This window comes from Pogona vitticeps, chromosome 9 (assembly GCF_051106095.1).
Source record: "Pogona vitticeps strain Pit_001003342236 chromosome 9, PviZW2.1, whole genome shotgun sequence".
NCBI classification, from domain to species: domain Eukaryota; kingdom Metazoa; phylum Chordata; class Lepidosauria; order Squamata; family Agamidae; genus Pogona; species Pogona vitticeps.
The window spans coordinates 4178430-4250518 of NC_135791.1; the positions used below are offsets into that span (position 1 = coordinate 4178430).

Sequence of the window (72089 nt, forward strand, 5' to 3'; positions counted from 1 at the left end):
AACCATCCCAGTAATAGGATTATCAAATTTGCAGATGATACTACACTAGTAGGACTTATCTCTGGCGATGATGAGTCTGCGTATCGGGACGAGGTATTACAGCTATCCCGCTGGTGCAAAAAAAATAATCTTTTATTTAACATCCAAAAAACCAAGGAATTCATAGTGGACTATAGGAAAAAAAGAGCAGACATTCAGCCACTGTATATAGATGAAGTTTGTGTGGAACAGGTGGTTGAATGTAAGTTTCTTGGGACTATCATAACAAATGACCTGACTTGGAGTGCAAACACCGCTGCGTTAATCAGGAAGGCACAACAACGGTTGTATTTTCTAAGGATTCTTAGAAAGCAAAAATTGACTGAGAGTTTGTTAATCACCTTCTATCGGAGTTCAATTGAGAGTATATTATCCTACTGTCTCTGTGTATGGTTCACGAGCTGCACAGTGGCAGAGAAAAAGGCAATTCAAGGGGTGATCAAGACGGCCCAAAACATCATTGGCTGTTCACTCCCCTCTTTGGAAGAATTGTATAAGAACAGATGTAAGAGGAAGATATCTAACATACTGAAAGACTCCTCTCATCCGGGATATCAGCTCTTTAAACTATTACCATCAGGAAGGAGATTCAGGGTATTGAAAGCAAGGACAAGCAGATTCAAGAACAGTTTTTACCCAAGTGCAGTATTGAGTTTAAATGCGGGGCCATAAGTTTTTGGTGGACTTTTTAATTGCTGAGAGAAAACGGGGTATCTATATTTGGATGGTGAAAGTTGTGTATATTTTAACTTTTTTTTTGTAGTGTTGTCCAGTTTTACCTTGGGGAAGAGCACCTCATTTCGTTGCACCCACTTGTGAGCGCAATGACAAATAAATTTCTTATGTCTTATGTCTTATAAGTCTGTGAATGTGTGATTTTTCTTTCTCATGTATGGCTGTTGCCCACTTTTGGAGTGAATGATTGTCTGTTGCCTTGCCCCTGCCTTTTTTAAAAAAAACTAGTTTTGTGCAAAACCAGTTCAAAAACCAGAGTTCTCTGGGGCTTAATTGGCTGTAGTGCCAGAAACCCGAATCAGAAAACAAAAGAGAAAGAACCCAAAAGTTTTGGGTACTTTGAGGTTTACCAAAGGACCTCAACCCGAAAGAACACAAAACTGAAAGAAGACCCACCCCCCAAATGACCCCCTGAAATGAAAGCAATCCAAATGTTTTTCCTCTGCAGATCCCCAATACCTATGTTAGCTTATGGTACCTTCAAGTGGAATTTGATGGTGACCGTTTTTGGAAACATCTGAAGGTGGTATGAGTTAGAAGTCCATGAACATTTGGCCCAAGTTAACACTTGTTGCTATTAAAGGCGCTGCAAGATACTTGGCTTTTATCAGTTACCATCATTGTTGACATCTGCTAAACAAACATACAAAATGTTTACTCAGAGGTAAACCTACAACATGCAGTGACATTTCCTCCCCAGTTACTAAGGCTTGGTCAGCAAAGTACAGGATTGCCATGTAAACCCGTCATCTTCATTGGTTTGAGAGAAAGCACTATAAATACATGGAAGAGGAAATGCTTTGCATGAGAGGATTGAGGTTCATCCTCTGTAATCTCCAGGCAGGGCTGGAAAGGACGACAGTCTGAAATCTTGGAGATCCACCGCTTGTTAGTCTAGACAACACTGATGAATGGGGTGAACCCGTGGCTAGATAAACCAACAACCTGACTCAGCATAAGGATGATTCTGTATGTGCCTTTCAAATGTATTGGCCTATCGTTCTCTCGCATAGCAGCTTCCAAGTTTATTCCCAGCACCTCCAGATATACAGCTAAGATATATACCTGTTCCAGAAATCCAAGAGACCTACTGCCAGTGTAGAGAACATTAATCAAGATGGAACCATGGTCAGGCTCAATAAAACCACTTTCCTTCCTCTTTCACCTTCTGTTGTTTGTGGAAAAATGGTCATATATATTTTTCTTGTTTCTAAAAAAAATAAAGATGCCAGGGAGTCTTGGTACAAGACAGACAATCATTTATCCTTTGAGAAAGCCTTTTTGATGACTGAGGCCTCTTCCAGATGAAGTTTTATATTGTGATTTGTTCTACTGGTGTCTTCACACAGACGGTCCTCCTATATTACCAAATTATTCTCCCGGGTTTCTGGGCTTTTTGAACAAGAGTGAAATAAAGGTGGTTTATTATTATTATTTTTGTCTCACTCCCCTTCAAGAGGATGTGAGATGGAAATGTCCCCCACCACACCTGGGCATGAAATATTCTACCCAATTTGATTTTATCTGAACATGCTGACAGTTCCAAAGCTAAGGTGGTCATATATGATCGTGCACTGCAATGCACTTCCAATAGCTCAGATGCTATTGGACCAGTGCATCTGTGTCAGTCCCCTCTTAGAATCTCATCCCATACCTTCTTTCATTGTCCAAAATATGCAATAACTAGATCCTTCAGTAAATGGGTATCAGAATATTCAACCTTCTTGGCTACCTCAAGATGAAGATGCCTCTTGAGCAGTTGTTGGGCAAATTTCTGTTCTAACGTATTTTTAAACTCTAAAACGCGACATGGTGTATGGCGGATAGGGCACTAAACCTAAATAAACTTGAAACTTTTTGTCTCACTTCACCGGTGGCAGGAATATGGTCCCGAGAATGTCTGTGTGAATGCATGATGAGGAGAAGGAGGCAACGATTTATGCAGTTGAGAGAAGCACGCATGAACTACACTGAACAACAGCGCTGGACAACTGGGCAAGGCATGTATAGCAGATGTCCAGTGATGAAATGGAGAAGCGTTTCAGTTCTAGACTGCTCACCATCAGGATATAACTCCCAGGAAATCTCCCATCTGTCAACAAGGAACAGAAAAAGGAAGTAAAAGATGGAGATACAAATGCTCTGTCTGGACTTGCTCCAGGAAAGTAAGAAAGTAGGTCAGCACGATGCAGCTTCCCAAAATGTCAAAGGTTGCGCAGGTTCATAACGAGAGGTGGTTGAAGGGAAATGTGCCACCTAATTAACAGCAGTTGCCCCATCACTAACACTTAATTAAGTGGTGGAGGACGTCACAGCAGGGTGTGGTGGATTTACCATCGCTTGCAGGTTTCAGCCACACATGAAGCGATAGCTGCGTTTTGGCTCCACAAGACAACCGAGACTCAGACAAGAAATGACCTGATGGAACTTAAACTCCAAATATTGGGCAAGACCTGAGTGAATGATGACGACGTCTTCTGCCTCGTTTCACACTCAGGCTCTTTCTTCTTTACTAAGAAGTAGAAGCAAAATGAAGAAAGGAAGGCTGTAGGTCATTGGTAGAACATAGGGTGAAAGAGTTTGCTTTCTATCCAGGAGGTCCCAGGATCACAACATCCCCTGATATTGCTTAGAAAGAGTCCCTTGAAAATCCTGGACCATTGAGGCCAGACAATTGTCAATTAGAGCCTAGGAAGTTTTGGGCTGCTAAATGTTTTGGACTTCAACTCCAAGAGCCCTCAACCATCATGGCCAACAGAAAGGAATTCTATGTGTTGTGTTCCAAAAATCAGATGAGCCAAAGCCTCCCTACGCTTTGGGTAGACAAAACTCAGCTAGAGGGATCAACGGTCAGTCATGATATAAGGAGGCTTCCTACATTCTTAACATGTGATTGTTGAGAACCAACATAAATGTCTTCTTTATGCCCAAGATCAGAGTTTGGAGGAGCTGCTTTTGTGGACAATAGGAATCTGAAGGTTCTGGGAACTGTAGTCCTTATAAACAACAAATAGTTTTGAACCCTGACCTAGGTGATGCTTGAACACCTCATTGCAAAGCAACCTGGGCTCAATCTGTCATGCAGCTTAAAGTGCTTTGTGGTGGGCAGCCAAGAATCCGAGGAACCTTCTAACGATCAACTGCTGGATAGCTCAGTAATATGAAGGTTGAGAGTTCAGTTCCCCACTGTGCCTCTTTGACAGGGGCTAGACCTGATGATCCGTAGGGCCCCTTCCACCTCTGCAGTGCTAAGATGATGATTTTGCTTGGCCATTTCCTTATCTCAAGTGAACATGCATTTTTCAATGCATGAATCACAGTGCTGAATTGAGCCAGACGTCCACCCCAGCACTGCCTCGCCCTTCATCGGTCAAATGTTTTCAAGTGTTTTTATTCATATCTTGGCAAAATGTTCTCCTTGGTGACCATATCAGTGGCTGGAGAGCTTTGAAAACTCATCAGGCCAAACAACCATACTGGAAGATGCTTTATCACTGGAGAGAACCAAATGGGACAGGGTGCTATGGTATTTTATTGTGCTGAGCACCTTTTGAAATTTTAACATTCAATTCTCAGGGGTCTTTAACATCCTCTCGCCAGTCCAGATATAAACAGATGCATATTCAAGATGACAACTGCATAAAGAACATTTAGAGGTACATAAAAACAGTATCCAACCCATTTCTTTATAAGAAAACCTGCTTATTTGAAACTAAATTGGACGCAATATTTCTTTGTTCCTTCGTTTCTTTAGTTCTAAGCAAGACACAGCATGTTTACCAATAGACAATTTAGATGGATTTTAACTGGAGGAAAAAAAAACAGAACAACTGGACATGGCTATTTAACAATTTTCCTTTTATTTCCAAGAGTAACAATGTTTATCTAGTCCAGATAGCACCATTCACAAGGAGCAGCAGGCTTTCTGAATCCCCATGATCTGCAATGAGATGCAAACAAACTTGTGGGAAAATAAAAGCGAGCAGGAGAGAGGTGGGGAGGAAATCCCAAAACTGCCCCCTGTAAACCGATTTGTTCAGTCGCCATAGGAAGCTAACCAAATGTTCCGAGGGGTGGACAGAAAACCGCACAGAAAGAAAAGGTAATATCCTGGCAGAGGAAGTGACTGCCTGGCTGTAAATCCTAAGTATGAGCAAAGAGTCCACGCGATCACACTTTGTTGAGGTCCCACTCACGGTGTCCTTAAATTAAATATGGGCCCTGGGAAACCCTAAAACCTGAGATATTCACAGAATCATAGAAGACCTGAGTTGGAAGGGGCCTATAAGGCCATTGAGTCCAACCCCCAGCTCAATGCCTTAATGGCTGACATAGGTCACTAGAGCCAGGGTGAAACACTGGACTAGTAATCTGTTTTCCCTGCTGATTTACCCCCTTTCCATCCCATTCACATCCTCCCTGTAGCAGATACAAGGTGTTGACAGGGGATGAAGGTCATTCTGATCCTGCCTTACAGCCTCTGTCCACCCCATTGGAGAAGCTACCCTAGCTTTTCCTGCTTGGATGGCTCTGGTTCATCACATTCAGTGACATTGATGAGGGGTGAGGTGTATGGCTTGTAATCTGTCCCTCGGAAGACCTGAGGACCCACTTCAACTCTGTCCTGTTTGCTGAGAGGGTCTTTTCTGAGGGAGAATACCTCACCGTCATGTCTACTGTGACTTTCGCTTCTGACCTGAAGGTTCTCCTTACACCTCTTTCCAACAAGGTAGAAGGCTTCGGCGAGGCTTAGGAGAATGCAGATACAGGCTGTTATGATCATGAAAAGGGTAAACATGTTCTTCTCCGTTGGCCTAGCGATGTAGCAGTCAACCATGTTCGGACAAGGGGGCAGGCCGCATTTCACCAGAGTGGGGAGCCTGTAGTCTGGGTACACTCGGTAGAAGATGTAGAGGAAAATAATGTCCACGAAAGCTTTGGTAAGGAGACTGATGAAATAGGTCCACCATAAGCCCCCACGCTTCTTGCCTGGGGGATAGCGTGGCCTAGCATCGTGGCCAACTTTCTCCAAATGTTTCCTCAGCTTGGCCTCCCGGTAGGCGACGTGCATGACAACCATCAAAGAAGGACAAGTCACAAGGATGAGTTGCAAAGCCCAGAGACGGATGTGGGAGATGGGGAAGTAGAGATCGTAGCAGACATTGGGGCAGCCGGGCTGCTGTGTGTTGCAGTCAAAGTCCTTGGAGTCATCTCCCCAGACCTTCTCAGCAGCCACTAAGTAGACCAGCAACCGGAAGATGAAGACTACGGAGAGCCAGATACGTCCAAAGGCGGTGGAGTATTTGTTCACTCCACCCAGGAGGTCTTCAAAGCCAGACCAGTTCATGGTTTCTGGTTTCTTCTCTTAAACGGTTCTGGAAAGACATCAACAGGAAATTGTAACTCAGGCTTTCTTATGTACTAGCTGGAGGTCGAGAAAGTTGTATGGCAGCACATCCGAAGGCTAAAAACTAATCTTACTGTATCTAAAACAGATAGAACAATACGATGTAGTTTTTCAAAAACATCTCATTTCTAGAGCTCTAAAACAGATAGTCCCCTTACCCCATCAAAATGCTTGCTTTAACTGGCTTTCTCTTAAGTGGCAGTCATGTGAATGGCTACCAAAATTCATCAGCACGACTTTTAAGGATGATTGGAGTGCCCCCCCAAAATAAATAGCCTGGGAGAACTGCAAATTCATGATTCCCACCTCCTGATTGAAATTTTCCTGGGTAGGATGTCCCTGTGCAGACACAAAGTAGAAATGATCAATCTATCAAAGAACTAGGAAACCTGGGCAGGGATTCAAATTTTGTGCAGAGTTTTCTAAACCATCCACCAGTCCTGCTTTGTCACGATGGCTCTCACCCAGACAACTGCCTGTGTAGGATTAAACCTGGCAACAGGCCTATGCCGAGACCAGGAAATAGCCTACGTACATTTCTTAATTATGTATGTGTGTGTGTATAAAAGATTCTGGAAAGTGATCCTAGACAGGAAGAGAGTGGTTGTTGCAAATTCGCAAGACTTTCCTCATTTATTTCCTCCTTGAGATCTTGAGGCATCATATGTCATGAAATCGTGATAACTGTTGGGATAAACAGAAGTATGAAAATACAGGTGAGCCCGTAGATAGAGACATCTGTCTCAGTGGGTTGAATCCCAGCTCTTCTCTGGAAGTAATCTACTGATGTCGTTGATGACAAGTGATCTATCATTGCTACCACCTCTGACTTTCTATGTCCAAGCATGTCTCCCAAACTGTAGTCTAACACTCCGTCCAGAAGACCAGTGGTTCCCAACCTTAGGTCCCTAGACGTTCTTGGACTGCAAGTCCCAGGTGCCTTCACCACTAGCCATGGTGGCAAAGTCCAAGAACATCTGGGGACCTAAGGTTGGGGACCACTGCACTGGACCACACTGGCTCTTAACTAGACATCAACAGATGCAATTTAATGCAACTTGATATTCTCTTATGCCTTCTATGATGATGATGCACGCCTGTTTTTGTTTTGGTGATGCAGAGGAGGCTATCTCTACATCTACCGTCCAGAACCCCAGTCTTGCTACTCTTCTTTTTCAGCTCTCTGTTTGATTTCTCTGGGTAAAATGGAAGAAGAAGAGACAGCGTAACAGCCTTGAGCTGCTTTGCCTTCTGTGTTTTTTTTTTAATCCCCAGCACTTGTGTAGGCTGGGCCCAAAGAGAGGGGGCAAGCTCATGGCCTACAGAGCAGGACCCATGAAGAGCAAGTGTGTCTACGAAAGGTAGGCCTCCCCCCCCCAATCTTCCAAGAGCTGCTTGCCCTGTCTTTTCTCAATGGCCAATGACAAAAAAAATCCACAGCTGGTTTTAACCAATGCATGCCTAGCCATGGAGAAAGGACTAGAAACATGGGCAGCCTTTAGAGTTTCCAATGGTTAGTGCTGCATTTCTGGAGAGACAGGTCTTCCCTGAAGAATTGCAGTGGACAACTCTTGTTCTTTGAAGTTGCCAAGGCACGTCCCCACTGGAGAAGATGCACTGCAGTTAGTAGGGGGAAAAAAGAAGGCCTTTAGGTGGAATGGGGGGTTCAACTGGGACATGACAGGAGCCTTTGAAAAGCCAGACGGGGAGAAGCAACCGAAGGCTAATTAGGGTTTAGAAGAGCATCGCTGAGCTGTCTGAAGCTCCCTTCTCCCCTCAAGGATCTCTGCAAGCAAAGCAAAGAGCAGGCGAGGCTGCAGCGAAAACAGCATTCATTGCAGAAATGCCAGAAGCCTTCGGGAAAGACGCAAAGGTGATTCATCTTTAATCTGGATAACCAGCCAAGATTTACTAATTCATTGCAGACCAAGCACTAAGAACTAAAAACAAGAATTTCCATGTTGGCTCACATGGGGTTTCCACCTCATCCAGAAAGTTGATTCCAACCACAGGTGACTTTGTGGTCTTAGATCCTCTCAAAGTAGACATAAATGCCACGAAGCATATGCAGACCTCTCGTTTATGAATTTTTCTAATCCTCCCCCCCACACCTTTTAATTGCAAGTCTTGGGAAACAAGTGGCAAACTATCTTTGCATCCTGAACACACCTTCATAATTGTGTCTGCTTTCGGAAACTAGGCAGGGTGAGTCCCGATCTTTTCTTGACTGGAGGACCACCAAGTAAGTGGTTTTATCCAGGTAAGGCTAGGTAACCGTTCTTCCTGAAATGCTTAAATGCTTCTGGTAGAAGCCAGAGTGGACAATACGAGGTTTGATGGAGCAAACGTCTGACTCATAGACAAGGCATTGACTGTGGGTGCAGTCCAAGACCCGAGCCACACATTCACTCGTTTTGTGTTGTTCATGACTTACTGCGGAGGACCTGCAGAGATTCCAGTAAGAAATTCAAGAAGATGAAATCATAAGACACGTCAAAATGGAAAAAAGATGGTCATTGCGTTTGGGCCCAGAAAAAAAGACAGGACTTTAGGGCAAAACTTTATATTTTATGTACTCAGTGCTCACCAGAAACCAACTGGAGAAATCCGAGATCCGAAAGATGTTTGGAATCTCGGTCCGAAAGGAGGGGGCTTATTTTAGTTTAGAGGGCTTCTGTTGTAGTTGTTGATGGTTTGAGTTATTAATTTGTTTGTTCTGTAGTTTTGTTAAATAATAATAAAAAAAGATGGTCACTGCATAGTTGAGCCGAATCTTGTATACAATTGCAGCTGTTTTTACAGGTAACCTACTCTCCATCAGGGGAGGGTGAATGAGAGGAAAAGGAAAGGATATAAGACCCCCGATGCATACACACACACACACACACACACACACGCAGCACCCCCCAAAAAAACTTATGTGTTCATTTCATATAGACTAGGGTGGACAATGTGGTCTTCAGATGCTTTTCTACAACTCTTACCTTTATTAGTTGCTATATTGGCTAGAGCTGATGGTAGCCATATCATATTTGCAGGGCTTGCTGCTGCTGTAGACAGTACAGTGGTGCCTTGCTAGACGATGATAATCCATTCCACTGAAATTGCTGTCTAGCGAAATCATTGTCTAGCGAAAAGCAAATCGTCGTCTAGCAAAAATCGGTTTGTGAAGCAGGGACCAAACATTGTCCAGAGAAATTCCCCCATAGGAATCACTGTTTTGCAAATCACTACAGCGATCGCAAAAAGTCAATGTCTAGCAAAAAAAACCTGTCATGCGGGGTAACTGTCTAGCGAGGCACCACTGTACTGAGTGAAATGCAGAGCTTGACAAAGTTACTATCTTTGGGTTGTAACTTGGGATGAATCCTCCCTCCTGACTCATCCAGATGGCCGCTGGACATGTCAAGTGGGGGCCCTTGGGAACTGGAATCTGGGGAACCATTTCTCCAAGCTTTGACTGTCCGGGCTAGTGGCCTGAACATGAACTGCTGGATAACCCCGTGATTTAGGTCTCTGGTTCCAGAGCCATAGGCTAAGAGTTCAATTCCTCGCTGTGCCTCCTGGACTCAATGATCCACAGGGTCCGCAGTTCTAAGATGTCGATGATTCAGCCTGAACTAGCCTCTGACCACTAATCTTCAGACATGAACGAATAAGGCAGGGCAATCTGTCCAATCTTTTAAAGGAGGAAACAAACAGGAGGGGTGGAAAACAGAAAAACAGCCAAGAAGCCACTGGTGGCGAGGCAACCAGGGGGGAAAAAGTTATTGTATTGTTAGGAACTGCTGCTGTTCACCTCTCTCTGTGATCCCCTGATTCATCCTTGCTGTTATTTAATGTTTATAAAGCACCTACATTTATGCATGTAAATCTATGCATTTATTTCTTAAGCACCTCCATTATTACCTCTTTTATATTTCAATCATTGTTGCTGACACATCTCCCCTCTTCTCTGTTCTGTGTAATTAGTTTCAGGTCACCCGAGCCCCCCCCCCCCCCAACGCTTTTATCCTCTCTAATTTGCTTTATGTAGTTTTAACGATGCTTACAACACTTCACTGCCTCCTCTTCACATGATGGATGTCGGGCGTCCCCTTCCCAGTTACTTGTCATTTCTTCATCTGCTCTGCTCCCTTTTGTCTCCCACTTAACAACTTCTCTGAGAGCCCACACCGCTTTGCCATTGGTATGAGAGGACCTCCGCTTGTGGGGAGGGAGAAGAAAGCCATGCGTCATGCCTATTGTATTGGGGTTCTTAATAATAAGCACAAACCGTCAAGGCGATTCCAGTGTATGATGATTCTTTTCAGGGTCTTCCAGGTAGAGAAAATACTCAGAAGTGATTTTTACCCTTCTTTTCATCTTGGGGCAGTTCTGTGACTGTGCAGCTTGCCCAAGGCTACACAGGCTGTCTCTTCTGAGATGCACAGTAGGGAATTCCCAACCCTTGGCTCAGCAGCCAGATATCTAAACCACTGAGCTATCCAGCCAACTTTGGGGGATCTTAGGTAAAGGTTCCCCTTGACAGTTAGTCCAGTTGTGTCCGACTCTAGGGAGCGGTGCTCATCCCCGTCTCCAAGCCGTAGAGCCAGCGTTTGGCCGAAGACAGTTTCCGTGGTCATGTGGCCAGCGCTATTAGACACGGAACGCCGTGACCTTCCCACCGAGGTGGTCCCTATTTATCTACTTGCATTTACATATTCCTTCAAGATTGTCCCTCTAGATATAAGATCTTTCAGTGGCACATGCCTGAGACGTAAGACATACAAATAAACCTGTGCTCTCTCCCAGCTGCTCACCTACAAAACAAGAGCAAGCTAAGGGGCCAAATGCAAGTTAGATGGAAGCTCGTGTTAGAACAGCAGACTTTATTTTCCTGTTTAAGGAGCACTGCTTCTCCATGTGGAATCAGTATTTAGTCCAGAAAAGTTCCCTGTTGGAAATGAAAAGCCATCATGCATATAAAAATAACCAGTGTTTGGTGTGGAGCAGAGACAGAGAGAAAACCCAATAGACCTAGGCATCTTAAGCAAACATTTGGCCAGATGCAAATTGCTATAATTCCTTGTTCTTCTCGGAAGCCAATTGTCTGTCACCTTTTCTGCCATTTGTTAGATGGCAATAGTTAGTTGCACATATGACATCACTTCCACATGAATGAAAGAAAATTATAGGGGCTTCCATAACTGAGTCTAGGGTTTTCTCTCCTGCTCTATTTCTGAACAATAAATGCCCTTCCTCTCTCTCCCCCCTCCCCCTGGTATTACTGAACTACAAGGTCTAATCTAATTACTCTTTCTTAATAGCTGAAACTTCACACGCCTCTCGTACTGTACTCTGCTGGTGAAAACACCAGGTACACTGGACATCGGATGCTCAACCTTCTGGCCATTCTCCCTCCATCTGGATCTTAGGCTTACATTCCCTTTGGATACAAATAGCTTTACTGAACATGGTGGAGCAGTTGCCTGGTGCAGCTTAGTACAAACATCGAACAGAAAACAAGGCGGCGGGAAGCATGAATCACAAGCTGCCTTTGCTGTGCCTGCTTTCCTTCCCATTGCTTGGAGGGCTTCCACAAGCGATAAATCAACTGGATCAAAATTGCTCTCCAGACAAGTACCCCTTTTATGTACATCTCGGTGCCCCTTCCCGAGCCAGGAAGCAAAATTACGAAGGATAACATATTAACACCCGCAAAGGAGCATGCGTTGCAAGGAACAGCAGGCTGGGGGGGGCGGGGAAGGGAGGGAAGCAGCAGGAAGAAGCTGGTTTATAAGGTGCTGCGATCACGTCCCGGGATCGGGCAAAGGAATGTTGCAGGACTTGGAGACGGTGTTCCTAACAAATGGGATGCTCCTGCATTTTGCAATAACCCTCAATTAAGCCTTGCCTGGCTCAAAGGGAAGAGGAGGAGGGAGTGGTTGCTTAATCCAGAGTCACTCCCAGATTGGAAGATGCAAACAAGAGGGATTCGAAAAGGAAATCTGTGAACATGCCAGATGGTTTGCTGGGCAGGTGCACCGAGGTTTTAGCTGGACAGGCCTCAACTCCTGCTCCCCAAGGAGAAGCGTTTGCATGGAAATTATTGTTGGTAGTTTTTTTTTCCTGCATTTTTCGGAGAAGATATGGAATGCAAAGTTGGTCCGTCAATGAAACCAGAGGCCCCCAACCCCCGGTCTGCGGCCCTGTGCCGGTCCGTGGCATGAGCTGGATCGGGCCATGGAGAGAGACCTCCCCCCCATTCACGCACTCCTCCCCACATCCTGTTTACACCTGCATGTGAGCGAGCAAGCAAACGCCCACATGAGCACTGTGCTGCCCTTTGCGCATGCGCACAAGCATATGCGCCCCCACATGAGCGCTGTGTTGCCCTTTGCACATGCGAACAAGCATGCATGCCCCTGCACAAGTGCTGCGCCGCCCTTCGTACATGTGCACAAGCACAAGTATGCACCTTCGTGCATGCACATGAGCGCAGGGGAGTGCCTCGCCTTCCCTAGCTGGTCCATGGGGCTAAAAAGGTTGGGGACCACTGCATTAAACCCTCCAACAGAGCATGGGAGAAAGACCTATCTCGCTTAGAAACATGCTAACCCTGAAACCAAAGGTTCACCTTCTTTACATCATAAAATGCAAAGAGAGCTTTCCTTACGAGAAGAACGTTCACAGGAGGCAATCCTGTACATCACATTTCCCAAACCAATGTTTTTCAGATGCGGTTGGACTCCAGTTCCCATCATGTCAGTTGGGACACCCTCTGCAGGGGGCCAGGTTTGGTTGTACCTTACTTGGTCTCTCAGCTGGTACTCGATGAATTCCTGGAAGAGTTTAGTAATTTTGGCTATGGTATCAATGAATAATCTATACTGTACTGCAATATCAAGCTAGCCCAGATGTGTGTCAACATGATGTTGAAGCTCCTGCCTCTTGGGTCAGCTGAGGACACTGAATAGGAACATAGGAAAAGCCCTGCTGGATTTCAGCATCTGACTCAGCTCCCTGTCCCAAGCAGTGGTCAGCCAGATGGCTTCTGATGGTCCATGAGCTGTCCGTTATGGCAACTGTAAAAGCCCATTTGACGTATCTAGCCAGAGAACGGGCTATATTTTTGGACTCCGTGCTAGCTGACTACAACTTCTGCTAGCATGGAGCTCACTTTGCCAACTGCGGGACTCGGTGTTGTATGCAGGAATTTTGTGGGTTTAACTACAGTCAGATGATTTTTTTGGGTATAATACAGAGGCAGAAGGCAATCAAACCACAAGTAAAATTTCCTTCATGGGTGGTTCAGGTTTTGGATGCTTTGCTGGATATACAGGAAGCCAGTTTTGGAAGGACAAGAATAACTGCAGGGAAGCAGCCAATTGCGAAGGGCTGGCATGAAACTTCATGGTGCTTATGTTTGGGTAATGCCAGCGACCCATTTCCTGTCTTTCTTTCCTACTACTTTATTCAAATATGATGGTCCACAGCACTAGTTTTGCTATGTGTTTTTGGAAAGAGGGAAGGGACCCTCAAACAGTCTTCTCCTCTTTAAGTTCTCAGCTGTGTAGACCAGCAGGCATTCCCAGTGAGATGCTCTCCAAAACGGTTGGAGAAAACGGAACACTATAGCTGGCTGTGTAATTATGGGAGTTGCAATCCAGAACATCTGGAGGGAACCAGCTTGCAGAGGCTGGCTAATTGCACCCATCTTTCAGAAAGTCAGTGGGGAGAAGGAATCAACAGAGCTCCTCGTCCTCATTGCAGTGATTGCTGCAGCAGTTGTGTTGACCTCCTCGTCAACTTCAAGGATGGTCAAGGGAGGACAAAGCCTTCAGCAGGATCTCCCTGTCAGATATCACCCATAAAGCCACAAGTGGTATTCGGATCAGCATAACTGGGCACCAGAGCCAGGACCCATTCATCAGAGGTGAGCAGAACCAGCCTGTGGAGAACGTGTGACCTTCAGATCGTTGACCGTGAAGTCCATCAGTCCTAGCCAGCCTTGCCCATGGTGAAGGACTGCGAGATCAGAAACCCATCAACACCAGAGGGCTGCACTTTCTCCATCCTTGTTCCAGATCCTCCCTTCCTTGTCCTCTTCCTCCTCCTCTTCTATGTGCAAGAAGCAATGTGACTAGAGTGTTGTTTACATCTGGTGCTCTCTTTCACAGTCAATATGTAAGTTGGGACCAGAGGGGGCAGGGGCGGGGAGCCAAAGGGGGGGGGCTGATGAAAGCAGTGAGGAGGAGAAAGAAAAGGAAGTGGGCCCAGCCAGAGATGGGGTGGTGGTGTCACCAAATGTATCTAGCAAAATTATGCACACACTCATTCAAAATAAAAAAAAAAATCTGGAACCAACATCGGCTGCAAGGAAGTATATCAAATAATGTTTTGTTGCACCAGGCTCTTCTCCATGTCGATCAGCTGTTTTTAATCACTGTCTTCCAAAGCATGGGTCCAGAAAACAGCGGAAGCCATTTTGCAAAGCCGACGATCAGCTGTAAAGATCGTCGTGGTGCGAATAAACGGTCCGCGAAGCACGGACCAAATTGTTGTGAAGCGGAATTCCCCCACTGAAATGCCTGTTTTGTGAATCACTATAGCGATTGCAAAAAGTGTGCAAAAAGTCATCGTCTTGCGGTTTTCTTGTTTATCAGGGTCGTCGGTCATGCGGGGCACCACTGTACTAATAATTATTTGCTGGAAATTCTGAGTCATGGCGAACATTTTCAGGGTTTTGTAGGTCGAGAACCCTCAGAAGTGGTTTCCCCTTTCCCTTTTCCTGCTGCCATTTTGGGACAGTGCAACTTGCCCAAGGCTACCCAGGCTGGCCCTTCTCCCAGGAGGTGGGAGGGGGGTGTCATTAAATGCCCGACGTCTGGCTCTGGAGCCAGGGACCTGACTCATTGAGCTACCCTGCCAGCTAAATTAGTCAGTGCTTTAAGTCAAATGCTGCCTCTTGTTCGAGGAAGTGCCCTCTGCAAATGGGGCAGAAATCTCTCAACAGAGAAAATACCCCAAAGGAAGAAATCTCCCAGCAGCAACGAACAGACAGAAAATGATTTGAATGTTACACCATAAGAAGGAACATGCCCTGGAAAGCTTTACTGAAAAGAAGCATTTTGATATCTTTGCTCAGTGTTAGGAGAGAGGAGGCCTGGCACAGCTCTGCTGGCAGGGCGTTCCGTAATGTAGTAGCCACCACCGAGAAGGTCCGGTTCTTAGTTGTTGGTTTCCAAGCCTCCCTCGGGGTGCCAGCCTGCAACATCATAACCCGGGTGGCACAGGTGGCATGGGTGGATGATCTCAGGGAGAGGCGCTCTGACAAATAAGGGCTGTGCTGTCCTCCTTTAGTCAAGAATCACCCGTGGTCGGAACACTTTAAAAGAGCAGCTTCTCTCCTGGCTAAGGTTTATTCAAAAGCATAGCACTATTACTGTGTGTTATTAAGATTCAAAAGACTCCTCAGCAGTTGTGCATTGCACATTGCCTTAATGACCATGCACAATACATGGAGGTGAGAGATCTACCACTCTTGTAGTTAAGCAAACGGAACCTTAAAGAGCAGCTACCCCAGAAGGTTACCCTTTCAACATACATTAAGAGCATCTGCAAAAGATGAGTGAGTTACAGGCCATCAAGCTGGAATGGACTTCTAGGGACCTTAATAGAGCCTTCAAGATAAATGAGATATTTAAGGAGTGGTTTTTACCACCTCCCAGAGAGTTCCCTTGACTCAGTGGGGATTCGAACCCAGGCCTCCTATCTATCTAGTCTATCACTCTATGCACTACACTGCATTATCTCCAAAAGATAAAGAACGGGTAATTTCTCATGTGCTAGAAATTTAGGGCAGCTGGGACGCCATCAAAATGCGGCCACATTGCTTCATTGAATGAAGCTCAGAGATTGTACGTCCCTCCAATATATGGTGAGAATTACAGTAGGAATTAAATGAACCAAAGATCAGTAAGTTTTTTTTTTTTTTAAAGTAATTTGTTCCTCTTACTCATTATAGCATTTTAAAAAACAACAACACACTGCTCTCATTGCAAATTTGGAAAAACAACTTGTGGCTGAGGCTTATTGTGTCATTTCTCACTTTTTCACTACTCATCGCTCACTGTTTGTGGAAAGATTGTTAGAAAAGATAGAATTCTGTTCAGAAGGCAACTTAAATTAAATTAAATTAAAATTAATCGAAAACTAACTTGGAAGTGTAACTGGAATAGAACACACGATGGGGCCAGCGCGCAACAAGGAACGCAGGCACGGACGCCCTATCTGGTTGCAATTTCTCGCCATGACATATCCCACTGGATTTATGCTGGTGTAAATAAAGAGGCTGTAAATTGGGTGCAAGCAAACAGTGCTGGCAGGATAGCTCAGTGGTTTAGGTAGCTTAGCCGCGGAGCCAAAAGTTGGGCGTTCGATTCCATCACTGTGCATTCCGGAAGAGCCAGCCTGGGTAGCCTTGGGCAAGCTGCACAGTCCCAAGGAAGGGAATGGAAAACCACTTCTGAGTGTTCTCTACCTGGAAAACCCTGATAAGGGTTGTCAATCAGATTAGAGCCAATGGCACAGGATGATGATTAATAAATAATAAATAGCATTTTGGTGGTTGTTTTTGCCATGTCAGCTGCCTGCCTTCTCATTACCTCCTAAATTAACTCATTGCAGTTAAATGTGTCATGTGCAGGTCGTTTCTTCCAGTCTTCAGCAAGGCACCCATAACTTCACGCCTTCTTCTCTCTCCCTCCCTTCCCGGGTCTCCCAAACTCTCCTATACAACATTCACAGCCTTCAGAAACTCTGGGAAAATATCCCACTCTATTATCCTGCCCTTTGCTACAGGCCAGGTGCCTGGGATTACACTTTGTGGAAATCCACACTTGCTTAATTTTGTGAAACGAGTGCTCACATGCCAACCCTCCTCTAAGCAGCATCTTCGGGTTTGTACGTCCTGGTCTTCAACACCGAGGACTTGACGGTGGGCATCTCTTTAGGGGAGGAAAATCTGTCCGACGGGATTCAAGCCCTGTCTTGCTCAAGAGTAGGAGACACAGTGGAAGAGGCTCAGCCAAACTTTGGGATCCCATGTGCCATCTTTGCCCCATGCTCACCGTCTCCGACACATACCCGTTGCCTGTCTCAACTCAGTTGACGCTACGAGACTTGGATCTCTTTCACTTTTTAATTTTTCTTGGCCACGTCATTGTTTTCATTCTCCCCGTGCTGGTGAAAAAAAAACACACATACACACACGCACGCCCTTACCTGGTGAGCGTTCTGGTCTTCCTTACAGGTCTTGCCCCTCTCTGCTCTTCCCATCTGTGGCATTGAATGTCTCTCCTCTCAGTTAAAGGCCATCCAACCTCAAGGGCTCCTCCCGGCTTTCTCAGAGCGTGGAGGAGGACGAGGGAGTGACGAAGTTGGAGGAGGAGGAGGAGGTAGACGCACATCCAAAAGGCAGCGTTCCAGGGGTGGAGCTGGGTTTTTAAGTCAGCTTCCTCGCACACCCTTGCTTCTTTGCTGCCAAGACAAGTGGAAATAGCAACCAATAGCTGGGTGTCTGGTATAAACATGCCAGAAAAAGATCCAGGATACCAAGGAGGTTTTGGAGTTGCTGCTGCTGTTCCTCCTCCTTTTCTTCTTCTTGTCTTCTTCTTCACAAAGGTGATGAGGCTCATCGCTATGCTATAACATCTCTGGCACTGATATCACATTTTCTCCCCTCCATGCTTGTTACTCTTCTGTGCAGTCAAGTGGCTTCTGGCACGCAGTGACCCCCTTAGGGTTTTGGAGGCCTGTGAGATGTTCAAGGAAACGTTGATCCTTATCGTCATCTTCTGCTGAGCTTCCATGACCAACGGGAAATCTGAACCCAAGGCTCTCGAACCCCGGGCCAACCCTGGCAAGAGCAGCAGCCATAGATGGCTTGCTGGTGTCTCTGCAATCGGTCGGCTCCTCTTATTGCGCTTGCAGTCTACATGCGCTTAGCTTCACAAAACGAAAAGGGATTTATTGGAGTTTTACACAAATTATACAGTGTTTCACACAAAGCTTTAAAGGCAGTGGCAAAGTGCCTTACCGCTAGCAAGCTTGATCATGATGTGTGTGTGTTGTGTGTGTGTGTGTGTGTGTGTGTGTGTGTGTGTGTGTGTGTGTGTGTGTGTGTGAATGAGTGAGTGAGTGAGTGAGTGAGTGAGTGAATGTGTGCATGCACAAACATGCCTGCATGCATGCACAGAATTATTAAGGTGCTCTCAGGCTGTGCTGAACCAGCTAGCCTCAACTTACCTCTTAACCGTGTTGTGATTTCCCCACATTTATCCCATTATCGTAGATGAATACATCACACATCACACCATGCACCAAAGCAAATGGAGGAACAATGAAGCAATCAACACAGAAAAATAAACTTCCCTAGGATTGGAAAAGTCCCACCTTTCAATTAGATAACCCAACACAAAAACGTGATACAAGGGGAACCCTCTCTTTCCTTGTCAGACATTGCAGGCAAACAGATCACAGCATCTATCAATGCTTCCCTGATGCCCTCATACATCGATCGATATAGACTCTTCCAACCGGCACGACGTGTGCTTTACGACTCCATGCTCCCCCACCTTGCAGTCCTGAGAGTGATGATTTTTGACTGTTAAAGGCATTGTACCTGAGGATCCCAGGGCAAAAGGAAGCCCCAGGCAACCTCAAGACCTTAAATCCGTGTGTGTGTGTGTGTGTGTGTGTGTGTGTGTGTGTGTGTGTGTGTGTGTGTGTGTGTGTGTGTGTGTGTGTGTGTGTGTGTGTGTGTGTGTGAGAGAGAGAGAGAGAGAGAGAGAGAGAGAGAGAGAGATAGGAAGTATTCAATCAATTTAAATTAAATTTTAAGGGTGACAGTGGATGACCTCATCAGCTTCCAGCGGGATAAATTCACACCAACAGGATTTTGCTCATTATGTACCAAATCTATAACATTACATTGATGAAAGCGTCACGATACAGTATCTGGTCTCCTTCTACCCCACCCCTTTGGAGTTTCTAAAAACATTAATGATTTAGAAATACTGGAGGAGGGGGTTTGCAAATATTCCACCTGGCTCTCAAAACTATGTGTTTCTTAGTGACTCTGGCAGCTGTCTTGTCCTCACTGGGATTTTTTCTTTCTTTCTTTTTCCTTCTTTTCGATTTCTTTTTTTCTTCATTGCCTTTCTCTTCTTTTCCTGATTTTGCTAGGAGGAGCTTCTCGTTTCTTTTCGAGCGTTTTGTTTTGTTGTGCTAACTTCTGACTATCTCTCCGCTTCCTTATACCCGCCTCTACGTTCTCACTGGGCACCAAACCTGGTCTCAGATAAACATCACTGATGTTTACACCCTGCCTATTGGGCTCCAAGGCAGCACAGGACTAATAGTTACCGGAGGCACAGCAGAAGAGGAGCAGCCATCAAACAAACAGGGAATCAACCTGCTGAACTGATCAATCAACAAAGCTCTGATGGTTTGACCTACATGGCCTGGGACCAAGGCATCTGGAACACTGCCTGCTCTTCTAAGAACCTCCTGAGATATAATCTTCTGAAGACCATTCTCCACCTTCATGCAGAGGGTAACTGCTGGGTAGCTTGGTGTTTTAGGCATCTGGCTGTGGAGCCAAAAGTTGGGAGTTCGATTCCCCAGTGGGCCTCCTTGACAGAGGCTGGACTGGATGATCTACAGAATCCCTCCCAGCTTTGCAATTCTGAGATTATTATTATCATGGATAGCTCAGTGGCTTAAGTCTTTGGCTGCAGAGACTGGGAGTAAAATTCACCACTGTGTCTCCTTGATAGGGACTGGATTCAATGATCCATTTGGGTCCCATCCAGCTTTACAGTTCTAAGAGTATGAACGTACAGGAGAAGAATGAATTTTTAAGGGGTGTGAAGGAGGAGCATGAGGTTGTGGCCTGGGGGACATGAAAACATTGTCAAGGCTATAGCCAGGTTTTCATAAAATGCAATAACCGTCATAGAGGAACATGCAAAACTGCAGCAGTTGAAACACAGAAATCTTGGTGTTTGTATGTGGAATTTAGAGCACTAGAGAAGCGTGAGAAAAGAAGTATTAAAAAAGGGTGGGGAGCCCTAATCAACATTTGTATGGCACTTTCTAAAAATGCTGAATATTTTACATGCCCAATGTTTGCTGCTGTTATTTGAGGTTGATGGGTTATTAGTTTTTTCTTGGGGCAGCTGCATTTTCCACTAAATTTCTTCTAAAGTATATTTAAAGGAAGGAAGGAAGGAAGGAAGGAAGGAAGGAAGGAAGGAAGGAAGGAAGGAAGGAAGGAAGGAAGGAAGGAAGGAAGGAAGGAAGGAAGGAAGGAAGGAAGGAAGGAAGGAAGGAAGGGAGGGAGGGAGGGAGGGAGGGAGGGAGGGAGGAAAGGAGGGAGATAGGAAGAACATCTGAAATTCCTGCAAATTAATCATGATTTTGATACAGGACTTTCTCGACTGCACCCTAGTACATGACTTACACTTAAGGAACGCATGTAAAGTCACATAAAATATACCATGGCTTGGAAAACAGAACGCCAGGGCAATCTTATGTTTGTCACCCCAGAAACAGGGGTGGAGATTCTTACTTGAGTGCAACGGAATGCACAACTGATTCATATTTTTTTTCTCCATGGCTGTGTACAGAGTGACTGAGAACTCTTGCCCCTCCCCTCTGAGAACCATCCGGTGAATCTGTCTTTGCCTTCATCACGTTCAAATTTAATTTGCGAGAGAAATTTGGCCTGGCCATAAACACTGCAGGGCAAATACTTTATTAAACCTAATTCCAAAGAACAACCATTTAGGCCTTGAACACCTGCGATAAAAGACCAATTTGGGCTCACCAATATAGATGAAGAAGTAATAAAATGCCTTTAAAGTGGTAGAAAATGAAATAGAATAAAATGTGGAGGCTGGCTGATTACATCCCACAGGCTGATCCCTCCTCATCCTGAGTCCTTGAGTCATATCATTAACCCAGCCTGGCTTGTAGAGGTTGAAGTGATTTCCCCTAACTAGACTGTGTGCAGGTGTGCATGTAAATGTAAGAGAATTTCCCATCTGCTGACAAAAAGGTTTTTAGTGCAAGAAGGTTTCCATCTTTCTCTAATACGAAACAAAGAAAACACATTTGCAAACACAAAGGGAAAAGAGAGACTTTGAGATATGATTAAGAATTTTCTTAGCACAGCTGCAGCCCCTAGAAACATTGAAAACTGGTCCACTGCAAAAGTAAGATATACAGTATACACTTCAAAGCCAATCCACCTGTTTCTCCCCTTAACACCACCCTCCTATGGTATGTTGTGACTTCTCAACAGAAATCTTTTCCATACCTCCACCCATCAGAGCTGCTGTTTTGACTCATTGCTAAAGGCTATATTGCAGCAGGATAGGAGCTTTCTAATAAATACCAATGCACCGATCTCAGCTGAACATTTTACTTTGGCGTGAGTCCATTTAACTTAGTAGAGCATGCATCTCAGTTAGCTCAGAGGGCCATAACACCCTCCCAAGGTGAATAAATATAGTGTTAGTACTTCCAAAAAAGACCTTAGCATTTCTTCATCATTGTTTTCAAAAATCTAACTTCCATGCCTCTGAGCTATTTCTTTCTCTTCTGTTGCTTTCTCCGAATTAATAATAACAACAATAATAACAATAACAATAACAACAATAACAACAACAACAACAACAACAACAACAACAACAACAACAACAATAATAATAATAATAATAATAATAATAATAATAATAATAATAATAATAATAATAATAATAAGAAGAAGAAGAAGAAGAAGAAGAAGAAGAAGAAGAAGAAGAAGAAGAAGAAGAAGAACAACAACAACAACAACAACAACAACAACAACAACAACAACAACAACAACAACAACAACAACATTCTCTTTTTTTCCCCTTTTAAAAAATGTCCACAAGCTTCTGGAAGATAAAATGGAACTTGATATTTTTCGGGAAGCCCATGATATTTCTATATTATATCTTTCTAGAAGCCCATGGTAGTTCTACATCCTGTCTGTTGCAGCACAAACAACTTATCATGGCAACTTACGCACTATAATTTTATGGCTCAGTGATTTGGGTATCTGGTTATGGAGCCAGAGGTCAGAGGCTTAGTCCTCCACTGTGCCTTTTGGTAGAAGAGGGTTTCCATTTGATGGTTTGGGGTATGTGCTTTCAGTGAAAGGAACGAAGCAGTGACTATGAGAATAATATATTGCAGAGTTTTGAATTTTGTGTTAGGTTCCTTTAGTTGCACAACAGATGTGCAGGGATTTACAGAAGCATAAGGCTTCACATTCCTTAAATTAGTCCATCCCTTTTTCTCATCAACTGACACTTATAGTCTCAATATTTCACTGGAAGACATTCGTAGAAGTACAAAATGCTCCATTTACTCACAATTGTGAGCAGATCAACAGCATACTAACAAATATGACTTTTGTCAGCCACAGACTCTAGAGAGGGAAAAAAGCATTCAGCAGAGAGGCAGGGATCTCTTTGAATTCAGGGTCAGGACGGAACACTTAGTAGTGCTGGATATATTGACACTCACCCCAGCTCAGAAAGGTATCAGCTACACATTCTGCAGGTAGCATGCGAGGTTGTAAAACCACCAGCACAATAAAGGATGTACAGAGATATGGAAGGAGTAGCAACTATGGAAATGCGCTAAAGAGGAGGGGAGCAAGGTATTGGATGGCTCTAGAAGAATCAAGAGAAAAGGCAGGGGGTTTATATTGCTGAAGGAAGCAAAGCAGTGCATGTTCTGCACAGAATTAATCACGAAGGTTTTGATTTGCCCAGAAGGACACCTGAATTTGTGAGCAACTTTGTTCCCATATTCAGGCGCTACCTCTAATTGCATTACAGACTCACTCCTCCCTTATTATTCTCAGGGTTCCAAAACAGCTGAGGTCATGCAGGGACCAGATCTTTCCTTCCAATACCATGCCCGGAATGTATGGGAAGCTTCTGTCTTACTTTCATTCGTTTCATTTTTAGATCATATCAAAGCAGTTCATGCGATTCCATAACAGACTGCAAATGTCCACGCCTCTGCACTTACACACAAAACCGCACAGTCTGCAGGTCTCTGCAGGCGTCCCCGAAAGGGGCGGCCTATGGATTCCTTAGATGCTTTGGGATTGCAACCCATCAACCCTAGACAGCCAAGGTAATGGTGAGGGATGCCAGGAGAGGAAGTGCAGCAATTTCTGGAAGCCCACCCGTCGGCGACCTTGGGATACACCCAGAGACCAAATATTCCCTGAGTTGGATCTTCTAGATAAGGTGGAAAGCCCCCCCCCCAAAGAAGAGCTGAAAACTGGGATCGCGAGTGGGCCACCAACTGGAAAAGTGGTGGTTTCGGAAGGTTCGTGCTTGGTGGTCCGAGGGTCAGGTTTTTTCGGTGTATGCCTGGGAGGGGGCTACCGGCTTCTGCAGGCTTTGTGTTCTACCTCCACCACTGCCCTTGCAGGCGTAGAGGCAGGGAGGTTGGGCGTTGCCTCTGCACATGCGCCTGACTATCAGGGCAGTGAGCGCATGCGCAGCGGCAGCGCCTGGCTCCTGGCAGGGATGCGGGGCCTGCTGCCTCTGAGGAAGCCCCCCCCGTAGCGGCAAAGATGAGGGTGGGTAAAGTAGGCAGACGAAGGTGACCGGGGGCAGTGGGAAGGGGGTGGGCAGGCCTCCCCTTTTGCCAAAGCCAACAAAACGCCAATGCTTCGGCAAAACAGGATCCCCAAACTGGGTCATGATACGAATTATGGCGGTGATGATGTTTGGGGTTTGTTTCATGCCTCTCTCTAGTGGGATTTTGAGATGGCCAAAAAAATCCACCTCCCCCAGCCTGACCAAGAATGGGAAGAGCATTAATTAGAGGTCGAAGGGAGTGAGCGAGAGCCCTGAGTAATTAAGGGCGCTTGAGTCACCACCAGGGGAGAAAAGCCCTTGCATTATTCAAAGCACTTGACTCACCATCTCTGTAGAGGCATCATTTTGGATCATGGTGGAGAACCGAGAAGATCCAGCCAAGTCCATAGGCTTACTCTTGCATGTGTTCAGGGTTAAATCAGGGGCATGATGTGTGAGTGTCTGTTGAAGGAGGGGGACTATTTCTTTCCAAAGCACTTGTCACGATTATTTTCTGACACTAAGACCCAATCAGGGTTACTGACGTAGATGCCACATATCTTGTGCAGCACCTTTATCACCAAATCATAAGCAGCAACTCGTTATGAGGAACATCTTAGTGGGGCAGGTCGATGTTTCCTTTTCGGCCACAAGATGGCGCTCCAGCACCATCAAAAGATCTGTTCTGGTTTGACTGGGGAAACTCAGTGAAATATTCCTTTTCCATGATACAAATACAGCAGTAGGTGACACCTTTATAGACCACGAAAGAAATCACGCAGTCTGCTATCTTTCATGGATCAGGGTCCACTTCCTCAGGCTTCTCATTAGGGCAAAAGAACACAGAGTTCTTGAAGTTCATGAGAGATGGATGTTGCCAAAGCACGCGTCTTAGATGAAAGCTAGTAAAGATCAGGGATGTTGACAAGTCTTTGGGTCCACGTCCCAAGTCTGAGACTTTGGTATCAAGTCCCAAGTCTGAGTCCAAGTCTTTGGGTCCAAGTCCCAAGTCTGAGACTTTGGGATCAAGTCCCAAGTCTGAGTCCAAGGCTTTGGGACCAAGTCCCAAGTCTGAGACTTTGGTATCAAGTCCCAAGTCTGAGTCCAAGTCTTTGAGATCAAGTCCCAAGTCTGAGACTTTAGTATCAAGTCCCAAGTCTAAGTCCAAGTCTTTGGGTCCAAGTCCCAAGTCTGAGACTTTGGGATCAAGTCCCAAGTCTGAGTCCAAGTCCTTGAGACCAAGTCCCAAGTCTGAGACTTTGGTATCAAGTCCCAAGTCTGAGTCCAAGTCTTTGGGACCAAGTTGCAGGTCCCAAAGCCCCAAGTCTGAGCCCTTATTCAAAACAAGCTTTTTCCCTAGGGGAAAAAGGGAGGCGTGGGTGGATTCTGAGTCACAAGTCAACTCTGAGTCCAGTCACTGGTGTGACTTGCATCCAACTGGACAGCGAGTTCTGCCACTCAAGTCCCGAACCTTCGTGAAGATGTAGGCTGCCTTGAAGTTGTGTTGGAGTTTCCATGAGTCTCAAATGAAGCTTTGATTAAGGAAGGAGCAGAAGACCCTTCCCACCCACCCCTTTTTCAGACGTCTCATTTAAAGCTGTGAAAGGAGCATTTAAATAAATAAATTGGGTGGATAGCTCAGTTATTTAGAGGTTTGGCGTTCGATTCCTCACTGGGTGGCCTTATAGCGAAAGAGTCAGCCTGTATGACCTTGGGCAAGTGAATTCAAAAGAGACTCATGTCCCTCATCACTCTTCATCTTTTGCAAATGTCAACAACATCCTCTATTCCCAGACGGTGCACTATCACAACGTTCATCTTTGACAATCAAGAACACTTGGTCTCAATATTCAGTTCCTGTTACTGTTTCCCTGTTTGATACCCGGGGTCAATATTTCCATCTGGTGTCTGATGTTTGCCTAATATTGGCTGGGGAATATCTGACAACTTATCATACCTAGCGCTATGTATGCAATGACATTTAGAATTTCACACTTATTGCTCGAGTTGTGACGCTTCTGTGAGCTGACGCCGTAAAGCTTTGGTAGTTTGCTCATCATATCCTACACAGTTCAAAATTGGATAGGTGACTCGTAACCAACTTTTGCTATCGTGCTGAGTTTATTCAGGAGCAAGGTAATCTATATATAACAATTATGCCGCTCTTATTCAGTCATTTCTGATCAGTACCTTATATTTGTTATTGGACAGCCAATACTGAATCTCAAGCTGTACTCAGTGCCGGTTGCTAAGGAAACCACCGGTTTTAAAAATGCAAGAACATCTAATCTCATCTAATGCCTCTTAGCACGGCTGGCTTCTGCCTTCTGAAGTGGAGCAACGGGATCTCGGTTCCTCTTCTGCATATAGGGTGTTACTGGCTAGTTGCCTCCTCTTACATGTGCTCATGGGAATGGATTTCGGAAACCAAGGCAATCTTGCATGGTCTAAGTGCATGAGCGCAGATCTCAGGCAACTGCTCTGCTTCTCCAGGGCAGTAGTGACAAATCTCAAGGAGACCACCACTGGGAGGAAGAGGAAGAGGTTTTAATGGGGGACCTTCTTGTTTCAGCACAGAGCCTCCATGGTGGTGGGAAGGAGCCTCCCTTTCGGATGGCAGAGAGCCTTCCCTTGGCTAGACTGGCATTATCCATGTAGGCTTTAGCTCATGGGTCCCCGTGTGTGCAGTGTGCCACGAGTGACTCCACATAGTAGATCCTCCTGTGCTTGGGCACATTTTGTCACCTACCCCCCAAAGTCTCTTTCTCTTCTGCATGGGGTTAGCACGTTACCTGGTTAGCTGAGTTTTACCTTGATTCTGAGTAGAGAGGGGCATGAACCACAAAAATGGCTACCCAAGGAGCCATGAACTATTGGAACTTTTTTTTTAAAAAAAACCATAAATCAGTTCATTTTTTTAAAAAAAAGGTTCATGCCTGGGGGTGAGGGGAAATTAACCCCCTCCCACCCCCACAGCTTAGCCCTGACCCCTTCCCACTGTCCTGTTGCCTTCCTACCAGGTCCTGCTACCTCCTTTTCCTTCTCCTCCTTTGCCATCGCCACTACCTTGAGAGACAGTCGGCTTGGCTGCCGGAAGGGAAACCGGGCTGCTGTCTCTCAAGGTGGAGGTGGTGGTGGAAGACAATGAGGCGGAGGCAACAGGACCAGGGACAGAGATGACGTGGGCAGGGGCAGGGGGCAGGGGGCAGGCAGTGGGGGCCTGAGGAGGAAAGAACCAGAAGGCTTGTGAAATAGCAAAAACACTTGTGGGTTGGATTGATTCAGGTTCATTAGTTTTGATGAAGCTGAATTGACCCGAACCAACAAAGCAGCTATTTTCCACAAACTTATTGGTTCATTTTTCAATTTCTGCCCATCTCTAATTCTGAGCCCCTCTACCCAGATCCCCTCCTTCTGGGCAAATGCAATAAGTGTTGCTTTTTCATCGAACCAGCCATTCTAGTAGCACTGGATGGTTTGTGTGTGTCTTTTTGATCCATCACCCCCATCCTTTGCTCTTTGTATATGTTAGGGAAAAGGCCCCTTTTGTCTAAGTGCAGAAAACACAGCTCTTTGGGAAAGAGCCAAACATTCTTGTGGGTTTATAGCATCCCCATGGGATGCCTCATTATGTTCAGATTGCCTGATTTGATGAGGAAGGAGACGTCAATGAAATTTACATCCTCTCCACTCTCTCTTCACAATGACTCTGTGAGGTTGAGAAAGGCTGCCCAGAACGGTGTTTTGGGTCAATAGAGAATGCAAAGGTTCCAGTCCTAAAACCTGTAGGCTTAAGAGAGATGGAATCCAAATAAGGAACTTCATTGACGTCTGGCTATTTGTAATCATTCCATTGTCCACTCAGCCATTGCAGTGTTGATTTAGGGCAGAGGTTGGGGAGTTTGATTCCCCACTGTGCCTTCTTGACAGGGGCTGGACTTAATGATCCATAGGGTTCCTTCCTGCTCAGCAGTTCTAAAATTATTCGTAGCCCCTGCAATGTCTGAAAAGCAAGGAACTGTGGGAGAAAAAATGTTGATAAATAACTCAATGTCAGAATACTACACTGTAAAAGAAATTGTTGCATTACTTCTCAGCAGCTTCGTTGCTGTTACTAGTGTCCTGATCAGACCAGTAATTTGTTACACTGGGCAGTTAAAGTGCCCTTACTAATGGGTGAGAAATAAAACTGGCAAGTGTATTGTCCTTTGATGCCCTCTAGTGCCCTATTCTGATATTGTGGCCTGGAAAAATGTATACAAATATAATGGAGAAATCCAAAGAATATGTCCCTTGCCACTTTGGGTTGCTAAGAGAATGGCATAAAACCTCAAAAATTCCTATCAAAAATGCCTCTAAAAATGAGTTCAAGAAACCTTGGAAAGCAGTGTTTGAAAGCAAACAGGAGTTACTCACTATATCTAAATAACATAGGTTTTCCTCTTTAAATCTAAGACATCATTTGGTAAGTACTACTTTAGTTACATTGCTCTTTACCAAAAGGAACTAATTACTGGTGGCTGCATTAGTTGTAACTAATTATTTCCAGTGTTGTAGAAAACTAGCAGGTAGATTGCAGCTGATTGCTTTTCTAGATGGCGAGCACAGAAAATTTCTCCTTGAAGGATTATCTTCCTTTTGCAGAAACTGATGTTGAAATGCAGTAGGACTCACTTATCCACTCTTATCCATGGTCTAAAACAGTAAAAAATATTTAAAGAAAAATCCTAGAAATATATTTCTAAATATGAAGTTACCAGAACTGGCTGCTAGATGAACCAGAGACTGCGTTAAGCATGGCATTTGACTATAATCCATATTTTTTTCAGCCTCTGTGAATGGTTTGGAACTGATCCACTGTGATACAGGAGTCCTACTGTAACAACAGCAATGCAAGAGAGCAATTAAAAACCAATGCAGTCCATTCTATCAAATCAGTATTCTACCACTCCATTCACAAATCTTACTTTCCAATCCATTTTCCTTTTCTTCTTCTTCTTCTTCTTCTTCTTCTTCTCTCTCTCTCTCTCTCTCTCTCTCGTAAATTGAATTTGCAGCTCTTATTAAAGAAATCTTTAAATTTGATTTAAGAGCTTGAGAAGACTCCTATGAACTTTGACTTCATTACCTTCAATTAGTTTCCTTTTTTTGGTAACAAAATTAACATTTGAGTAATGAAGCTGAAATAGTGTTTAATTAGCTCATTAAGCAATCAAAGTAATCAAATGAGATTTTGCTCTCTCTCTTTCTCTCTCTCCTTCACTACTCATTGGGCCAAAGGTGCCATGTGACAGCTGCCAACCAACAGCAAGTTCTAGAACAGGAGAACCAGGAAAGAAGGGGGTCGTCACTGATGAATCAAATGATATCGGATCATTTGGGAATCATTTAATGGACTGGGTTGCACGATAGGTTCACAAATTGTGCAAATCACATCCTACTCAATTAAAATAGGGTACTTTCTGATGGATATTAATAGGTTTAGATTGAACCCAGTGTTTCTAGAATCAGAAGGCTGAAAGAAGTCCAATGGACCATCTCATCTAACATTCTCTCTCTCTCTCTCTCTCTCTCTCTCTCTGTGCTTCAGTATATCTTAAAGCATCTTTGGCAGATACTTGCCCAGTCTGCTTTTCAAAACCTCCAAGGAACTTAATTTCACACAATCACCCTTGGGAGCTGCTTGATTTCCTGCTGTGCACTTAAAGCTAAACTACACATTCAGAAAGATATTGCAGGATCATCCTGTAGGTGAGCAGCAGAATGAGGTGGCAGAATATTGAGTTTCAGATGGAGGGAGACTAGAGGTGTGACATGGGCAACAGAATTTAATTAGGTCCAATTTTATATAAGAAAGAACGGCAAAGTACAGCTGCAGGGAACTCCCATCTAAGCCATCTAAAAATAGTTTAAAGAAATAAAGGCAGGCTCTTGATCTCCATGAAATGTCCAGAAAGAAGCCTCAATGACCCAGTTGAATGACGGCCTTAGATAATCACTCCCCAGCCATCACCATGCTCAAGTCACAGGGGCTTTCTCAACCATGCCCAGAGTCTGGGTGTAACTTGTTACAAGGAACACAATTAACCACAACTGGCTGGAATCTTACTTTTGTTCACATAAAGTTGGCATAATGTGCTGTGGTTAATTGCTGCTAATTGGGAAGATAGCATGGGGCATCTTGGTTGCACAGTTGGGCACACAATCAGGTCCATTACCAAGACGACTTTCCCAGGACCTTCTGTGTTGGCTACAATTAGACACCATAAGTTACAGACATCATTAGGATTCTGGCTGCTAGTTATTTTGTTGGTAACCAGTAACATAACCAAAAGTTGAGCAGCTGCTCCCAGGAGTAGTAAGTAACATCCAACTTATTTTTAAAAGGTATTTTGAGTAATGTTAGAGGTATTTTGAAGCATTTTGGTCTCTTCTTTTTCTAAACAGTTTTCAAGGTGCACTATCAGAATAGGCCACTAGATGGAAGCAGAGAGCAGTTATCACACACACACCCATTATAATGGCAACTTGAAGTACCATTAGATCTGGCATTAGTTCAAAGCCCCTCCACAGATGCTGTAAAATACTATGGATTGTGAATTTCGTTGTATGTGTATATACTTACAATGACAATAAATTATTATTATTATTATCCTACAGACGGGTTTCTTTTCCTTCAAACATTAGTAACTACAATCTGAATGGTATACTCATGTGTGGACAAAGCTTCTGTACTTACAGTTACAAGCTGTAGTTTCTTGCTACTTTTGCTGGATCTAAGTTGGAGGGAAATGATCAGAATGTTACTCTGATTTGGCGTGTTTGAATTATTGTGTTAAATAACAGTGTTGTGTGTGTGTGTGTGATGTTCCATCCAGTTGCTTTTAATTGAATGGTGGCTCTACGAAGGCTTTCAAGATATGTGAGATATTCAAGGAATAGTTTACCATTGCCATCTACCCGTGAGTGGGGATTTGAACCCAGGACTCCCAGTTCCTAGTGTGATCCACCAGACCACACTGGCTCATAAGCAGAGCACAGCGATGCAAAGCAAGGCATTTCCATAGCCGTAAAGGGAGTAGACGCCTAGCTGCATGCTGTAGCTGAGGAACAATAGCAATAATGTCTAATTAAACAACCCAATCGCTCTAATAATAAGGTGCATCGCTTGGGGAAGAAAGATAGAAAAGCAAGCCAGAAGCTCTTTGAAGCAATTCTGTTTGTTCATTTGCAATTCTGAGGGGGTTTGAAGGGGGGGAGGGGAGCGCAAGAGAAAGCAATTCTAAACAGCTGTAATTTAAATCACCATGGTTTGAGGTGTGACTCCGGGGAGGAAGAAGTGGTGAGGTTTTACATCAGGTGAGTTTTCTTCCCTGCCCAACGCTCAATTTGTTCTTTGTTATTAGCTCACATTCTCCACTGCTGTTGTTGTTGTGAAGACGGTATCACCATGTGAGTGTGCATGAGGGTGAGGGAATCTCGGGGCATTCTGCGCACAGGGGACCAATGCTGGCAGTCCGTGCATTGATGCTTAGCAGAGAGGCAGTGGAAGCAACATTAGCAGGCATTTTTACCCATGAGCACCCATGAGATTTTTGGATTGCCTCAACTACAAATGCCATCGTTCACCATTCTGGGAGTTCTGCTTACCAGGAAGGCTCCATCAGACACCTAAATGGGGCTCACCTGGGAAAAAAGGTCTGAACTGGAAGGTTTTGAGGCTTAGCTAGGCCTAGTTCTGCCCAAGGTTCCTGTTCCTGCCCCAGTGCTAGCTGGGAGTTTTCCTTCTGGGAAGGAAGTTTGTGTCGAGCTAGGCCTGGCTCAGCCTCTAAACAGGTAGGCCTGTCTCCCAGATGCATCCCATTGAGTTACTTGCAAGGTGCCTGCGAGGTAGGCAGAAACTCCCAGAAAGGAGGATTATGGTATTTATAGTCCAAAAATCCAAAACAGCCTGGTTGTCAGTTTTGTTACCGAATGCTTTCCTATGAGGAAGAGACAAGAAACTGTTTTTTTTTTAATTTTATTTTTTCGGCAACACAGCTGTCAAGAAGAACCTTAAACCCTTTAAAACCAGGTTATTTGCAGGCAGTGCTAGGGTAAGACACTTTGAGGTGCTATTGAGATGGGAAATTTGGGGGTCCCCATTTTGAAATATCCTCCACAACCCAAGAACCATAGAACCAGAAATGTAGACATTTCCAACCAACCAACCAACCAACCAACCAACCAACCAACCAACCAACCAACCAACCAACCAACCAACCAACCAACCAACCAACCAACCAACCAACCAACCAACCAGCCAACCAGCCAGCCAGCCAGCCAGCCAGCCAGCCAGCCAGCCAGCCAGCCAGCCAGCCAGCCAGCCAGCCAGCCAGCCAATAAGTGAATAAGTAAGAGCCCTTTCAAAATAAGCATCACCATTTCTAAGAACACAGCAGAGAGGGAGCGACTGTCTGCAGATTTGGGTAGCTTTAACACCACTTCATGACTGGAGCAAAATTGGAACTCAAGACTCGCATGAGTTCTCGGCGGGCATTCTGAGTCAAGATACACATGTTTTGCTGGACGAAAGGCAAGTTTTCAAAGAGATTTTCAAAGCATCCTTAATCAGCAGCAAAGTGAACAGCAGCAGGAACAAAGGCAGTGGCTGGATTCATTGAAATTGCAGCCTGGGATACCATCAGTGTGCTTTTTCGTTTCCTGTTTCCCTCGTGCCCATACCTCATGGCTTTTCTCTTGCTCTGGCTTGACAACTGGGCTGGGGAAGGGAACAGAGCTGTCAGCAGTGATAGACGTTTTTTTTAATCAGTGCATGACTCCAGGTGGAATAGCCCTCTTACCTCTTGGTGGATGCAGCTGTCAGCCAGGTGTTTGGTGTGTGTGCAGCGAGCCAAAGTATGTGTGTGTGTGCATCTGTCCGAGCGATGCCCTGTCTGTGTGATTCGCCCTCCATGGAGGCTGGAGGTTCCAGTGTCACACGGATGTTGGGGACACACACAAAGAGAAGCAAAAGGAGCATGAAGAAAATCTACACCAGTGTTATACTTTGATTAGACCAACGAAGAAGTCATGAGAAGTGCAATATTCAGAGACCCTTGACCTTTTTGACAGCTGAAGATGCAGTCAGGCAATTAGAAAAGATTGCATCTGATTGCACTGGAAAGGATCTCTTTGCTGGGTGCCATCTCTCTTAAACGGCCCTTTCTGTGTACACTGGAATTGTTCCACTACAGCCCCGCAAAAGGTAAAGATTCCCCTTGACAATTTTTGTCCAGTCATGTTCGACTCTAGAGGGCGGTGTTCATCCTCGTTTCCAAGCCATAGAGCCAGCGTTTTGTCCGAAGACAATCTTCCGTGGTCACGTGGCCAGTGTGACTTAGACACAGAATGCTGTTACCTTCCCACTGAGGTGGTCCCTATTTATCTACTTGCATTTTGCATGCTTTTGAACCGCTAGGTTGGTGGGAGCTGGGACAAGCAACGGGAGCTCACTCCGTCACGTGGATTCGACCTTACGACTCCTTGGTCTTCTGACCCTGCAGCACAGGCTTCTGCGGTTTAGCCCGCAGCGCCACCACGTCCCTAAGCCCCGCAAAATGGTAACTCCAAACTGGTCCAAAAACATGGATCAGGAGCAAGCTAGTTTGTAATCTCCCATGTCTTGCATGATCTCTGAGAAATGGCTCACACCAGGCCATGTCACAACTGCAGAAAACTATTTCTCTGTCTGATCACGCCCCAAGGTGTCACAAAAGTAAGCATTGGGATGAGGAAGGGAGAAGAGGAAGGCTTTTGTCTTCTGACTAGTGCCTTGAGAGGTAATGGACCAGGGTGTCATCAGAATTGCTGCAATCTGGAAAGGCAGACTAGTTCTCTTACGCCCTACCTTCTTTCCATCAAGAAACACCCACTTCATTGCACCTTATAATAGCTAGACTTTAAGGTTGATTGATTGATTGATTTGAACAAATGATGGATTGACTGACCTTCATTTTTGTCTGGATATGCTTCCACAGACTAACACAACTACTTTCTTGAAAAAAACAAAACTCCAACCATTGGTTGCATTTCAGTTTTGCATCCACACCCGAGTGAGTGGACATGGATTTTCTTTTGTGTCACCTATGCTAAAAATGAGCCCACCTCCTTCCAACAGACAGGTGGATTTTGGGGTGCCAAACAATGTTTAGGATTATAAGGTTTAGCCGGAGCCATAAGAATCTCCCACAGTTTGGCCCTCGTTTTGTTAGACCTGAATTACATCTTCTTCGAGGAAAGTCAGGTTTTCTGGGAGGAAAACTGTAAAAATAACACTTTACATTTCTTTCTTTTAAATGTCGTGTTTCATGTTTAATGTCTTTAAATCCCTTTTTGTATGTTTGGCTTCCCCTCTGACTCACGCTGAAGTAAAGAACTCCAGAAATGTACGGTTCGACGCATTTCCTGTTTGAAATTTATCACATTAAAGCAACGGATGATGGCTGCAAATCTCTGAACACACAGGTTTGGAGACCTAGCTTTTTAGATGTGTATGAAGCTCAAATAAAAACTCATACTTCATCTCATGAAACACAACCAGCTTGACATTTGTTTTTATTCTCTCCCTCCTTCCCTCCCTCTGCCGTGCAATGACTAACAACACAGGAAAAATAAAACATTATATACCATATTATGATCTTTTTGGCTTCTGCTTTCTCCAGTTACTCTGAATAAAACGGTGCCTTTTCCAGATGGCCAACAAGATTCTAGAGTGGATGGCTGAGGTCAGATGATCCTTGAAGTTCAGACTAGGGATATAAGGGTGTTGTCCGATCCAATTTGTATCCAAATGTTTATTGCGCACATCAGGACCGAAACTGGTTTGAAGGTAGCAGAAATCAATTTGTTCTCACTTTGTGCAAATATTCCCATATTTCTGGATTAGAGAGGGGGCGGTGAATGGGGAAAACACAGGGATATGGCTTCCAATGGGACTGCCATGTGGCACCATCAATTCTGGGAATGTGGTGGACCTTCAGTGTATTGGCAATGTCTCCACTAGCTTGGTTGGTTGGTTGGTTGGTTGGTTGGTTGGTTGGTTGGTTGGTTGGTTGGTTGGTTGGTTGGTTGGTTGGTTGGTTGGTTGGTTGGTTGGTTGGTTGGTTGGTTGGTTGGTTGGTTGGTTGGTTGGTTGGTTGGTTGGTTGGTTGGTTGGTTGGTTGGTTCCTTCCTTCCTTCCTTCCTTCCTTCCTTCCTTCCTTCCTTCCTTCCTTCCTTCCTTCCTTCCTTCCTTCCTTCATCAGCTTCTTCACCATCTTCTCAGCTAGCCATGTACTCTGCTTTTTTTTTTCCTTGGGTCCTCCCTTCTCATGAAACAGCCTGGATTTAAAGTTTAAAAGTAAAAGGCATTTCAAAATAAAATAAAGTAGAAAATGATTAGAGGGTTGCTGGAAGAGATAGTCCTATTGCTACTTTGACCTATCCAATCAAAGGCCACCCAACAGCCAGTCATGCATGCCACATTCACACACACTCACAAAATCCTAACTGAGACTTAGAAACAAACAGGTAGAAGAATCTAGAATACAGCTAATCTAGCAAGCAGTAGCATCCTCCCTTTGCCATAGCTGGAAGGGAAATGGGCTGCTTAGCTCCGTGGTGCAGTGGTTAAACTAAAGTACTGCAGTCAAGCCTCTGTACAAGACCTGAGTTTGATCCAGACAAGTTCAGGTAGCTGGCTCAAGGTTGACTCAGCCTTCCATCCTTCTGAGGTCAGTAAATTGGGTACCCAATTAGCTGGGGGTCCAAGTTGTTGTTTCCATAGGTAGGTTGTCAATCTCCCAAAGACAGCTTTACCACTAGGGATTGGTATATAAATTGAAAAAACAGCAGCTTATTCAGGTGGGCAAGAATATATACAGGATATTGACAATGACCTGAATCCTCCACACAGGCTCGACAATTGGAGCTTTGGCTTTTATGGGACTTCAGTGATCAACATCTAATTTTGGCCCTTCCTTCTTATTCTTCGTAACTGGCACCAAGTTTTGCCCCCTCTCCAGATTTCAACATGCTAGCCCTCCAAATGCTAGCAACAAACGTGGGTGGTTTTTAGGCACTTGTGAATCAACTCAACAGCAACTGTGTAATTTTGGAACCGCTGCTCAGCTGATCCAGGAATACAGTGGTGCCTCGCTTTATGATTGCCCCGCATTACGACGAATCAGCTTTACGACGATCTTTTTGCGATCGCGAATGTGAACGTAAAACGATGGTCTAAATGGGGGAATTTCGCTTTGCGATGATCAGTTCCCTGCTTCGGGAACCGATTCTTCGCAAAACGATGATGTTTCAACAGCTGATCGGTAGTTTCAAAATGGCCTCTGGGTAAATAAAATGGCTCCCCGCTGTGTTTAGGGACAGATTCCTTGCTATAGAGGCAGTGAAAATGGCCGCCGTATGGGGGATCTTCGCTGGACGGCGAGTTTTAAGCCCATTGGAACACATTGACAGGTTTTCAATGCGTTTCAATGGGCTTTTTATTTTTGCTTTATGATGTTTTCGCTTAACGGCGATTTTCCTGGAACCAATTATCGCCATTAATTGAGGCACCACTGTAGACCAATATTCCTGTTCTACCCTGTCTGGGCATTTTTCTTTGACCTTACCTTTGAAAAACCTGCAGGGCTGAAAAGAAACATGTTTGAAAACATGTGTCCAAACTCACTTGAGTCATTGCGAAAAAATGACAGATTTCTATAAGGGAAGAAGTGGGAGAAAAGGAAAGCAGAGATGGGATGAGAATTCTGAAATTCTAGGGAATGCAACAGAAATAGGACTGAGAGATATTCACATTTCTGTCTCTTGTTATCCAGTTAGTGGACAGTTTCTTTGGTTTCTGCACAATCCACGTTGGTTTCATCTAATTCAGTAATTCCCCTCTCACATTTTTATATTCCACTGCTTTTAAATTCATCAATTTTTCATATGCTCTGCTGGTACCTCTTTGTTTATGCTGTTTTGCCAGTTCACTAATTAGCTCTAATAATCTGACCAATTCCCTCTCTCCTTGTTATATCAGATAAGATAATTTCTTTTCTTTTTTCAAATGACCCCATTGCGACTGCCATAGACTTTTAATACGATGTGTCTCCTCTTCATAATCACCCCATGTGGTAGACTAACAATATTCTCCATTGAAAGACAGAGGAAGGGTTGAGCTGGAGAGGGAGTTAAGGAATTAACTTCTTCACTACCAAAGTTAGGGGAATTTTGGCCTGCAGAGGAAATTCTTCTATTTAGGAATTTAAATCTCCACCCATTTCCTTTTCAAAGGTGAGAACTAAAGTCTTTTTGTTTGTTTGGCTTGGCAAGATTACATGAATTTTTGCACAAAAACCTCTTATTTTGCACAACGCCCTTTGCATTTTTGCACAAAACCACTTGGCCACTGGCCTGATAGATTTACTATATGTAGCATGGTGACCCGAGAAGTAACCTTCTCCATTTCCTGGGATGTCTGTTGAATGTCTGGTCATGCCAGAGTGTTGTTGTTGTTTGCTGTTGTTTGTTGTTTGTTGTTGTTGTTGTTGTTGTTGTTGTGTTAACTTATATATTGCCTCATAAAGCTAAAGCAGTCTCTGGATGCTTTACAGTATAATTATGTAAGCAACACTTTGCCCTCCATTGAGCTGTGTACTCAATTTACTAACTTTGGAAAAATGGAAGATGGGGTCAACCTTGAGCTGGCCCCCTGAATCCATTGGAATTGAACTCAGGTCATGAACAGATGCTTGACTGCAGTACTGCAGTTTAATCAGTGCACCACTGTGATAGATGCTCTGGAAAATGGTGAAAACCACCAGCAAGATGGCCGTTCTGCATGCGGGAAATTGAACAGCATAGCAGCAAGGTTGAAAGAGGCTGATGTGTCTTATGTTGGCATGGCTGCTTCTGTGCTGGCTGAGCTCAGATCTCCTGGCATGACTGGATTTGACAGATCCACTGTTACCTAATTCATCTGAGGTATCTATGCTTTGGTTATGAGACCAGTCTCTCCTCTTTAGGTATCTATAGCCACTTCATCCTCTAGATCTGGACAAGTGGGCAGAGATGTCTATTGGATGAGCTTGAGGTCTCTGAGAAAAATGGACCGGTAGCCAAATCAGTGTAGGCAAAAGGAAATGTATTTATTTGTTTATTTCTTTTATTCATAGGCCACTTTTCTTCCAATAAGGGGACCCAAGGTGGCTCACAATATTATAAGGTTAAAAACACGATAAGGTAAACATAAAAAAACACACCTAAACGACATGCTTATTTAAATACAGTGGAATAATTCAAAGCAAGTAAACACTAAGAACTATTTAACTCTAAGAAGGCATTCAAGGATTCAGTCATAATGGTTAAAAGTCTGCCTGAAGAGAATAAATTGCCTTCATTTTTCAATGCAAAATTAAATGGTGGGACTTACCATCACCAGGTATGTTGATAATAGCCTTTGGCTCAACTGTCTTTAAAAGTGGACTATTTGCTCTCAAAACTGTCTCATCATAGAAGTCCAAATGTATAGATGATATTGAAATAGCTGTACAGTAATCTGTGGAGAATGTGCATACAGTGGTGCCTCACAAGACGAACGTCTCTCCGGATGAAAAACCTGCAAGACGAAAGTGTTTGGCAATTGTGTTGGCGACTCACAAGACGGCTTCTTCTATGGCCGTGCTTTGCAAGATGATTTTTTTTTTTTTTGCAAGACTGATGCCTTGCAAGACGAAAATAATTCATTTGTCTTGCAAGGTTTCCCATAGGAATGCATTGCAATGCATTCCTATGGAAAACCGCTTTTCGCAAGACGGTGCTACTCGTGGAATGAATTACTTTCGTCTTCTGAGGCACCACTGTATATTGCATTGATAACTGGAGAGTGCCCAGTGACATGCACAAAGAGAAAACAAGCCGCTGGCATGCATTTCTAGATGGTGTTTGGGGATTAGCGTCTTGCATCCCTCTTTGAGCACTGGAACGGACCCACAGCCGTGCTACGAAGCCTGCATGCCTCTCCTGGATGTGCCTCTGCTCCCTTTTTTTGCAAAGCCTTCAACGCTATGCAAGGCCTTCGCTTTCTGTCCCATCCACTTCCCCGTCCTGAGCCGTGATGGCTGGGAAGCGAACATGACAAAGTCTAAATTGAAATGAAAGGCAGGGTGCAGAGTGCTAACGAAGGTGACAGCAATTAAGCTAGCCCTCTGCTAGCGACAGCAGGGCGAACGGAATGTGCTAATTAAGGAGGGAGTTGCTCTGGTTTCATGGCGGAGAGACACCTACGGCAGGAAGAAAATGAAGGATGAAGGACTGAGAAGCCCACGACAGACAAAGAAGGTGACATTTCCCCGCATTCCTCTGAAATCGGACATAGCACGAACTTCGCTCGTCTTGCTTTTCCGTAACTAGCTTTGCAAAGTTCAATCCAGTACACAGTGGAGTTAATCCACAACTGCTTGAACAGTTGTTTTATTGTTCTGCCTGTCTTCGATTCAACAGGGAAGAGAGAACCATTTTGATTTTCCAATGCATTGGTTTCAAAAGTTCACAAATTTATGAACTGATTTGCACCCAGGACACAAACTGGATCCAGCAGTGCTCAGATAGCTTTTTTCTGAATCAGGATACATTCCAAAGCCCAAAGCTGGGCTCCAAAACTGAATTAACAGACCCAATCACTCACAGCCCTGCTTATTTGTGCTCTCTTGTGTGTGCTTGCTAAATATTTTATCCTTGTCCTCTTGGGACAATCTTCTAATGTGTGGCTCCATTGCTTCCCAATCCAAATTGCGTATTTCCTGGAAATCTGACTCAGGGAGGGAAAACCTGGGTTCAAAACCTTCAGCATCTCCAGAGAGCATTTGATCATCCTTCCTTACCAAGGGTTCATCCGCCGAAGACTGAGAGCTACCTTCTCATGTAGCCAGCCCTCTGTTCATCTGCTAATATTTATAATTGTGCCTGCAGGGAATAACCTTATTTCTTTCCAGAGTTTAATTAATCAGGGGATCAAACTGAGTCAGAGAGAAGGTTTTGCTGGAGAAGAGCGAAATCTGTAGAGCTGGCAAGAGGATGGGGAGCAGACAGAGTCAGGTGGAGCCCATATTACAGCTGCCAGATCCAGCCAAAAGCTCACAAGGACACAGAAGAGTGAGAGCATGAAGGAAGGGGAAGCAATCCCTCTGAAAGGGAGAACAGGGGCAGGCAGATATAGCAAAACATGCCACGTATGCTTTCTCTCACATTTAAACCTCCAGAACCTTGGGGAGACTGATGTCAAAGAATAGCCTCACCTCTCTCTCCTAGCGAGGGACGAAATGGAAGGTGGTTTTCTCCCCAATGTGAGTTAATGTCAAAAATGTACATTCGCAGCAAAACGAAATTGACACAACATTCTCATTCATCTCTTGTAACGGGGTGGGATCCCCTTGAAATTGCCCCTGATGCCATTGACATTTAAAGGAAGACGATGTTCTGATTTTAGGAAGCATATCCGTGGGGTTAATAATAATTGTGTGCTGTCAAGTCAATTCTGATTTAGGACAACCCTTTCCAGGGTTTTCTAGAGTACTTAAATGTGATTTACTGTTCCTTTCTTCTGGGGGTGCCGTGGGACTGTGCAGCTTGCCCAAGGCCACCCAGGCTGGCTCTTCTCCCAGGAGACATGGGGGGGAGAGAGAATTCGAACTCCCAACCTCTGGCTCCATAGCCAGAGACCTAACTCACTGAACTATCCAGCCAAGCCACCACTGGGATTACATCTCCAAAATGAGTCCGCCTGCATGAATCTGGACATTGGAACATTTCTTAAATATTATACACAATGCTAGTGTCAGACCACTTCTCTTGATCAACTCCATGACCATGTTGGTGTCCTGGGAGTTATTCACCTAACGATGGAGAAACAATCTTTCTTGCCTTCATTCTCAGACTTACAAAGCATATACTTGACTTCCAGTCACCCCTTGTGAGATGAAGCTACCAAGATACAGAGTGGGTGGGAAAGCACCCTTACCTCTTGAGGATTCAGTTTCAGATCTTATGACGCTCCGGCAACAGATGCTGCAATACTGTGACATATTTAATCATGGTAGGCAGCACGGCTTCTGTTAATGTGCTAACCATATCGTCTCATCTGACCCGAAGTCTCACCCCCATATTTAAGCGATCCAAAGTGCTACTTAGCTGGATCAAAAGACTGTCTGATTCAGCAGAAGGCAACTTCATACTGTTCCCAATGTGAATACATCAAGGCATAATTAGCACTCATGTGCCAATATTACAAAGAGTGAGAACTGTTGGGTAATAGATAGGTCTGCTTTCTTTTTTTAACCAAGTAATCACTAAGCATCATAGAATAATTGAGTTGGGAGGCTTCTAAAAGGCCATCAAGTCCACCCCCCTGCTCAATGCTGGAAACCCAAATGACCTGCATCTAGGGACTCAGTTATAGTCATTAAAAAACTTGCCTGAAGAAGTGGGTCTTCGATTGTCGGGAGAAGGATATAACCTAAGCTCTGGAGGGGGAGCAGGCACAGAGGAGGTCATCTCTCATGTCCCCATCAAGTGTGCCTGGAATGGCAGAGGGACTGAAAGAAAGGTCTCAGCTGCACAAACTCCCTGATGGTAGCTTCAATTTTGTATAAAGACTGAACCCTCAGATGTCACCTCAGGGGAAGACATCATGATCTTTCCCCTTCTGGTGGGCCAACAGCTGCCAGTCACTTAGCATCTTCCCTTTTATTTTACAGCAAAACAGACTGCTTCTGTTTGGCCAAGATCAGAGGCACCAGAAACAGGGCAAATCCCCGTGTCAGAAATGTCAGTGATCAATTTTTTTCAATGATCCCATGGCATAGTGGTTGAACTGCAGTCCTGCCGTCAAGCCTCTACTCATGACCTCAGTTTGATCCCAACAGATTCAGGTAGTTGGCTTGAGGTTGACTCAGCCTTCCATCCTTCTGAGGTCAGTAAACCCAGCTTGCAGGGTGTGTGTGTGCAGCAGCAAAGTGTTGTTTGCATAATTCTGTTATAAACCACCCAGAGAGTGCTCTATGAGCACTATGGAGCAGAATAGAATCCCTCCCTCCCTCCCTCCCTCCCTCCCTCCCTCCCAACCAACCAACCAACCAACCAACCAACCAACCAACCAACCAACCAACCAACCAACCAACCAACCAACCAACCAACCAACCAACCAACCAACCAACCAACCAACCAACCAACCAACCAACCAACCAACCAACCAACCAACCAACCAACCAAACTTATTTTCCAAACTAGACTAAAATACAACTTACTAAAGCTAAATCAAGAGGATCACATGGTAAAACTTTTTTTTATTTTTAAGGCCATTGTTAAAGAGGTGCAAGGTATTTCTACAAAGAACACTTTTCCTGTTATGGCCTTAAGAGAATGATGGCTATGCTTTGAATCAGCAGCCATCTGTACTGCGTGTTTGTTGTCAATCCAGGTTGGAAGGAAAAGGCTAACTTTCCAAACCAGCTCCTTTTTCTTGCCTGTCATCAGCCGTCCTTTCCCGTTGTCTGCCAAAGCCCTGTTAGCTGGAGAGGGTGGCTCCGCGAGACGGGAGGTCAGGCTCTTAATCTATCAGCAAGAGGACACTGCTGAGCATCTAAGCCAATGGTGATGGGGGATGCCGGCATGATCCTAATCACAGAAGGCAGGCTGTCATTTCCAGCCACCTCGTCCCATGCAGAAGATCTAAATTCCATCTCAATCTTTAAAACCAGCCACCAAGACCAAGCAAATAGAAACCCCCACGGGTTGTAGCCATTACTAGGTTTCTATTAAGCATCCTAGCAGAACCGCTGGTCCTCTTAAATCAACTTGCGATAAATAAGAAATAATGCTTAAGGTTTCGACAATCATTTTATTCCTTCGCACCTGATAGCAGGATAGGACTGTTCTTTGAGTGGACAGTAGGTGGCAATAGAGACCCATGGAGGGGGCCTTTGGAGGTGGCTGTCCTGTCTTCCAAACATCAGGATGATAGAGCATGAAACCAACTCTTTGCTCGGAGAACACTCACTTTTTCAGTCCATCCCTGGAGCAAGGAGTGTCCTGTTCTGACTTAACAATCCGTCCCACTCTCCAGATGTCACAATCCTGGCTGGCTGGGATGGGATGGACCAGCAGAAACAGTGCACAGGAGTTGGGCTTAGTTGCAATAATGCAATAATAATGCAATGATGATAATAATAATCATCACCAAGGAGAGACATGTCCTTTTCAAAGAAAGACCAAATAGGAAAGTGTGCGCACGCACCCATGGCCTGTGTCTCTTTGTTTGAAGAACTGGGGGGTGAAATCCAATCCACAGCTACTTTAGCTGTAACTTTTAAACAACTACTGAAATGCCACCTGCCACTTTCCTGACTTACATGTAAGAAAGATATGCCTGGCAAAATCCATATCACGAAGAACGTTTGGACTTTATATGTGTGAGTAACTTTCCTGGCTGAATCCATCTTGCCACGAACTCTTGGCCTTTTAAGTTCTTCACACTGGTACAAGCCTGATGAAGTGGCCTCTTCACGAAAGCTTGCATATTTGCATGATTATTTTTAGTGGTCAATAAAAGTATTGCCTACTCTTGCATTTGTATTTCATAATGCAAGGCAATTTCCAGTCACTTTTTAGATCACCCGAAAGGAAAATCATGGTATTTTTCCATTCAAAGCCCGAATCTTAGAACTGATCAAAAGACAGAAATCACATTTTGAATAAAAAAATTAATCAGGTTTATAGGTACAAAGAAAGGGAGAGGAAAGTGAAAGTAGAGATGGGCAAAACTTCAGACTTTGGAATCTGCTTTAATTTTTTAAAATAGAACCTCTCCAGATACGTGAGCCGGACTCTGATGCAACAGGAGAATGCCTGGCATTAAAAAACCACAACTCCAAGACTATGTATTTATTTTGGGTACCAGAACTGAATAGGGCTTGCTGTGCTTCTGCTGTGGGTTTTTCGGGCTCTTTGGCTGTGTTCTGAACATGGCAAAAAAGCCTGAAAAAACCACAGCAACCACCTTTCTTTCTCTCTTTTTTGCTTTTTAAGCACAAAAGGAATAGGGGAAAGAAGTAGAAGACAGAGGTGGGACACAGAAAATGTTTTGGTGGGAAAACCAATTTGTGAAGGGTGCAGGAAAAGGAGTTGGCCGGGTGATGGATGTGAGCGATTTCCACCCCTTGGCCTTGCGTTGATGGATGGAATAGAATTCATGTCATAGCACCCGGGGAAGAGCCTTCTAGCTCTCAAGCCTCCTCACCTTCTCCCCTCATTATTAAAATACTGAGAAATAATTCGAGGGGAGCAAGCCAGACTGGCCAGTAATCTCCTCTAGTGGGAGTCTGCCTCGAAACAAACAAAATTGCTGTAGTCCTAAAAGAACGCATCCCACACACCCGATCCTTGAGAACAACAGCAAAGTGAAATCCATGGGTGGAAGAAGTGTTGGGCTTTTGTATGATTTTTTCAGGAAGATGGAGGGCTAGGCGGGAGGGCGAGGAAGCCCAGTGGCTTTGTTGATCCTGTACAAAATTTGTTATGTCCACAAATTTGAAGCATGATTTTCTTGGTACATAACCTGTGTTATGAGATGTCCATAGTGACTAAACTAAACTAAAGTAGAAGTGTCGGATCCCCCTGCCATCATCATCATCATCATCATCATCATCATCATCACCCACCACCACCACCACCATCACTACTACTACTACTACTACTACTACTACTACTACTACTACTACTACTACTATTATTATTATTATTATTATTATTATTATTATTATTATTATTATTATTATTATTATTATTATTATTATTATAAATATTTTACCTTGCCTTTCTCCTTAAAAAGGACTCAATGGTTTACAGTGGACCCTCGACTTACAGACGGCTCGACTTACAGACTTTTCGAGTTACAGACTTCTCTGGCTGCAAAATTTAAATTCGACTTGCAGACGGAGAATCGACTTACAGACCAGAAAAAAACCAAAATGGAATAAAAATAGAATAAAAACCACTGGTTATAGGATTCATCGGTTTTCAGTGCATTGTAGGTCAATGGAGATTCGACTTACAGACTTTTCGACTTGCAGCCACCATTCCAATACGGATTAATTCCTTAAGTAGAGGGTCCACTGTACATCCTTAAAAGCCAATAGTAAAGCAAAAAGCAGTAAGTACGCAAATATTAAAAAGGAAGGAACAAATACCACTCTGAGAAATGGCAAGCACAAGTACGTAGTACTAAAAACCCAGACAAAGCAGTCCATTTAAAACATCCCACTCAGGTGGCCAGTCGCTAGAGGGGAAGCAGGAGAAAGGTCTTAGCTGGCTTGTGGAAGGACAGCAATGATGGGGCCTGTCTGGTCTCCAGTGGGAGGCAGTTCCAGAGTCTGGACGCAGCCACAGAAGTGGTGAAATTCAGTATTTTAGTGTCAAACTATTTGGGGTTTCTGATGACCTTGAATTCTAAGACTCCGCTTTCCCACCTCTGAAGGGATACCTAGAAATGTGTGAGAGAACATATTATTCCACAGTGTCCTTTGCCCAAAAACAGAGGTCAAACCTCAAGGCAAATCCCATCAATTAAGGGCAACACCACCTTTTCCCATCTGACCATCTTATTATCCCTTCCCTGATGTCTGGCGTCTTTTCTCCCCGGCCTCCCATCATCTGGACGATGCCAGTGTCTCTCTTTTTCCCCTCAAGAGCCTCTTGTAAAGCCCTCCGTCAAGACTACCGGCTGGCATTTGTTTTCTTTTCATTTCCTTTTAGTGTCCTCCTGTCAAGTTGTGTTTGACTGAAAATAAAAACCCAGGTTAATGTTATCTTGCATCTCAATGTCACTACTCAAGGTTTTTTACTACATCAATTAAAGCGCCGATCCCAGGCTTGCTTTTCATTTCGTGGGCTTCTTTACCCTCTTCCTTTCCCCTCTCTGAAGCAAGAATCATAACTCAGAGCTTTTAAGTCCCAGTATAATCTTTTCTTTTGCCTTTCGTTCACGGGAAGACAATGGCTCTCTTCTCTCTCTCTCTCTCTTTCTCTCTGAGGAGAATCACCAACTGAATTATCATTCAAGAGACAGTATTAAAAAGGGGGACTCTGCATAAAAAAAATCCATGTAATGCGATATGTATTGTGATTGTGTATGTAGTGTAACCCAAGACACAGTGGAGGGGCCTCATGCGTCCCTCAGAAGCCATTTTCTTCCTGCTCCTACTTCTTCCTTTTCCTCATCTGGAAACCATGCAGACGAACATTGATGGTGGCCACAGAGATGGTTTCCACCTGTACCTTGTGCAGCAGGCAAGGCTTAGAGGGCAGCCTCCTGCATCACTGACTCTACAGAAGGGGTGGCTGGTGCTGTAGATCTATTTAAAAAACCACAAGAATCATTAGGTGTCTAGGCACTGCATCTGTCACGAAGTTTCAATGCCTTCTGCTGAATTTCAGCACTTGAAGTTACTTGCTGCAGGACCTAAAGGCCGATCGACATGGGTTGACATGTACATTGTCGTGAGAATGGCTGACTGTCAGATTCCCAAAGATCTCCTGTATGGAGAATGAGTGCAGGGAAAGCGCCCCAGAGGGAGACCACACCTGCGATACAAGGAGATCTCCAAGTGGGATCTGAAAGCCTTAGGAATGGATCTCAACAGATGGGAAACCCTGACATCTGAGCGTTCAGTCTGGGGGCAGGCGGTGCAGCATGACCTCTCCCAATTTGACGAGACCTTTGTCCAGCAGGCCGAGGCAAAGAGGCCATCCTGAAACCAGCCAAATCAGGGAGCTGGACAGGGGACAGATTGTATTTGTCTTCGGTGTGGAAGGGATGGTCACTCTCGAATTGGCCTTCTCAGCCACATGAGACGTTGTTCCAAGACCTCTAGAAATAAATTATATTTGGAGGAAAATAAATCAATTAAAATTGAAATTTAAAAAAAATCATATTACTTTTTGGTAGAATAGGCTTCTCAAATTTGCACCAATGGAGAAGCTTAATCAACAGTTGAAGGTGGCGAGGAATAATCTGACAAGGAATAAAAATGATGATGCACACACCCCTTCCCACCTAGTCGTGCTGATTTATCAGGTGTTCTGGGTTGATATGATCCATGTTGGGAGATGGATACTTTGATTTTTAATAAGTTATCCTTGTAGGCTTCTTCTTCTTTATCATCATTATTATTTTGGAACTGCAGAGCTGGAAGGGGCCCTATGGATCAGTGGTCCCCAACCTTGGGTCTCCAGATGTTCTTGGACTTCAAATCCCAGAAATCCTGGCCAGCAGAGGTGATGGTTAAGGCTTCTGGGAGTTGTAGTCCAAGAACATCTGGAGGCCCAAGGTTGGGGACCACTGCTATGGATGACTGAGTCCAGCCTCTTTCAAGAAAGGCACAGTGGGGAATTGAACTCCCAACCTTTGGTTCTGCAGCCAGAAACCTAAACCACTGTGCTATCTAGCAGTTCTATCATTCGTGTTAGAGTGCTATCTTTTGTGCTGTTCAGGTTGAGCTGGGGTAACTCATCTGGTTGAACCGCTTGGGTCAGGAGCTTGAATCCCCCCTGTGTTTCCTGGGAGAAGGACCAAAGAAGACCACCTGGTGTGTGAGTAACACATGAGGTTGCATTTCTTGCCACTTGTGTGGCCTTGGATGAACTGCAAAGTCCTGGATCACCACTAGGGGGAGCAACTGGTAAACCATTTCTGAGTACTTTGGACCTGAAAACCACCAGGAGGATCACCACCAGCCTGACCTGACTTGACAGTACGTGAATATAGTGAGTATATTACTGGTCAAGCTATGCTTTATGGGTTACACATAATAAAATTGAACACCAGTTTCAGAAACAAGAGTGCCAAAGAGTTTTACTGCTCTGATCTTCTTAATAATAATCATAATTCTGTGCTGTCAAGTCAATTCTGACTTATGGCGAGTACTCTTGAGTACTGAGTACTCAGCAGTGGTTGACCCTTCCCTTCTTCTGGGGGTGCCCTGGGACTGTGCAGCTTGTCCAAGAGCTACTCGTGGTAGCTCTTCTGGTATGCACATGGAGAACTGAACTCCCAGCCTACACAGCCAGATAGCTGAATCACTGAGCTATCCCGCCAGCGATGAGCTTCTTATATAGTGCCATTCGAATTCCTTTTGCTAAAGAAGTAAAACCTGAACAGAAGAACGCAGCTTTCAAGAGAACTCAACCAGGCCTTCTCTTAGAAAAGGGCAAACAAGGAAGGATGAAAAACCAGCCCTCCTTGACCTCAAGCTCCTTGATGCAAAGCCATGGCCCGTGTGGCGATCTTGGCTTTGGTAGACTTCTACCCTTCACTCGGCAGCACGCCGTTCCAATTATGGCGTGACAGGAGACTATTGAGGCAGGCGCCTTTCATGCGCAGCGCACCGTCTGCCCTTCTTTCTCTTCCTACCCGTTAGGATAAAGCATTTGTTCTTCCAGTCACTGAGACCTCCGGAACCGGGGAGCACTTTGACGCCGGATACTGAGCTACTGTCGTTCAGCGAGCGCCGAAAAGCCAGAGACAATGGAGAGGGAGGAGAAAGACCCCTTCATCCTTGACCCACGCTGGAAGGCTTGACCCCCTTCAAGAGAAAAATTGCATGTGACTCGAAAATGAAACCTTGGGGGTACCTTACAAATATGACTGGGTTGTAACTGAATATGAAAATCCAAAGCATAACTTTCCCATGACAAAACCGTTCAGCCTTCTACCTTATAAATCTGCAAGAAGTACTCTGTCCTGTCAGTTAACCCATGGTTTCAATTGGTAGCAAACAATAGACAATACAGGGAAGTTTCTGTTTTCACCCTGATTTCTTACCTGATTAAAACTGGTGATGCCACCCACTTGTTTTTTGGAGGGCACTCCATGGAGCCTCTAACATTTACATCAGGATTTGGTGGCTTACAACATTCTCCCAAAATTCTCATCCAAAATCCTCCTCTAGAAATTTGACATCACGTATTCCCTGCACATGGTCGGTCCAGCCTTTAATCTTTGCCAACGGTTCATCCCTTAGCATTTGTCGTCTGCGTTTGTTGCCTTGTCATACATGGTGGCATTTAATTTCATTACCTGAGGTGCGATGGAGACTGATAGCTGGCATGTAGTGTTCTATAGTGAGGCATGCGACAGACAAAATGCGATGCCATTTCCCACCTGTTTGTATCTGATAAGAGAGCAGCTGGTGAGAGTCCAAACTGTATGGCTGAGTCCAGAAATGCGAATACACCGGAAGCTCACAGACCTCCAGTTCCGAGATAACATTTCAAAGTGCAAACCTGAATTTTGAACTCACATTCTGAGCAGCAAAATTAGACCATCTAACTTGTCCTGCAATCAGTCAGAGCCACTGACCCACAAGTTCTAGAATTAGAGACCAGGGATTAAACCCGATGTCCTCCACAACAGACCTAATCTTGCAAATTCCTTCTTTTTCTAAAGTAAAAAAAAAAAAAAATCCCCAGTGCCTTTCCTTGGCCTAGTGGTCCTGTTTGTTTTGATCGTCCTTTTCTGTACGTTTCGATGTTCCTTGAAACTTTGTGCCCTGCTGATCCAAAGAGAGCGATGAACAAGACGCGGTTGGCATCCAGGCCAAATCTCACAGACGGTTCTTTCGCTTCAGGCTCCTTTTGCTTTAGAAATGATGGTCTGCAAACAGATTTCGCCCTGTTGAAATCAATGGGGTTTAAATGCATAGTGTGGTTTCACGGTACCCATTTCTATAACTGATTTCAGCAAGTACCCATTGAAGTAAAATCAGGGCGCCAGTATCTAAAATATCAGTGATGTGCAAACAGTTTGGGAAGAAATGGAGCGATAGGAAGAGGGATGAACTAAATGGGACACTTCTAACTCCATAGAATCCTAGAATCATGGAGTTGGAAGGGACCTATAAGGCTATCAAGTCCAACCTTTTGCTCAAGGCAGGAATCCAAGTCAAAACAGATCTGGCAGAGGGTTGTCCAGCTTTCTCTTGAATACCTCCAACATTGGAACGCTCAACACCTTCTGAGGTCATGGATTCCACTGTCGTACTGCTCTAACAGAAGACTTTTTTCCCCTGACATTCAACAAAAGTCCAGCTTCCTGTAGCTTGAGCCCATGATCATGTGTCCTGCGCTCTGGGATGATCAAGAACAAGTCCTGCCCTTCCTCTATAATATGACTAGCATGTCAGCCTTTGCAAAGCAAATAAATTTACTAAGAAGTGGTCCGTCCCCCTGCCCAAATCAGGCATATCTGTGACGATGCTATTCTTCTGTGTTTGTACCGATTGAAAGCATGGAGGTCTCTCTCAACTGCAGTTTCTTAACAAACCTGAATCGCTTTAGGCAGAATAACCCTCTACCAAAGGTTGCACCATCTCAAGGCATTGTGGGGAAACCGTAGTCATCCCAACAAATCCACAGGTTGACCTCTCAAAGCGGGGCGACTTCTCACACACTGAGCCAGAAGGATGAAGCGCCCAAGGCACTGCTGGGTGAGCAAAATGGCAGCCACAACGACCGAGCTGTCAAGACCACGGGAATTTGGCATCGGTTTCACTGCCGCACTCGCTAGTCCGACAGATTGTGCTGGTAGGAGAGAAAAAACAAGAGATTGTAGCTTGTCCAGAGCTTCTTGAATAAATAAAAACTTGCTGGTGTTAATTCGGCTCTTAGGGATGTGAATGCTGCCATGATGGAAGTGCATTCTTCACAGAGTTAAATGCTTTGCACCAATCCAGATGTTTTGCAAGCCTTTTCTCCTTTCCGTTGTTGGAGAGCTCTGCTTTAGTTTCTAAGTGTCTGGGATCGAAGACTCTGCCCTCTTCATCTTCTGCTTGGAGTTAAAAATGCATGAATCCACAGATGTGTGACTTTGAGCAAGCCTGTAATCTCTTCTGCCTGCGATGCCTCATTGCATTGAAGAGTTGCTAAAACAGAACGGCGAGGCAGGGAGGAAAGCAGCTGTTTCCATCATCGGGGCTGCTCCGAGTGGGTAATTACATAACACCCCGTGCCCGAGGTTTCTGCTTGACTGCAATCAATATAACCTTTTAAAATTAATCTCTTTTCTCCCCTTCATCCCAACCCTCCCCCCATCCCGTACACATAGGCATCCTCATAAATATAGCTGTCGAAATTCTGCGGGAAGAGTGGTCTTTTATTTTGAAATTTATTGGGATTTGTAGCTTGGTCTATCTCTGAAGCTCAAGGCAGGCCATGTTTGTGTGTGTGTGTGTGTGTGTGTGTGTGTGTGTGTGTGTGTGTGTGTGTGTGTGTGTGTGTGTGTGTGCGCGCGCGCACGCGCGCATATCCAATTAAATAAAGTAAATGAAATTGATCGTATGTTAAAATTACATCTCCTACCAGTAACTCATAAGGATATAATAAGAGGCCTGCTGGGTAAGATCAAAGATCTGTTTACACCCTGATTCTCACATCGACCAAACAGATGCCAAAAAACAGGATAGTTTCAGAAACCTTCTCAGCAACTGGTGTTCAGAGACATGTGGCCTCTCTGAAGCCATAGGTATGAAACAGCCACTGTGTTTGCTAACAGAGATGGGCGTGAACCAAAAAAAAATCTACAATGAATTGAGCTGGATCATGGTTCGTGACTAACCACGAACCACCATGAACCCTCAGAAAAACAAACCAGTTCATGGGTTTTTCCCCAGTTTGTGGTGGAGGAGGGGGACGACTTACTTGCTCTTGCCCTCTGCCAGCCGCCTCCTGCCCTCTGCTACCAGCCACCCAGCTAGGCAGTAGGCACATGTGCAGAAGAATCAGGTCTGTTTTCTGGGAAGGGAGGCCAGGGCCACTGCTTGTGAAGATGGTGGTGGCAGAGGAGGCAGTGGCAATGGAAGGACCAAATAGGAGGGGGTGATGGGAGCAGGAGGAAGGTGGTGGGTGTGCATCCTCCTTTTGCTGAACAAAACGAAGTGCTAAGGGGCACCCTTGGAGTACTGCAATGCTTCTCACAGAAACAAAGTATATAAACTCATAAAATCTGGGCAGAGAACAATAAATAGGAATACATACATGTCCTGCTCACTCTAGCAGGAAAAGGCCGTGCTGGCTAGTAGAGTCTTAGAATTCTAGCTCACAATGTTGGTTTTCTCCAACCTCTGCTACCCTCAAAGACTTTTAGACGTGAGAACAAGATTGCCTGAGGCGACTTCCAGGTTATTTTCAGCGAAACGCCGGTGTTACCTAGCTTCAAGTAAGGGTGAGTCGTCCCGTAAAAGTTTTCATGAATTATTCCACTTGCCACTGAAAGCTTTCCAAAATTAGAAATGGAAAAGAATTTCATGGAGCTGAGATGCTAGAAAACATGGAATCACTACACACCACTCATCAGTGAACATGGAACAAAGGAAGGCTTAATTGCCTTAGAGAGAGAACAAAGGAGTCGACAGCAGAGGACTGAGCCAGCGGAGCCACCTGGCAACACCCTAAGAGCTCTTTTATTGACTTAGCAGGATTACATAGTATGTTATGAGAGAAACAGATAGGATATTACTTACCTAATCGTAACTAATTGGCTAAAATAACCCTTTGATATTATGCTCTACCTCTAAGCGAAAGGGCAGAATAAGGGGCTACCCCACCTGCTGGCAGCTGCCATATCCTGCCAGAAATGTTTGCACCTCACTGGAAAAGAATGCAGCTACAGCCTTTAAGCAGAAGTTTCCCACAACAACCCAAAGCGCCCTGTAAGAGAAGAGCATCTTGTCTTCGACCTGGACAGCTTGAAAGAGTTACAGTGCATTTTGGTAAAGAGACGATATTTTTATTTGCACCTTTCCCGTTAGTCTTGTTATGAGCTGCCTTGAGTCCTACTTTTAGGAGAAGAGAGGGATAGAAGTCAGATCAAATCCATCATTTGCTGGAATACACATTAATCCATTCATGCACTGTAAAAAAATGCAGATGACTAAAAAAACTGCATCTCTTTGAAAAATTAACAGAAACATGCTTTAATCTATGGGAATAAAGTGTATACAAATGCATTTATGCATTACGTGGGGGAAATGCATAACTGCATGCATTAAGAAAAATATGTACAGAGCATATTTAAAAATTTCCACAGAGGAAAGAAAAGAAGAGGAAAAACATCACTGCTTAGTATGAGCTATGGATGTGAACATCACAGTTTTTATTATTGCATTTTTTATATCCCACCTTCATTTTTGTACTGTTTTTGTTTTGTGTCAGTTCATAAGACTCTGTTTTTGTTCTGCACTGAAATTTACATTTTTTTTAACTAAGGATGCGCATTGGGACCCTGACCCAGTTTGCATCTGAGTGAAGGGCTGAGCCACCCTGTGTACTATTGCAAACACTCCAACCCAATCCTGGGTCATGCCTGAGACAATAGTTGTGTGATTCTGATTCTCTGGGGTGGGGATGGGGAATCCCAGAAAACATTCTTGTCAATTGGGCAATGCAAATTGGAGGGCCAGGTCACAGACTGAGTAGTCCAGGCAGTATAGAAAGGTTTCCAACCTGTCCATAGGTCTGTAGAGCTGGGCACTCTATTTTATTTTTTACTTTCATCATTTTATTTCCAGCCACCAGGAGAAAGCCCTCATCAGGCCCCTAAGGCAAGAACTAGGAAGGGAGGGAGTGAAGCATTTCTGAAGGCAATGGACATACAGTAGTTGTCTGATTCTTTCTTAAAATGGCAACGCTGGGTCCTGTGCTTCTCTACACATGCTTTTGCTCCCTCTCTCCCCACAACCATCCTCTTGTGTGAATCTGAAATTAATCATAGCTCACTTGTAGTACAAACTTTGATGATTTAATTAATAACTTCGTAGCAGGAAAAACAAGGAAGGTTCATTCTTAAGGTAAAGAACATGCATTCTCTTTTTCTTCCAACTCAGTATATTCCTGATTTTTAGTTTTTCTATACCCATTTCAAAGAATGATAGATGAATGCCACATTTGAAGGATTCCATGTCTGTGCCCTTCTGCTACATAAATGCCTCTGGGCTGTTTGCTCTGCCCTATGGTCATGCCAACACATACATACCTCTGACTTGTCTCATTTTCGCACACTGACTTTTCACAGTAATGGCAATCTGTGTGTTTGCCCATGCGCTTCACATAATACATGCAACTTTACCATACTGGGGGGGGGGGAAGTGCTTCTGTGTGCATTATTTTGAGCACATTTTAGTTCCCTGGAACATCCCATAAGAGTTTCCAAAATGTGCAAATTTATGAGGTGACCTGTTTTTTTTATGCTATCAGTTTCAAGAGGTGCAAAAGGGAACCTTTCGTTGAGATTCTTGGATTCTGTGAAATTCCTTTCCGTCCCTAATATGAGTCAAAGACATGCAAGAAAACTGAGATGGGGATTTTTTTTTCATATCCTTATCACAAACCCCTCCCTCTTTCTGCCCTTTTGCAGAGAATCAATGTTCCTCTCAAAGTGTGAAATAGAAGCTTTGACATGGTTTTAGTTCATGCACCTAGCTTTTAACCACATCTTTGAAGGATATACTGTCAGGATGATTCAGCAATGCCCAGAAATAACTTTCCAATGTAGATGAGCAATCACAGATCCAACTGTGCAGACAGCACCTCATCTCACAAAACGCCACACTTTCTGATAGGTGTCGCTTGTAGCCACCTGCCCTCAAATCCTGGTCCACACCTCATCAACCTGGAATGAAGGCCCTCATGTGTGAATTGAATGAATAAGTGAGCAACCACAGTCCAAACACTGCAGAGAGAGACTGTGAAACCCCTCTCAAGGGAATACTTCAGCTTCAACCTCTCATGCCCCTGGATCAGTAGTCAAGATGTCCTGCTTTGTTTACGTGAAGAAGCTAAATCTGGCCCTCTGAATACAGGTATGGTTTGAAATGGGAATGACCAATATGCTTCAGAGGACTCTAAAGCCATCTTCTTCCTTCCTTCCTTCCTTCCTTCCTTCCTTCCTTCCTTCCTTCCTTCCTTCCTTCCTTCCTTCCTTCCTTCCTTCCTTCCTTCCTTCCTTCCTTCCTTCCTTCCTTCCTTCCTTCCTTCCTTCCTTCCTTCCTTCCTTCCTTCCGTCTGTCCATCCGTCCATCATCTATCTATCTATCTATCTATCTATCTATCTATCTATCTATCTATCTATCTATCTATCTATCTATCTATCTATCTATCTATCTATCTATCTATCTATCTATCTATCTATCTATCTATCTATCTATCTATCTATCTATCTATCTATCTATCTATCTATCTATCACATTTCTTTATAGCCCATCTAGTGGAAATCTGCTACTTTGGGTGGTTCACATCCAGGTAGAAAATCTCCTAACCTCTAACCCCAGCCAAAAAGTAATAAAAGACACAGATACCAGATAACAATAAAACAAACAAACATGTAGAGACAGCTGAGTGGAAATGCAGATTTCAACATGATGTGCCCAAAGATGTCTACTGCAGAGGGAGGAGGTTCTTAAATTCTTCTTCAATGTGCTCTGTTTTGATAAGCTTTTGGAAAGTTGACAGCTTTTTGAACGTGGGGGCCTGGTATAACGCCCGCAGGCAGAGCATGGCAGAGTCTCATGGCCACCACCATGAAGTTCTGGTTCCTAGCTGACATTCTCTCGACCTCCCTCAGGGTGGCCATCCATAACAACGAAGCCTGAGAGGAACGGGTGGGCATGGGTAGGAACTCTTCGGGAGAGACACTCTGACAGCAGGTTACTCTGTTCAGAGACTCAACCTCTTATGTGTTTGCATGAGCTGCAGTTTCAAGACTAGCCTCCATAATATGTCCCACAGAGAATGCATTGCAGGAGTCCCGTCCCGAGGACAGCAATGCCTGGATCCCTGTAGCTAGATCCTTGTTCTAGAACAGACACTACTAGTATACCAAGATTCTGTTCAGACCTTTTGGTGAAAATATGGGCTTGGCAGACATTTGTGCTGTAGGATATTACCCTTAGCAATGCATATAGTGACAAGCAGTGGCCGCTCTGCTCGCCCTCTCTAGCTTTCTCTTTTTCTCAGGATTTAGTTACAGACTCTGCGGTAGGCGAGCTAGTGGGAGGGAGTGGAATTTCCTAGCAACCGTGTCCTGTTGTGAGCGATCCCATTTGAAGAGGGTTTGGGTGCCTTCATCTTGAATGTGAACTTAAGACCCATTAACTTGGGTTGCTCTGGGTGGAGTTAATGGCTTTGTTGACATGGAACAATGGACCTGCTGGTCTTTGGGATACTCTTTGGAGGATACAGTGACTGTCACGACGAGGGGTCTCATTTTATAATGTACTATGGAATCCCTGCCTGTCAAAGTATAGATGGCACCCCTGCCTTTCTGCATCAGGATTCAAGCTTTCAGGGAACAGATCCTGCAAAAAGGTGACCTCGGTCTCCAGACTTTTCTGCAGTCACTGTTGCCTGTGGAAGGCCACTGTTCTCCTGCCTCTGGCTCTTATCTCATGGCTTGATAACCTCAGCCCCGGTGGCTCTGATTTGAGATGAGCACAAACTGGTTCATCCCAGCTCATCCCAGTTTGTAAAGGCACCCCTCCCCTGCTGATCAGCCACTCACCAAGTCCAGCTTGCTTGTTTTTCCCCCCACCTCCTCAGCTAATCTCCCAGTCATGAGCAAGAGCACAGACTCTCCTTCCCTTCTCTTTTGGTCTGAGTGGGAGATCAACCAAGAGGGGCCGGGCAGAGAGGTCTGAGCTGATGCCAGGACTGGGAGATCAGTCAAGGAAGTGCAGGAACCTCCCATGCTGGGCCTGGTGAGTGGCTGATTGAACCCGAGGAGGCAGGGGAGGGGTTGCAGCAGAACTGGGATGAACCAGGACAAACCAGTTCATGAACTGGGATGGACCAGGATGAACCAGTTCATGTCCCTCTCTGGCTCTGATTCTCTTATTATGTGGGATTCTGGTTGCCTTCAGGGAAGCCAGACAAAAGGTCAGCGGCCATTCCCCAAATACACACCACTTCTTCACCTTTCTGAGCCAGCTGCAAGCCAAAAAAGCAAACAAAAAATACAGTAAGCAGGAAAGCTTCGGGCCATTCGATCATTTCCTTCTATAGACTGTTTTGCTGCCCCAAAGCTCACCAAGGAATGGATTCCTAATTAGACTCTTCCTAAAGTAACATAATAATGATGACTCACACCATAAAACTCTGAAGGCTTTAGGAAAACCCAGCTACCACTATTTCAGATGCTCTTAAAGGAGAGCAATCTTAAGAATCTCCTGGCTGAATGTTGAATCTTCAGGATCTGTAGTCTGAGTTGCATCTTTAAGGAAGCAACCCAACATATTTCGGCATGATCATGTCTCACTCCGGAGGACGGACACTCAAATGTCAGTCTCCGTCCCCATAGGCAAAGAGAGTTTTCTTTCTTTCTTTGCAACAGAGCTCTGCACAACTTCAAATGATGGGGGTATATGAAATATTGGTAAAAATTTTAAAAAATCAAATTAAAGGTTAAGAAAAAAAAGTAACTATTTTTGACCAAAAGTGGACTACTTCAATAGCATTATCTCAGCCATTTGCTGGATCTTCTTTGGTATTCATAGTAGGGCATAAATTGCATGCACATAAAGGCTGCATTGATTGAATGTCTCCACAGTCACAGAAAATTTATCCTATATTCAAGTAGTCCCATTTTACTTGATTATTCTTTGATCTTCCAGCTTCACTTTGTAGTCTTTTATGTGACTTCTAAATGGTCCAGCCAGGGTCTTGTCTTGATGGGAGACACTCTTCAGCCTTCATCCATTCAACAAGGTATGTTCCTTTCGCTCTCCATAGGTCTAGCCTAGCTTCTACTGGTTTAATATTTAAGAGTTTGAGATGTGTTCTGAAAACCTTTGCTTCTGACTGTCATCTAGAGGGTTGGTGTCCATGAGGTGGATGGGCTTGGTGCTGTGCTACCTTATTTCATTCATTATTTGCAAGAAACAAAGGGATGTTAGTCACTCATTGAAACCTCAATCGTTCCAACCCTACCTAGATCTGAAAACCTTGTCCTCATTCCTCTTTGATCAGTGGTACTCTCATGAACTGCGACAGCCCTTCTTTAGTTTAGCAAATATTAAACAGCGGAGTGAAATTTGTTGCAGTGGGTTTTTATTTTATTTTATATCCGAAGTTAGAAGAGGAAACCGTCAAGGCTGTATCTTGTCACCAATTCTGTTTAATATTTATTCAGAAAAGGTTATGCAAATACTGTTGCAGACAGACCTGAAGGCATTAAGGTAGATGGTGTATTCTTAAATAATACCAGCTGCTCTGATGACATAAGCTAGGATACTCAGATGACCTTCAGATACTGTTAGATCAGGTCACAGAAGAAAGTAAAAACGTCGAACTGTTCATCAGTGCCAAGAAAACAAAGACTAAGGTGGTAAATAGAGATAACGTGAATATAAATATTATGTTTAGCAACCCATCTATAGACCAAGTAGTGATACATGTGTGTCCAGGGCATTTAATTAACCACCACATAGACTGCAATACAGAAATAAAGTGTAGAATTGGGATAGCTCGAACAATGTTTCTGAAGTTGAATAAAGTGTGGTGTAACGGATTAAAATGCCTTTGAGACTGAAGATGTTACAGTGTGGTATATATGGCCAACTCTTCTATATGGACGTGAGATTTGGACTATTAAAAGAAGGAGATCCTCAATAGAATAACAACTTCTGAAATGTGGGTGTAAAGAAGAATCCTTCACATCCCATGGAATAAAGGAATGGTTGGGTCCCCAGATGACAGCATCTCCCAGAAATCCTGGCCAGCACAGCTAGTGGTGAAGGCTGTTGGGATTTGTAGTCCAAGACTATCTGGGGACCCATGGTTGGGGGCCACTGAAATAAAGAATGAAAAGGGGTGGACACTGGATAGGAAGCCAAAGAAGACACTGAGCTGGTTGTTTGAAAAACACAAGCTTTCATACCTTGGTTTCATCATGACCAACATGATACACTGCAAAACATTTTTGAAGGGAAAAAAATATATCATAGAATCATGGAGTTGGAAGGACCTTCTAAGGTCATTGAGTCCAACCTCCTGCTCAATGCAGGGATCCAGATCAAAGCAGATGTGACAGGTGGTTGCCTTTGAAGGCCTCTAGTGTTGGAGCCCTCACCGCCTCCTGACGTCAATGGTTCAATTGTTGTACTGCTCTAAAATTTAGAAGTTAAAGGTAAACATGGATGACGACATATTTACGGTATTGGATGAGTAACATCAGGGACTGGCTGGATTTTAATAGAGTATAATAAGAGACAGACACACACACACAGAGAGAGGTCCTAGGAGTTCAAATAAATACACACATAATTGAAAGTGGAGGAAACCAAGAGCAACAGCCTCATCCATCCAGGCTTAAGGTTTACAACGCGCAACTCATAGAAGTCTGGTATAAATCCCCATGTAGGGACCACATTAACATTTAATTATAGTTGCCTTATTTCTGATAGGCTCCTTTACCAAATATGCAGCAAGCATGTACAATGTAGTATAGATAGCTCTACCCAGTATATATCTGGCTAATGCGGGTCAGTGGAAACGCTGGTCCATTTTTTGAAGAGTGTATTAACTTCAGATATTTGGAATAATAATTCAGATGCAAGAGAAATTGGCTGAGTGTCGTCTCCCTAGCATGAGAGTAACATGGTTGCTTTGTTCCCAGAGACCAAAAGTTGGAAATTGACATGATCTTTCTGTTGTCTTGCTAGAACTAAGTCTTGTTGGCTGGAGGAAATGAAGTGACCGAGCATGATCCGTCTGGACAGCAACCAGCGGAGCGATCTTCAAACATTATTCACATTGCTTGCTCTCAAGGACTTTACTGGTTGTGTTCATTTCTGAGCATGTCATCCTGATGAGTCTTAGGAGGGATGCTTGAAAAGATGCCTTGTAGAAAGAAGAGCTTGGAAGGAGACGGCTTGAGACCTGCAGTTGTTCATCAGGGCATGGAAACAGCTGGGCTTCCACCTGAGACCATGTACTCCTACCATCTGTCCACACCCAGTAGCTCATGAAGACAGGTGGCCACTTTTTGGTGCGTTTGCTGCAAAGATTTATGGATTATTCCAGCAAAATAGTGGAAGAGTAGCTGAGATGTCATCTCAAGGAATGACATCTTGAGATGTCCTATCAAGGAAGCAAGCTGACTGACACTTTACCTGTGGCTCCCTGTGTCGTGAGGCCAGATTGCAACCCATCTGACCTCTTTAGACACCCAGCTAAAGAGAAATGACTCATCTCAGCATTTTTCCAGTGTAGCATTTCAGGTGCAACTTCATGGTTAGCTTGATAATTCCCTGTCAGACACAGTTCAAGGGTATGACAAAATTCCCTGAGAAAAGGTGCACTCAACAGTCCCCAACCTTGGGCCTCCAGGTGTTCTTGGACTTCAACTCCCAGAAATCCTGGCCAGAAGAGGTGGTGGTGAAGGCTTCTGGGAGTTGTAGTCCAAGAACATCTGGAGGCCCAAGGTTGGGGAACCACTACTCTATAGAATTAACATCATAATTATAATATATATTATAATAGGACTTATTTTCCATCAGCCTGCCATGTCAATCTTTGGAGTGGCGTTTTAATCTGATATAGATCACAGTGATAGGAAGGAACTATAGCTGAGGTCTATTAAAAGATTGTGCTATTATTTTGTCAATGTTGTTTCAATAAAGACTCTTTTTTTTAAAGGAAGGGAAAGAACTTTGTTTGGTTTGGTTTTTTTGAGCAGAAGTTACCAACATCTGCTAAGTTTCTTCATAAATTCAATGGCAAGAGGTTGAGGGTTTTTAAAATTAATATAGAAGACAGGGAGAGGGACGTGGTGGCGCTGCGGGCTAAACCACAGAAGCCTGTGCTGCAGGGTCAGAAGACCAAGCAGTCATAAGATCGAATCCACACGACGGAGTGAGCTCCCGTCGCTTGTACCAGCTCCCGCCAACCTAGCGGTTTGAAAGCATGCAAATGTGATTAGTTAAATAGGGACCACCTCGGTGGGAAGGTAACAGCATTCCGTGTCTAAGTCGCACTGGCCATGTGACCACGGAAGATTGTCTTCGGACAAAACGCTGGCTCTATGGCTTGGAAACAGGGATGAGCACCGCCCCCTAGAGTCGAACACGACTGGACAAAAATTGTCAAGGGGAACCTTTACCTTTACCTATAGAAGACAGGTGGGAAACAAGTGGAGTTTATACTCCTGGTGATGTAAATGATGAGAGAGATGCTTGGAAAAGTTGGAAGAAGCACATGGCGTTGGACAGAAGAGGTGCCATTGGGGTGGATGAACAAATAGCTTGGTTTAGGAGAAGCTAGCTTCTCATGTTCAGAGGAGGGCAACAAGGACGATCTGGGGACTGGAAACCAAGCCCTAGGAGGAAAAATTGAAAGTCCTGGGCATGAGAAAAGAAGAATGAGGGGAGATAGGATAGCACTTGTCAAATACTTGGAAGGCTGTCATAAAGAGGAGGGGCAGGATCTATTCCTGGTCATCCCAGGATGCCTAATAATGGGCCCAAGCTACAAGAAGCCAGATTTCAGGTGAATATCAGAAGAAAACCTTCTTAATTATTCAAGAAGTATGACAACGGAACCAATGACCATGGGAGGTGGTGAGTGCACCAACACTGGAGGCATTCAACCATGTCAGAACTACTTTGATTTGGATCCTTCCCTTGAGCAGGGGGTTGGACTCGATGGCCTTAGAGGCTCCCTCCAACTCCATTATTCTCTGATTCTATGTTCTTCCTAACTGTCATGTCTTGCTTGCCAACTTTCATGTTCACAGGGCGGTGAGAAGGAACCGAGGGTGGCAGCTTGTTGGCGAGCAGGCGGATGGGTTGAAATATCTCTTGTGCTTCCTCTGGGGTTGCCAGGTTGCAGCCCATTAACTTTAATGATGCAGATAGAGATTTTGCTGTCTGCACTCTGTCCTTTGTCCAGTCCTTCACTCCCTGTATGCATCCACCTTCTGCTCTCTTTTTTTAAAAATGGGATTTTCATATAGCAATGCTGCAAGATGAAAGTGGGGCAAGCAGAGAGCTCTGTTTCTTGGGAAGTTGATTGCTGTGCCTCGCCTGCACTCCTGAGGAACTGCAGGAGGCATGCCAATCTGTGGATTATGGGATGCATTGAAACAGGAAGACCTACAGTGGACCTCTCTCGGTTCAAACATGGGTGGCTTTCAGACAATCATCTTTCAGTCAATATTTTCTGCAAGGAGATAACCACCTCGGAAATCCTGGAGTGTCTTCGTTGACATGTTTATAAGTTACAAAGGATTCTCAGACACCATCTAGTACCTGCAGAAGAAGGGACTAATTCTCATTTAATGTACCCCATTTTTCATATGAGTATCCTCAGTCCTGTGTTTGCATTGTTATGTGCAAGTACATAACAACAATGCAACCCCATGAACCAGCCACCTCCAAAATGTCTTGTCCTCAATTGCTCTTGCAGACTGAAGCCTGTGGCTTCTTTTAGGGGGTCTGTCCATCTCCTATTGGGTCTTCCTCTTTTCCTGCTGCCGCCAACCTTTCCCAGCATTCTTGTCTGTTCCAGAGAATCCTGCCTTCTCATAATACGCCCCAAATAGGACAGCCTCACTTTCCTCCTTTTTTTGCCTCCAGAGGTAGTTCAGATTTGATTTGATCTAGGATCTGCTTGTTTCTGTATTAGTTAGCTATTTTTATTCTAAAATCTGTACGGATTTAATGATTTCATGTTTTTAAGCACCTTTTCTTTCAGAAAAGGGACGTGGTGGCGCTGCGGGTTAAACCACAGAAGCCTCTGTGCTGCAAGGTCAGAAGACCAGCAGTCGTAAGATTGAATCCACGCAATGGAGTGAGCCCCCATCGCTTGTCCGAGCTCCTGACAACCTAGCAGTTCGAAAGCATGCAAAAATGCAAAAATGTGAGTAGATAAATAGGGACCACCTCGCTGGGAAGGTAAATGGCGTTTCGTTTCTAGTCGCACTGGCCATGTGACCACAGAAGATTGTCTTTGGGCAAACGCTCGCTCTATGGATTGGAAACAGAGATGAGCACTGCCCCCTAGAGCTGGACATGACTGGACAAATTGTCAAGGGGAACCTTTACCTTTCAGAATGCTAATTTTTAAATATCCTTTCTATCCAAAGATGGTTTTTCAAACAGGATTCAAGATGTTTTTGAGCTCAGATGTGCCTCAGAACATTGGCGAAAAAGGAACACTAGTGTATAACTTTGTTTCTACAGCCACAGATCTGTTGAGTTCATATCATAACACAGATTGGTACACTTGGTTATTGTCACCTAAATTAGCACAGTCCACTCTTGAACAGCTTCAGCCTTTGGGGAGTTCTTTATAATATGTAACAGAAATTTCCGCTCAATGAAAATATCAAATAAGTGTTGATTTACCACCGAGCAACTGAATCAATGGTGTTACCATCATGTAAGATTAATAAGAGGTTGCGGCCCTATGTCCATAAAAGAACCAAAGGAATCTGGCTGAAATTTGGAATGGAAAAGAATGTCCTTGAATTTGGCAGTCTTCATAAAAATTGCGCCCTGTCTACCCACTTTGTATGTATGCCACGAGAAGACTTTCTTTGGAATTGGCCAGGAATATTCCTCTTTGATGATGTTATCATGCTTCCAAATTCTGTGCATATCCATTGAAAACAAAATAAAATAAAAATGCTACAGTTGTTTTAATTTCCCAAGGGATATCGATGGGAAAATTCAGATTTCCTAATTTTAACTCAGATTCATACATCAACTGGCTTGGATCAGGTTTGAAACTGTCAAAAGCACATCATCCCTGAATCTGAATCTTTGAGTCAAACACTTGAATTAATCAGGGGGATCCTTGCTTAGCTCTAATTGTGAATAATCCATGATCACTATATTTCTAAGACTGGAAATATGAATTTTCAACCCCTTGTTAATGACAGACCAAAGACTGACAGCAGGAAATGCCGGGCAGGGAAGCCTGGATGGTGTTACGGATTAGAGATTAGGTTCATGCTGTTTCATTTACCATCCAAACAAGTATTTGGCACTTTGCAGCCCTGCCTCTTCCGGCAGATGCAATGCCTTGGTTTCCCTGTCCTGCCTCCCCTAGACACTGCCCCTGAGTGGGCACCTGCTGGGGGAGGCAGAGCTAGGAAACATGGAACACCTGATTGGCCGGTAAACAAAACAGTACGAATCGCCAAACTGGCAGCTTGTGACGATTTCTATTACAGGTCTCTTCACACTGGTGGCCTTGGAAGGCTTTGGAGCAGCCTGGTGAATTCCCAGACCCAGAACGCAACTGTTCTACACAATCTTGTCTTCATAGCACATGATTCATATTTCCAGGGGTATTAGCAGGACCTAGACAGCTTGTGAGGACTCTTTACTGCTGCTCCTAACAAATTTATGGTGACAGAGTTACTGAGACATCCATCAGCTGGGAATTGCCTGCACTTCTGAGAGGAACATCTGGCTGCTCTTTAAACTCCTTTATTCAGTACAAATCAGGTGTCCACCCCTGATGAGTTTACAGCTGTCAGATGTCGCCGACTGGGTTACTGCTGGGCCTCGTTCTGACTGGGGCTTATTAAACAGATTAAGATATATCTATAAAAAAAGCAAGGAGGCGCAAAACTGTTAGGAAACCAAATGAGGGATGTCCCCTGGAGAAAAAAGAAGGGGAAAGATGGATGGTGGAAAACCCTCACAGCCACCCTGGAGGAAAATTCGGCAGTAGGCCTTTTGATACAGGCATAAAGTGCTAGAAGAGTTCATGATGTGTAATCAAGAAAGATGGCAGGTGGAAACCAAGTACAGGACCAGATGGACAAAGCAACCTTTGATGGATTGCTAACAGGAAAAGAAAAAAAAGAGAAGATTTATTTGAAGAGTGATGCTGGAGGAGAGCTTTGTGGATACTCTGGATTGCCAGAAATACCAACTAGTGGGTGGGTCGTAGAGCAAGTTAAGCCTCAACTCTCTCGGGAGGCAAAAACGTTGGAGCTGATGCTGTCCTATGCTGGGTCCATCATGAGAAGGCAAGATTCTCTGGAAAATACTTGGAAAGGTGGAAGGCAGCAGGAAAAGAGGAAGACCAAATATAAGAGGGGCTGACTCCCTAAAGGAAACCACAGGCTTGAGTCTGGAGGAACTGAGCAGGGCTGTTGAGGACGGGACCTTTTGGAGACGGTTCGTTCATAGGGTCATCATAAGTTGGTGACAACGTGATGGCATGTAACGACAACGTTTTACAACAGAAGTGCCTAGGGGTGATTTTCATCAGCAAGATGGTGGCCACCCACCCCAGCTACTTTCTGAATGCCTCCTGCATTATTTCAAGGTAGAGATGTGAGACTAAATGCCTCCTTTTGCTGCTTAAGCCTCTGTTGATATGACGAAACACCCCACTGAAAAATTGTCAAGCCCCAACAGATTCTTTTTTCTCCAGACTGAGAATGATCCAAAAGTCGTCTTTACTGTAAATATCTCCACAATTTTATGTGGTGTCCTTTGTGTTTCAGAAGCAAATTGTCCCTGCATGTAGCAAGTGTAGGATGGGGAGATTGTTCAAAAATATGCAAGCAACCTATCTCACCCTTAAAATCCATACAACAAAGCAGCAAGGATCCTAGCATTGTATAATTTAGTTATTTGCACCACAGTTGTTCTCACAGGTACAAAAACCCTTATCCAGAAAATACAGCCGTGCCTCGCTTTACGATTGCCCCGCATTATGACAAAACTGCATTATGATGATCTTTTTGCAATCGCAATTGCGATTGCAAAACTATGGTCTAAATGGGGTTTTTCGCTTTGCAAAACGACGATTTTAAAACAGCTGATTGGCAGTTTCAAAATGGCCACCAGGTAAACTAAATGGCTCCCCGCTGTTTTCTGGGATGGATTCCTCACAAGACAGGCAGCGAAAACGGCTGCCCTATGGAGGATCTTCGCTGGATGGTGGGTTTTGACCCCATTGGAACACATTGAAGGGGTTTCAATGTGTTTCAATTTTTTTTTTTTTTTTTTTTTGCTTTACAATGTTTTTGGTTAACGGCGATTTTCCTGGAACGGATTATCGCCGTTAAGCAAGGCACCACTGCATTGCAGATAGCAGGACAGCCCAGTGGTTTACGTCTCTGGCTGCGGAGCCAGAGGTTGGGACTTAGATTCCCCAATTTGTCTCCCAGGAGGATGACCAGTTTGTGTAGCCTTGGGCAAGCTGCACAGTTCCAGGGCGCCCCCCAGAGGAAGGGAATGATAACTCTTCTGAGCATTCTTTACCCAGAAAACCGAATGCATCACCGTAAATCAGAATTGACTTGACAGCACACAGTTCTTATTATATATCGAAGAAAAAGAGTGGGAAGGGGGTGGGCAGACAGCAGGGGGTGGAGGTGTTAGATTCCCCTCCCCTATGAACCGGAAAAAGAAACAAACCACAAACCAGTTCGTTTTTATGGGGTTCACGAGTCACAAACCACGAAACCCCCCCCCCAGATTCGTCATTTCCCCCAGTTTGTGCCCTTCTAGAGTGGTCGTTCGACTAGATAGGCAGGGTATAAATGCAATAAATAAATAAAAATAAATAAATGCTCTAATCGTAGCTGAGAGATCATAAATATCTATAGTCTCCCGATCTATGCACTGAATTTCATTTAAAAGCGCCTCTTCCTGTTCATTCCCTTTCTCTGCTTACCTATATAGTGTGATTGGAGTTAACAAGGCTAAATTCCATCACGAGTGTATTACTGGATTAATTTTCATATGGATCGGGCGGGAGGAATACGGTGTGTGTGTGTGTGTGGCGGGATTGAGTCATAAAAAATGTGTAACTTGACAAACCGTTATGTTGAAAGACAGGGGCTTTGGGGAATCATGACAATTTAAGAGTGTTTAATTCCCACCCCCTTCCGCTACTCATGCTAAGAGCCAAATGGGAGCAAGGGTTTAATTCATTAAAACAGCGAGAAGCGGTGTCTGTCAGCTGGCACCTTTTAATCAGTGCTCTATAGGGGAAAAAAAGAGAGAGCAATGGGTGTAAGTGTTGTCTAATGAAAGAGGCTGCGGAAGGTCAGCCTGCTGCTCTTTAGCTAACAGGGGAATGATTTGTTTTGCACCACGCCTGGCCATATGGAACAGCTTCATCTTAATTTTTTTTTTTGCAGTGGGGGAGGGGATCTGAGGAAAAGAAGGGTTCACGGAAGGAATGGTTTTGCAGAGTTTTGAATGTTCATCAAATTCCTCTGGCTGTGCAGCAGGAATTCACAGAGCAGAATAGTTTCAAGTGCCCTTTCTCTCATCAACTGGCACTTACAGTCTCAATAACTCACTCTGAGGCATGAGTAGGAGAAAGAATAAAAGGTTTTGTTGCTTAACAATGGACAGACAACAGGCTGCTTGCAGCAACAGGCCTGAATAAACTCCCAGCTTCTAACAGACAAAGGATGAGAGGGGGAAAGGACTGAGTAGAGGTGAGGCTCGCTTTGAATCACCCATGGCTGCGTGAGCTACGGATGATGGGATTTGTAGCACAAGACACCGGGAAGGGCAACAAGTTGAGGAAAGCTGGCTCGGTTTAATGAACTTAGCCAAACGAGGATCTAGAGGGTGTTTTGCTGGAGAATCAGATTTACCTTGCCAATAAGCAAAATATTATTCAGCCCTACTCTTCTGTCTTGGTTCTATTCTGGTGGTTGTCCTGGAAGAATGATAATTTCATGGAAGATACCCATCGTTCTTAGAATAAGTACATACGGAGAGAGACTCACACACATGCATGCATTCTTTCTCAGACATGACACAATTGAAGTATGCCGTCCCCACTACCTTCCAATATTTTTTTTAAAATGTGGCCTTCCCAAAGCATGCATATTCCAGTATTATTATGATTTCCTATAATATGTAGAACTGATGGTCCCAAGATCATTACTGCTGCTCCAGTCATACTTCTTGATCATTCCAACCCACAGATCTAGAGATCAGCATCCTGACCACATATGTTTGAGCAAAGTTGCACAAAGAGATGATGTCTTCTCTCTGTCAACCGTTGGCTCACAATCTGAAGTCCAGCTCATAATAATAATAATAATAATAATAATAATAATAATAATAATAATAATAATAATAATAATAATAATAATAATAATAATAAATGTTTATTACGGTCATTGACCAGCAAAAAGTCCACCTCCATATCTCCCTGTTGCTCCCAACTTCTGACACATCTGGGGATGCTCTTAATAACAAGCCTGCCCTCCCCCTTTCCCTTTCCGATTCCAATCACACGGATGAAAACAATAAAGCAAAACAAACAAATAGATATATTTTAGAAATCTAATCTCCGGAGGATTAGAAAGTAATCATGGCAAATTAGAATTTGATGAAATGATAGATCTCTTTATTAAACTGTTCAGGAGCTTCTTAGGAGGAAAAAAAATCCTTTCTCAGTATTGGCTTTTCGGGAAGGTATTAATTTGGTTCTGTTTTTAAAGGTCTGTGTCTTAGTTCTTTCCTGGGGCAAGAGGTGGCAAGTTATGGTCTTCACCTCTAGGCAGATGTTGAACTGGGCAAGACCTCTGCCTGCAGTCTTGGAGAGTCATTTTGATTAGGGTCAGGCTGGGGTAGGCGGTCTCTAGACTGATTAGTCCCCAGATGTTCTTGGACTACGGCTCCCAGAAATCCTGGCCAGCACAGGTAGTGGTGAAGTGTTCTGGGCATTTTAGTCCAAGAACATCTGGAGAACCAAGGTTGGGAACCACTGCTCTATAGGTATGGTGCACCACTATCTCATACATGGACGAGGGCTGACCCAGACCTGTTCCTATGACCCCCAGGTCCCAATTTTCCCCCGCTATACTTTGTTAAAACGGTGTAAAGCTCCCTGGTGCCCTCTAGTGGAGAATTATATATGTTTTAAAGAAAATAAAATTTGAGGAGAAACTGGAGGCTGGCAGTGGTTGGGGAGCTACTCAAAACATTGCTGGTGTTGGGGTGTGTGACATTTTGGCCCCTGGAGGACCACACGTAGCCTACAGGCTGTATGGTGGCCAAATCCTGAACAGAGATGTGAAAACGGACTTCCCTTCCCTTCTCCGAGCCAGAATGTGATGAAATTGGAAGTCTTTTTACAAAGCTGTTGCAGAGTTCTAGGCTGCAATCTAACCTTTGATGGATTTGGGCAGGAATTTTTTTTTTAATGTCAAAATAAAAAGACCCCCAGGGTTAAAGCTATTTTTGCTCACACTCTCAGTGCTGGTGACCTCCAAAGCAGTCTACAGGTGTTATATTCCTTTAAGTCAATTCCAATTTTTGGTCACCCTCATTGGATTTTCAAGGTCAATGAGAGGTTCAAGGAGCAGAGTTTGCCATTACCAACTCTTAAGGAGTTTCCATGGATGAGAGTGGATTTGAACTCAGGTCTCCTGAGTCCCAAGCCTGACGATCTACCCTCGACACCATACTGGCTCAGTCTGTGGACCACAAAAGCAGCCACGGCCTCCCTTGCTTGCTAAGGAAACCTGGAGGGTTACAAACAAGACGGTTCAGATGCCGGTGACAGAGGTGGAGAAAGCGGAACTTATATCGCGGCAGAATTAAATTGAACTATATCCTGTGAAATTTCCGAGCTCACACAATGTGAACCTCAAACATCTTGTGCATTTCTACCTTGGGTACTGTATCATAGGGCTAGATATAACAGATTGACTGCATGCCACCAGGACACCTTGACTCAGAAGTGGGTTTGTTGCATAAATCCAATTGGATTTATTTCCAGGAAAACTAAGCTTGCAGCCTCTGCAAGTGGGAATGATGGCATGGCAAAGCAGATCCAGTTCAACTACTCCTCCAGTTGCTTTTCTTAAAATTTGAAAGTTGAAAAAAAAAAAGAGAGAGAGAGAGAGAGAAGAAGTTGGGGGATCTTTTATCGCTGAACTGCAGCATCTTGTGTCGTTTGATCCTGAGCTGAATGCCTGTTAAAATTAAGCGACTTACCCAGGGTCACACAAACTACCTGTGCCAGAGAAGTCATATGGAAATGTCTTGAACAACACAGACACAGATTGGCTGAGTGACCAGAACACTTTCTTTTCTTCCCTTCACCCTCGCCTCCCTCATCTCTGGGTGTGCACGCCTGGCAATCACAAACTCACATGCTAAGTTAATGTAGCCGAAGCTGGCTGGTGTGTAATTTAATTACTGCATGCTTAAAAGATTATATCTACGATTAACAGAATTTATATGGATTAGCAGAGGCAGTTTTTACTAGGGCTGCTGAAGCTGCAGCAGTGAAGGATGGAAAGGGTGACATGCTGAGGAAGCAGGAAGCAACTGTTTGGAGTTCAGCGAGAGCTTTTTTCACCAAGGAAAATCCTGACTTGGTTGAGATAATCTAAGACAAAAAAAGAGAGAGCAGGGATTATGGGTCTCACGAGACAAGAAGGGACCCACCCTTAAGAGGAATAAAGCTATCCCTGTTGGGCAAGTTGGCTTGCTTTCATTTTGTAATGGGCCTTAGAGTCCATTTCCAACTCATTTCTTCTATGATTCTAAGTCTGGTGTCTCAGGAATGGGGCACTGAAATGTCTGCATGCCTTGAAGGATAACATTATAAGAGGGGGAAACACACATTTGGCTTAATGTGTAATCTGATACAGAATATAAGTGCGGCTGTATAAATGTCTGGCTTTACAACACGTGAACAACTGTCTCTCACTCTTTGACACAAATGTACAAATCTCAGAAAGTTACTTTTCAACATCAGGTCCCCAAATCAATATAAAAATAGATTTATTGGGGGGGGGAAATATACAAAGAAAAGCATCTGTTACTTATTCAGTGAGAATAATACTTAAATAATTGCTTGCACCAATGTGTGCAAAAGTGAACATATTTATGCAGTTGAAATCCAACATGGAAACAAGATGGAATAAATGTTGAATTAGAAGTAAAGAAAGAAATGGACTTAAACTTAAATTTGTTAAATAAGCCATGTAAAGATGGGATTTATTTCCTGCTTCACAAACTCTTCAAGTTAATCTTAAGTCTTGATTCACTTTTCGAGAATGCTTGTTATATTATTTTATCACTATTATTTATGCCTGCTTACAGTATATGTACTTACATGAGATGCCACAGGTCTACTCTGGGCGGTTAATACGGCACAAAGTAAAATACGATCAAACTAAAGACTCACAGAACATTGCCTGCTATAGAGTATTGCAACTGCCATGGTCATTTGTCTCAACCGGCGTACCTTTGAGGGACAGCGTAGAAAGAAAACAAAAGACAAATTTTGCACCAGCAAATCACTCGGCATTTATGGGCTCACAGCTTCTCTGGCACTTCACAATCTCTCCTGGTTCATTCCAGGATGTCGATGCTAATGGAATCCAACCAAACTTTTAAATAACATGTTAGTGCTGCAGTAATTAAATGCACTCTTATCGGTGCAGTCTCCTAAGTTAATGTGTCACATTATAAAGTGTGAACAATTTTCCTTACTTTTAATGCTCTCACTTAAAAGTTCCCCGGAGCCGAGATGAAGTGTATGATGATAAATTTTAGCACTCTTTCGAACAGATATTTTTCTCTCTGCGTCTCCATCTTGGCCAATCTCAGCTCTGGATGGGTTAGAAAGACAAGTCCTGTTTCCTCTTAGGTGAGGATGATGAAGGTGATGAGCGGGATGGGTGGGAAGGAAGCCGTGTCAAATGGATAGGAGCTACTGCCTTGATCCCTGCTTTTAGCCTGAAATGACTTTTCTCTAAAATTTCTTCACAGGCTGGAAAGAAGAGGCATAATCTGTCTCCATGGGAGGGAAGGAGCTTTTAAATAAGAAAGGATGTTACATCATCCATTTCAGTTGGAGCTGGTGTTAAGAAACAGGTGGTTGGAGAAAATTGAACCCATTAGAAGATGCATTTAATTTAAACATCAAAAGACTTGTGCTGGCCTCATTCCTTCCTTTTACTTGTGCTTTTCCCTCCGGATAAGTGCAATGTATTAAAAATGCAGACCAGCTCCTATTGGCCTGGATGGGTGTGCAACAATCCATTGCACACAAAGTGTGGGATTTTTCAGAGGAGGCATCAGGAGATGCCTAGAAGACCTCCTTGTGCAAGTACAAGCTCTATGGGAAACCAAGGTAGACTATCTACA

The 72089-nt window shown here is 44.2% G+C and overlaps 1 protein-coding gene across 1 annotated transcript; it reads right to left on the reverse strand.

Annotated features, from left to right (window-relative positions):
* Positions 1 to 3379: 3379 nt before the first annotated feature.
* On the reverse strand, positions 3380 to 17560 carry LOC110082510 (gap junction beta-5 protein). The gene is made up of 2 exons (XM_020800120.3): positions 17450 to 17560; positions 3380 to 6149 (listed from the first exon to the last, which is right to left on the reverse strand). Exon 2 carries the CDS (start codon positions 6119 to 6121, stop codon positions 5276 to 5278), a length of 846 nt encoding a protein of 281 aa, XP_020655779.2. The 5' UTR covers positions 6122 to 6149; positions 17450 to 17560; the 3' UTR covers positions 3380 to 5275.
* Between the last annotated feature and the right edge of the window lie 54529 nt (positions 17561 to 72089).

Coding starts and splice junctions, on each gene's coding strand:
- LOC110082510 (XM_020800120.3), bottom strand. CDS start 6,121: ATGAACTGGTCTGGCTTTGAAGACCTCCTGGGTGGAGTGAACAAATAC.